At 37.8% G+C, this 72,089-nt stretch overlaps 1 long non-coding RNA gene and 1 pseudogene across 1 annotated transcript; both read right to left on the bottom strand.

Moving 5' to 3' along the window:
- Nucleotides 1–51,396: 51,396 nt before the first annotated feature.
- Nucleotides 51,397–52,303, bottom strand: LOC149818546 (uncharacterized). Its single transcript, XR_016427195.1, has 2 exons — nucleotides 52,171–52,303; nucleotides 51,397–51,779 (listed from the first exon to the last, which is right to left on the bottom strand). It is a non-coding gene; the product is annotated as an uncharacterized LOC149818546 (long non-coding RNA).
- A 1,188-nt stretch (nucleotides 52,304–53,491) lies between these two features.
- Nucleotides 53,492–53,781, bottom strand: LOC149818545 (NADH dehydrogenase [ubiquinone] 1 beta subcomplex subunit 7 pseudogene; annotated as a pseudogene).
- Nucleotides 53,782–72,089: the final 18,308 nt, after the last annotated feature.

Below are 72,089 nucleotides of genomic sequence, written 5' to 3'. Positions count from 1 at the left end.
TCTTAAGATATTGTTTTGATTATTAATATTGATTTAAGATATTATTTTGATTCTAAATATCAATTTTTAAGATATCAATATGAATTTTCAAATCGATTTAAGATATTGTTCTAAATCTTAATATCGATTTCTATGCTGATTCTTAATATGAATTTAAGATATTTTTTTGATTCTTAATATCGATTTAAGATATTATTTTGATTCTAAATATTGATTGTTAAGATATCAATAATAATTTCCATATCGATTTAAGATGTTGTTTTGATTCTTAATATCGATTTATGATATTGTTCTGATTCTAAATATTGTTTTTAAAATTATCAATACGAATTTCCAAATTGATTTAAGATATTGTTCTAAATCTTAATATTGATTTCTATGTTGATTCTTAATATCGATTTAAGATATTGTTTTGATTCTTAATATCGATTTAAGATATTGTTTTGATTCTAAATATCGATTTTTAAGATATCAATAGGAATTTCCTTATCGATTTAAGATGTTTTGATTCTTAATATCAATTTAAGATATTGTTTTGTTTCTAAATATCGATTTTAAAGATATCAATACGAATTTTCAAATCAATTTAAGATATTATTCTAAATCTTAATATTGATTTCTATGCTGATTCTTAATATCGATTTAAGATATTGTTTTGATTCTTAATATTGATTTAAGACATTATTTTGATTCTAAATATCGATTTTTAAGATATCAATAGGAATTTCTATATCAATTTAAGATGTTTTTTTATTCTAAATATCAATTTCCATCTTGATTTTATATATCGATTTATAAGTTATCAACAGTAATTTCCATATCGATTTGTATGATATTTGATCATCGAATTGCGTTATACTGTAACAATATTTTCGTAACAAAGGCAAAACTTTGTGGTTGACAAAGTCATCATTATAAAATCTTTTATTATAAAACATGAACCACCAAAAATGTAAACCGACAAAAAATCTTTTTGCAGGTCCTATAAGCATTAAACTCCTCGGCTATAAAAGGATCTCTTCGCAATATTTCCCCCTAAATGTTTCACAAAAAATCTAACACTTCATCTTCTTTCGCCAGAGTACCCTTTGTAGTCTCGGTGAGTTTTTATGTTGTGCTGGTTACCAATGGCTTACATTCCTAAGAGAAGAAACACTTCATCGCCAGCGAAGAAATCTCTTGACAAAATCATCGAACAATATGCTTTGTATGAGCAATTAGAAGCGTACTACAGAATAATGAAGATTGAGAATGATAAAGAAAGAGAGCAATTGCTGGTAAAGTATAGAGCATAGCCTAATCCATCAGATATTGAAGATGATAATCCAACAAAGAATGATGAGGAAGAAGTACATATAAAAAAGAAGAAGGATGACAGAGAGAAGCAAAATGAAAGGAAGGAGGAGGATAATGAAAAAAAGCAAAGGAAATCAAAGCAAAAAAAGGAGGTAGAGGATAGGGAAAAGAAAAAAAATAATAAGGAGAAGGAGGAAGAGAAGCGAAGGCAAAAGTAGGAGGAGGAGGAGAGGGAAAAGAAAAGGAAAAATAAGGAGAAGCAGAAAGAGAAGTGAAGGCAAAAGAAGGAAGAGGAAGAGAGGAAAAAGAAAAGGAAGAATAAGGAGGAGGAAGAGAAGCGAAGGCAAAAGGAGGAGGAGAGGGAAAAGCAAAGGAAGAATAATGAGAAAAAAAAAGAAGTGAAGGCAAAAGAAGGAGGAGGAGGAGAGGGAAAAGCAAAGGAAGAATGAGGAGAAAGAGGAAGAGAAACGAAAGCAATTGAAGAAGAAGAAGGAGGAGGAGGAAGAGAAGCAAATGCAGTTGAAAAAGGAGGAGGAGGAAGAGAAGCAAAGACAATTGAAGAAGAAGGAAGAGGAAAGGCAAAGGAAGTAGCTTAAGGATGAGGAAAAAAAGGAAAGGCAAAGGAAGGAGAAGGAGGACGAGGAAGAGAAGGAAATACAAAGGAAGGAGAAGGCAGACGACGAAGAGAAGGAAAGGCAAAGAAAAGAGAAGGTGGACAAAGAAGAGAAGGAAATACAAAAGAAGGAGAAGAAGGACGAGAAAGAGAAGGAAAGAGAAAGGAAAAAGCAGGACAAGGAAGAGAAGAAAAAAAAAAGTAAGAAGTAGGAGGAAGAGAAGGAAATGGAAAGAAAAAAGCAGACAATGGTTGTTAATACTAGAAAGAAGGAAGAAGTATAAAAGCAGAGGAAGGGAGGGGATGAAGAGGAGAAAAGTGTGACCAAGGTACATTAATCGCTATTATATGTCGCGATGTACTGTTGTAGATATTATTATGTATAGTGATTACTCTATATAGTGATTACTATGTATAGCAATTATTATGTATAGTGATTACTCTGTATAGTGATTACTGCGATAGTGATTAATGCGATAGCAATTACTCTGTATAGCGATTACTGCGAAAGTGATTATTATATATAGCGATTAATTATGATTTGATATTTTGTGTTACAAACAGGTCAGAAGAGAAGTAGAGCAGCAAGTGAAAAGCTGAAAGGGCAGTGTCAGTGACTTGTAGTTCTGTCGTGGTTCAGAAAGCTCAGTGAATATCAGAAAGACCAATTATGAAAGATGCACTTTGACGGCCTTCTGGACCAACATTATTTTAAAAATTACTGGAACACCATGACCCACCTAGTAAATAAGTGGATCCATAAGATGAACATGTTCCAGTTTGGGGGTTTTGAGATCACCATGACCCTAGAAGATGTGGCATGGATTACAGGTCTTAAGTGCCATGGAAGTGTTGTCTTAACATGAGATTCAAACTATAACCCAAGGGACAATTGCACGACCCTTCTAGGAATGGCGTGAGTGTAGTTTTGGTGGAAGCAATTCTTCATCGATAAAAGTTTATTTTTTCTATAATAAATGGGAAGGTTGATCTGCTGCATGTACATCTGAAGCAGCTGACCAAGAGTTGCGCAACTTCCTTCTTTATTTTTTTGGACTTACTTTTTTTCTGATTGTTTTGGTTCGAGAATAAGTTACTTGTGGCTGTAGTTTCTGGAAGACTTAGATGAAGTCGACAACTGGGCATGGGGTGTTGCTATACTCGCACACTTGTACAAACAACTTTATCGTGCGAGTAGGGGTACGAAAATCGTCGGGAGGTTTTGGTCATTTGTTTAAGTATTTGTTTATTACATATTTAGTACTTGTGGACTAAGCTCGTTGAAGGTTATAATCTTACTAATATATTGTTTTTATAGGCCTGGACGTGGGAGCATATTGTTGCCTTGCGTCCTCAGTGTGGCCCTGTGGTTTGTGGTTTTCTCAAGATCGAACAGTGGGCTTCAATAAATGTCAAGGAGAAAAATGCTTTGTTCATTTTAGATGGGCTGCAATTAAATAAGGTAAATGGTTTAAAATCGTTGTAATGTTTAGCATTCTTAAGTAATCATCGCTTTAGGATTTTGTTTTCCTTAGTACAAATTGTTATCTCTTTAGCATCTAACTTTCATTAGCGTAAATCGTTATAATGCTTAGCATTCTTAAGTATTCATCGCTTTATGATTTTGTCTTCCTTAGTACAAATTGTTATCTCCTTAGCATCTAACTTTCATTAGCATAAATCATTATAATGTTTAACATTCTTAAGTAATCATTGTTTTAGGATTTTGTCTTCCTTATTACAAATCGTTATAGCATTTGCATCTAACTTTCATTAACATAAATCGTTATAATGTTTATCATTCTTAAGTAATCATTGCTTTAGGATTTTGTATTCCTTAGTATAAATTGTTATCGCATGTACATCTAACTTTTATTAGAGTAAATCATTGTAATGTTTAGCATTCTTAAGTAATCATCACATTCAACATTTTGTCTTTCTTAGTATAAATTGTTATCGCATTTGCATCTAACTTTCATTAGCGTAAATCATTGTAATGTTTAACATTCTTAAGTAATCATCACTTTAAGATTTTGTATTTCTTAATAAAAAATTGTTATCACATTTGCATCTAACTTTCATTAGCGTAAATTGTTGTAATGTTTAGCATTCTTAAGTAATCATCGCATTCAGCATTTTGTCTTAGTATAAATCATTATCGTATTCAACATTTTGCATGAATAATTATGTTTATATCTAAATCACAATCTCGATTATACAGGTTGTGTGGAGACCTTATGAGGATGGAGAGGATGAGGATGATGAGGTTGTTGTCGAGGCTGCGAGACTGTCTATCTGCGATATTTGGATCTTTAGCAAATGTGAAGCCGAGTTGCAGCATGATAGTCGAGTATTCCTACAAGCTGGCTTGGGACTGTCGATACCAAAATTGCCTGTGGTATTGAAAAAAAAGATGAATAGTGGTGGGGCCAGGAATGTGAATTGGCACAAACGCTTCAGGAAACAATTGGATAGCTGGAACAAAGGAGGTGTTCGTGCCATACCATATGATTATAAAGAATGACAATATGACCCCAACTATTTCAAACAATATTGGCAACCCATGCGTGAAAATTGACAGATTGAGGAGAAGCAACCTGAAAGTGAGCTCACTCTTGTCACCGAGCATGTCATCCTCCAGCATAGACGTAACGTCTATCATGTCAATTTGGCAGATACTACGATTCCCTTTATCGCAATACATGATAAGGAGCAAACATAGCTCCCAAAGGAGAAGGTATCGTCCGACCAAAGGTTAGTGATGTTGGAGAGTGAGAATAAAGAGTTATGAAAGGACATGCATAATTTAAGTAGACAAATTAAGTCACTGGTTGAGATGATTACCAGTAGGTTTAATAAGATCAAGGGAATGAAGAGGCCACCGAATAAAGAGACTCCACCAAGTCCAAGAAAGAGACAATTTCTATATCCATCTAAGTCGTCAAGTGCCAGTGAATAAATATATTATATGATTTGTGTATCCTGATAATTCCATGTTGTAATTCTATCATTCTTTGTTGTAATTATATAATTTTTTTCTTAATAAGTGTAACATAGAAGTGCCACTGAAAAATCGATAAGACTACATAAACTTAGGTTTGTAATTATATAATTCTTTTATGATTTATACTTACGTATAACGCTTACTGACTTAGGGTTAATTATGTATCGTGATTCCTGTGATAGCGATTACTCTGTATAGCGCTTTCTATGTATAGTGATTATGAAGTTACCATGATTTGTACTTAGGTTTGCTAAATCGTATAGCGATTACTAGTTTAGGGTTTATTACCTATAGTGTTTCCTATGATAGCGAGTACTTAATATGTCGATTAATCAATATAGCGATTATGAAGATACCATTATTTATACTTACGTTTGCTAAATCGTATAACGATTACTGGTTTAGGATTTATTATTTATAGCATTTCCTGTGATAGCAATTACTTAGTTTAGCGATTAATAGGTATAGCGATTATGAAGTTACCATGATTTGTACTTATGTTTGCTAAATTGTATAGCGAATTCTAGTTTTGAGTTTATTATATATAGTGATTTCTGTAATAGAGATTACTCAATATAGTGACTATGAATTTACCATGATTTGTACTTACTTTTGCTAAATCATATAACGATTACCAATTCAGGGTTTATTTACTTATAGTGTTTTCTGTGATAGCGATTACTTAGTATAACGATTAATAGGTATAGCAATTATGAAGTTACCACGATTTGTACTTACGTTTGCTAAATCCTATATCAATTACTAGTTTTGAGTTCATATTGTATAGCGATTCCAGTACTAGCGATTACTAGGTATAGTGATTATGAAGTTATCACGATTTGTACTTAGGTTTGTTCAATCGTTAAGCGATTATTGGTTTAGATTTTATTATTTATAGCATTTTTTTTAGGTGAAAAGAACGTTGCATAACATTAGTTTAGGGTTTAGGGTCTAGAGTTTAGAGAAACGTCATCTGACATGCTATTGATGTTATGCGATGTGTCATTCATTTACATGTACTAACATCGTTTCGATGATACTATCAATAGGAATTTTCATATCGATTTAAGATGTTCTGATTCTTAATATCAATTTCTATGCTGATTTCTAATATCAATTTAAGATATTGGTTTGATTCTTAATATTGATTTATATGTTGATTCTTAACATCATTTTTTATGGTAATAATACGCATTTTCATATGCATTTTTTAAGATATTTTATAATTGATTTGCATATATTGATTCCTATATTGTGGCAATCGGAAAAGCATTGGGTCTTATACGTGTTAGATGTACGAGAACAAAAAATATGGTTATATAACTCCTTAGACTATAACATTGGTGTAGACCGTGACATTTCACATTTGGTAAGTTTTTATTTTTAAGATAATTGTATCTTGTACCGTGGCCCAGAATTTACTTGCTTTTGCATAAACCACATGTTGGATTTTTCAAAGACATGTTGGGTGTCGACATTGGCCCGTGGAGGCGTCATGTCGTAGAGGATGCTTCTTTATAAAATAATGGCGTCGATTGTGGCATCTTTGTAATAAAGTATATTAAAGCAATATACTATGGACGAGCACCAGAATTCACCGTTGTATGTTGTACACTTAAACATGTTTTTTTATCCTATATTATTGGTGACTACAATTTTATATTAGCCTGACTTTCAGTTTTTTTTTTCAAGATGATATACCTGGATTCCGCACAGAACTATGCGAAAAATTGAAGGATTTTCTAGTAGAGGAAGATACAAAAACCCAGACTGCAAGATTATCTAGAAAGCTACGAAGGACAAGAGGCCCCCAAGAGTAAGAGGAAGTCATTTTAAATGTCTACCTATTCTCAAGGATAATGTGAAGAGGGTTACGTTCTACTGCTGAGAGAGAGATAGTAATTTTTTGTTCAACTTTCAATTTTCAAATTTTTTGTTTACAAACATTTATAACAGATTTTGTAGACTGTGTATACAAATTTCGTAAGATTATATACAAAATTCACATTGATCCATAAACCAAAATTATGAACCTGGCACACATGTGTTGAATACGCAAATCACCACCTCAAGCGCCCAAAACGCAACAATGTAAATTCCGCAGGCACATGTTTCAAAATCATAATACAAATATCTTGCAAATCGACACATCTTATAATTTATATGATATTATATCGATTTTTGTGAGATATTGTTTTGTTTGTTAATATTGATTTGTAATATATTATGCTGAATTATCATATATCGATTTGCAAGATATTATGTGTTTTCTTATATCAAATTGTGAGATATTGTTTTATTTGTTATTATCGATTTGTAACATATTATGCTGAATTGCCGTATATCGATTTGCAATATATTATGTGTTTTCTAGTGTCGATTTGTGAGATATTGTTTTGGTTGTTAAAATTGATTTGTAATATATTATGTTGAATTGCTGTATATCAATTTGTAAGATATTATGTGTTTTCTAGCATCATTTTTTGAGATATTGTTTTCTTTGTTAATATCGATTTGTAATATATTATGTTGAATTGTCGTAGATCGATTTATAGGATATTATGTTGAATCAACATATACCAATTTGTAATATATTATGCTGAATTATCGTATATCAATTTATAAGATAATATGTGTTTTCCAGTATCGATTTGTGAGATATTGTTTTGGTTTTTAATATCGATTTGTAATATATTATGCAAAATTACCGTATATCGATTTATAAGATATTATGTTGAATTGCTTAATATCAAATTATAATATATTATGTTGAATTGTCGTATATCGATTTGTAAGATATTATGCTAAATTGCTTAATATTGATTTATAATATATTATGCTGAATTGTAGTATATCGATTTGTAAGATATTATGTGCTTTTTAGTGTCATTTTGTGAGATATTGTTTTGTTTGTTAATATCGATTTGTAATATATTTTGTTGAATTGTTGTATATCGATTTGTAGGATATTATGCTGAATTGACGTATACCGATTTGTAATATATTATGTTGAATTGTCGTATATCGATTTGTAAGAGAATGTATGTTTTCTAGTATCGATTTGTGAGATATTATTTTGGTTGTTAATATCGATTTGTAATATATTATGTTGAATTGTCATATATCGATTTATAAGATATTATGCTGAATTGCTTAATATTGATTTTTAATTTATTATGTTGAATTGTCGTATATCGATTTGTAAGATAATATGTATTTTCTAGTATCGATTTGTGAGATATGGTTTTGTTTGTTAATATTGATTTTTAAGCTATTATATTGAATTTCTGTATCGATTTGTAATATATTATGCTCAATTATTGTATATCGATTTGTAAGATATTATGTGTTTTCTAGTATCGATTTTTATGATATTTGTAGTATGATTTCTATTGTAGAATTACAATAAAGAATTATAACATTACAACAAAGAATTATCGATTTAAAAAAAAGAATTATAGAATTACAACAAAGAATTATCGATTTACAACAAAGAATTATAGAATTATAACAAAGAATTATCGATTTACAACAAAGAATTATAGAACTACAACAAAGAATTATAAAATGTTAAACATTGCAACGATTTATAAGATATGAAAGTTAAATGCTATAACTATTTTGTAGCTGAAGAATCCACACACGATTCCTGTGTTGCGTTGCTCACTTTAGAATTAAACTGAGTCTGTCATGAAACAGAACAATATCAGACAATATATTAAGTTCAACAAGAAATGCAAACATCCTTCCAAAATTGTTACATACCAAAAGACTTGCCAAACTCATGCCATCGTTTCACTCAAACAGATCATGTGGATTGCAGGTTCCAACATTGTAGTGCATATTTATATGGTATTACTGCATGTTAGAAATCACACAAGTTAGATATTGATAGGTTGCACATAATACAATTTATATGGGAAGCAATATACTATATTACCTACATGTTCATGTGAAGGGCTTGGTTGCTTAGGGGTTTGTTGTTTCTTAGACATTTTCTTGCCAACCAATTTCAGTGCACCCTTTGTCTTCCGATGACTGCGATCAGATGCAGGTTTCCTTTTAATACCCTTTGTTAGGTGAATATTTCCATCATAATCTATAATGTTTACTTCTGACTTGTCGAAGATGATGTTTACGCTTCGACGCAACTTCTCACAAGGGTCAGAAGAAGCATGATTTTCACCTACGTTATTCGATCTCGTTTTCTTAGATTGGTCTTCACGAGCTGCAACAAACTCATGGTGAATTAACTACACTTTTTCAAGTAATTCCTTTGACACTTTTCTCATACATACATATGTTTTTTTGCTTTTCGATGTCAAATCTATAATATGCATAAGTGACCTACATAGTTATTGATAACGGGAGGCTATGTAGCACTTCTCATCAATACTAGATGGATTGCCATTATTTGTATCCAACAGTTTAATCTTTGCTTGTTTCGTCCATCTTCGCATTATATATAACTTAGTTATTTCTGTTATCTTCTCTTGATTAAGTGCCTTTAATGTATGATGACAAAATACCTTTGAATTCAAGTATTTTGTATGTACATTCAACTATTTTGTTGTCAACATTATACGTAACATGTGCTTCTTGCCTTTTTGGATGCTCTTTGCCCTCCCATACAATATGGTATTTGTGCATATTTCCATATTGCATACATCCCTCTATGTTGTAATTCATGACCTGTATAACCTTCTTCTTAGTCCATTCAAATATAGTTAGTGTATACAGATCTGCAGGTCGCATCAATATTTTCATGCCCAAAGTTACAGGGCGGGTGTTGATGCATTTTACATCTTGTTCAAGCTCATTTTGTCTAAGACCGTCTACAAATAATTCATATTGTTCCATGAAGTGAAACATTGTTAAACATGAATACAAGGTCTTTTTCAGTATGGCATGCACATATTCAGCTCTTTGTGTGCTTATCATACATGTACAAAAGTATTGTCTTCCATATGTCAATACCCACTTCTCTTTGTCTACATATAAATGTTGTAACCACACACAGTCTTCAAGGTTATACATCTAAATTATTTACTCCCAATCGGAGATAAATGTGACCTCATCTATGCTCTCAAGTACACACTATCTAAACTTTTTAGCAAACTCTGTCTTCTGATTAAAAATGTGTCTTATGTTCTTTGTTGCATTTTGAAAGATATGCCACAAACATAGGCGATGATATGCATATGACCATACATGAGACACTACAATGACAATTTTATGATCACCATCTGTAAGTACAGCTCTAGAGTGCTTCTCATTCATTGCATGTGTAAATACTCTGAACAACCACTCAAAGGTTTCCTTGGTCTGGTCATACAAAAAAGTGTTGACTAATATGTAACTTTGTGAATGATTCACTCTGACAAATTGCGCAAATGGTCATTGTTCTGTATTAATCTTCATTATTGTATAAAAAACAAGCACATCATTGAAGCATTCATAATCTACTCTTGACTTTGAATCTGCCCAAAAATATATTCATAGCATACCCATCTTCATCCAGTTGCATTGCATTAAAGAAACCAGGGTCAATGTTTGATTTTTTCTGTAGGTAATCAACCAAAAAACATATTTCTCCATTCTTCATGTTTTCTGACCTCTTCCTTCTCAAGTGGTGTCTTAGATCCATAAGTATGAATGGTACATTCTCGCGACCACCATCTATGTCCGCGCACAAATTGTATGTCTTTCTTGGTGCAATGTTGGCGCTATCAGTTATTTTCAGCAATTATAGTATGTGCTTCAGTTACTTTACGATGTGGCCTTAACATAGGAGTCATAAATGAAACGGCTAATTCATGGTTATGATCATTGATTAAAGTACAAACTACATATTTTCCATTCAGAAGTCTTCTTAATACCATTCTCGTTGGACAACATTATCTTGAATCTGGCTTGCTTCTTGTTGGATTTCCACTTGACTTCTTCCAACCTTGCTTAGAACAAACATATGCTTTTCTCACCACGACACCCTGTGCATTTTTTGCCAAAGAATACCTTCTAACACTGAAGTTAAGTTTTAAGGCATAATCATTGTAAAATTTGTATGCAACTTCCTCATTATTAAACTGTATTCCCTCTTCAGGAATAGAGTCAAGTGTACTATCATGTAGACTTGAGGTGTCTCCACCTTTGTCAAGTGCACTGTCATGATTATCTACCTCATTATCGAATTGCATTTCGTCTGCTGGAATATTCAAGTCAAGAGTGAATCCAATGCCTGCACCCTTCTCATCATGTGCATCATTAGTGCACATATTCAATTCTTCAGGTGCGTCGATGGTACGAATGTTTGTTACTCCATGACTTCCCAATGATTGAGATACATCATCTTCACTGCAATTAGTTGATTGCTCAACACTGTCATAAGCAAAATATCAATTTGTGTTAGCCAATGCATATGTTTACTATGATTTATTCAAGATGCATGTAACAACGGATACCGATTAGTTAAGCAAGTCAAAGAAACGATTGAATGAATCACAGTATCAAAGATTCAACATAATAGCTTACAAATTGATATTAACAAACAAAATCATATCTCACAAATTGACACTAGAAAATACACAATATCTTATAAATCGATATATGATAATTCAACATAATATATTACAAATCGGTATATGGCAATTCAGCATAATATCTTACAAATCGATATACGACAATTCAGTAAAATATATTACAAATCGATAGTAACAAACAAAACAATATCTCACAAATCGACACTAGAAAACACATAATATCTTACAAATCGATATACGACAATTTAGTATAATATATTACAAATCGATATTAACAAACAAAACAATATCTCATAAATCGATAATAAAAAACACATAATATCTTATAAATCGATATACGACAATTCAACATAATATATTACAAATCGATAATAACAAACAAAACAATATCTCACAAATCGATACTAGAAAATACATAATATCTTACAAATTGATATACTGCAATTCAGCATAATATATTATAAATCGATATTAACAAACAAAACAATATCTCACAAATCGACAATATAAAATGCATAATATCTTACAAATCGATATATGATAATTCAACATAATATATTACAAATTGGTATTAACAAACAAAACAATATCTCATAAATTGACACTAGAAAACACATAATATCTTACAGATCGATATACAGCAATTCAGTATAATATATTACAAATCGATATTAACAAACAAAATAATATCTCACCAATCAACACTAGAAAACACATAATATCTTACAAATCGATATACGATAATTCAGCATAATATATTACAAATCAATATCAACAAACAAAACAATATCTCACAAATCGATACTAGAAAATGCATAATATCTTACAAATCGATATATCATAATTAAACACAATATATTACAAATCGATATTATAACAAACAAAACAATATCTCACAAATCGATATACATGTTACTACAACCGCGATTTGGTTATATTGCATATACTGAGTGAATGGACGATACTGAATGGGGTAGAGGCCCTTGCTCGCATATGTAACCAATCATTTTTGTCAGGAGATCCCACCGCCTTACAAATATCTTCAAGTTTTCAACCATCAAAATGATAAAATCTACATGCAATAACAAAACAATGCCTTAATGACACTTACAATGACATGCATTCTTCAACAATAGCATGATGACATGGAAAGGTACTCACCACGCTTTAATGGCACTTGTTGGAATGTTTGTGTGTCATTGCTTTTTTCCATACTGCCTAACAAAATTAAAGAAGAAGAGAAGATTGTAAAAAGAGATGATCGACAAATCCCCCTTTGACACCCACCAATGATCGAACCAGTCGTTCGATTTATAGTTATCTCCATGAGGTAGGAACAAACCCAAAAAAGTTTTCTATCTAACACAAGGTAGGAACAAGAAGGCAGTCATGTGTTGTAGCACAAGCTAAAAACAAAGGCAGAACAAGTAAATCTATATACGGGGAGCGGGAGGACATTTTCGTCCAATGCATATCTATCTTACAGGAGAACATTTCTGTCAAAAGCATATCTAGCTTTTTTATATGTTGTTTTATTATAAAGTCATCATGGGCAACATTGGCATATAAATTATCGTGGGTCCCAAGATATTCCCCCGTACACACCGAAACATGCAAATTTGTGTTTTGGGGAGAACACACAACACCCACTCATACTTGCTAGCTTGATAGAGTGAATAGTCTCATAAGCAATAACACAAGCATCATGAAGGTTGATGGCTCCAAAATAAGGCTCCTAATGACACCCTTGATTCTAGATGCCAAAACTTTGGGGATGATTTTGAATAGTGTGCTCACCAAAGAGATGGGCATGAATCTTCAAATGTCCTCGGCCTGTTGGTCCTTAAAATAAGAACAAGCCAGTATTTACTTGCGACCATGGGGATTTTTGCGTTATGGTGAAAGTCTTCTATCATTTAAAGCAAATCTGCCTTGACACATTCCCAAGAGTGTTTATAAATCTTGATTAGGAAGTCATCCTCACCTGGGGTCTTACAAAATTGCAATCTTGAGTTCCTCCAAGGAAAAGGCATGAGAATTGCTCAACCTATCCAACTTATTCAAATATTTAAATGGCAAAAGTGATATATCATATTCCAAATCCACCACTATAGAGAAACAAATCTTTCAATTTTCTCACTTTACTAGAAACCCCTCTCAGCATTTGAAACTTGCTCACCAACAAGTTGTCTAACTTCTGGACTAGGAAGCCAACAACTGAGTCAACTATCTCTGTCTTTCTTTCTAGTGACCGCTTTATACTAGCCCTTTTTTCTTCCCTAGATCAAGTTTATGTTAGGACACATTTGGGAGCAAGAAAAAACTCATAGGAAAAGAAAATTTTACCTATGAAAAGTTTTGATGTGATAACTTTTCAAAATGAAAGTTTTTTTTAAATTTCTATATAAAAAATATCGACTGGTAAATGTGAGAAAACCAAACATAATTGTAAGTTGCTTCTGTCAAAAAACACAAGAAGAAACCAAACTGTGTTGTATCATATATAAGAGAGAGGGAAGAGTCAACCTGACCCCTTAAGATTTGCTACAGTGGTTTGTATGTACAAACAACATAGCAAATGGGAGGAAACCCCTTGTTTTTTTTTCTCACAGCTAACACCATAGATGTGATCTGCATGTTGTGGGAACCAACTTTTGGATCGCCCGAATATGACTTGTATACAAATTTTTTCTGGCAGTCCAAAAATCAAAGGCTATAAAGGCATCAATTTTTCCTACTCACAAAAATATGGTTTTTCACAAAAAAAAAAACCTAATCCAAGAGTCTATTCATACTAAATCAAGCATTCTAAACACATTTATGAGGTTAGATTCTATCAAAACAACTCACATTGTGAGATTCAAAATAAATTATAGGTACAATCATGTGTACCATATATATATATATATATATATATATATATATATATAGAGAGAGAGAGAGAGAGAGAGAGAGAGAGAGAGAGAGAGAGAGCTGGAAATGGAGGTATAAGCGAAAAAGGTGAAGATAGAGGAACACAACCTATGAAATGAGGGTGTTTGATGGTGCACGAGAGGAAGGCAGCCAATTGAATGAGAGTCTTTTGTTAAATGGTTGCCCTAATGCAAAAAAAAATATATATATATATAAAAAAGTCTTCTACTCAGTAGAAATTTTTCTCATCAAAAATCTATTTTTTAGAAAAAGTTTTCTTTCACTTTTTTTATTTGAAATGGATGTAATTGTTATAAAATATTCTTTCCTCCCTTCACTTTTCTTATTATTTTTTCACTTCTAAATGTGACCTTTATACCACCAGACTACAATTGTCCCAGACCAATCCTTTAGAATGGGTCAGTTGTGGTGCGGAGCTCTACTGAGTGGAGAATGCATCGAGTGTAGAAATGCATAGTGTGTGTTGGCTTGATTGATGACGTGGGGTGGTAGCATGACACACGATAGGTAATGGTATTGTCATTAGTGCATCGTTGTATGACGGCATAGACCTGAAGCGTTGTTTGGTTAAGCAGTGCCAACAGATTAGAGGATGTTGTCTTTGGAGATTTTGTTAAGGACAGCTGAGCTTACAGAAGTTTCTCACGCGTAGTGGTTGGATGTATGGGGGTGCGTGTGAGTTAGGACTAATTCTCTCAGGAATCACCTTAGGTTATTTCAACTGAGTATGGTGACTCGAGGCTAGGCAAGTGAATGCCTAGGCACCGACGAATGAGTCTGGGTGGTGCTCTTCGCTATGGCATTCAATCATCAACTGGTCTTTGGACTGGGGACTGCAAGGTCTTGTTCCTCGATAACGAGGTTTTGCTATAGTGTGTGTATGAAGTTGTAATATGCTTCATGGCACACAAAGCTAAGGCAAGTTTGTGCCCTTTTCAGAAATAATATCTGGTATGAGACGACTATGCACTCAACTACATGGACTAGATGAAATTCACATTTGAAAATGTGCTTGATCTGCTTTTGCTAGGCAGCTACACATGAGGTGGTGTGTAGGGCCAATAAAAATGATTCAGCACATGAAAAAGTGTTGGTGTGCGGTCGTTAGGCTGGTAAGACTGGGCAGTCTGGTGTCATCGCGGGTTTGCAAAAGATTCTATGCCCATGACAAAGTGACAAGAAGGCTTGCGATGGTAACAAAGGACCGTCGTGTTGCACTGGCCTATTGAAAAAGTAGGTCTATGATAAATTGGTATCAAAGTAGAAAGATTCACGGAGACCATGTTGTTTATGAAATGCGACATTGAAGAGGACAATGATGGTTTATCTTGATTACATAAATTTACACAGCTGAAGTATTATTGACTGAGCAGAAAAGCAAGATGTTGGTAGGATGGTATAAGGCATCTTGACCATGGTAAGGAGAAGTATAATGTTGTTGTTCAATTGGCTAAGGAAACATAGATAAACTAAAGATTTCTATCAGTTGTATGTTAGGCTCATATGTGGAGCGTGACATTTGCCTTGTGCAAGCAGAGAATACACGTTGGATTCGGCTAAATGGATTTGCATCTTTTGGTATAAGAGACTCAACTAAACTTTTATATTCTCTCCCAAGATTGTGGGTTAGTGGAGTGCTCATATTGAGCAGAATGCTCATTGTTTTGGCCCCTTGACTTAGCAGTTCCTTTGTGGATTGCGTGTGCAAAAAAAATTATTGTTTGTGGCTCATCGGTTTGATTCCTGCGAGAATGTTTTGCTGACTCTAGGAAAGAGTTACAGCGTGCTGGATCTAGATGAGAGTTGCAGCATTGAGCCAAGGTGCCCTTGTGAGGACGAGTGCTCAGGAAGATACTTTGAAAGACCACTTTGGGGTAATACGCAAGTAGGCATTCCTCACTTGAGGACTAGTTTGGACCATTGAAAAACTGCAATTTGGTGACTTAAGAGAGTTGATATCCCTTTGGCACACGTTGGTGGTTGTCATACTCTGGGAGGACCACGAAAGGCTTAGAATTGCTCTTGTTGGGGTTGAAAGACACCCCAATCATGAGCTTGAAGATAACAAGTTTGTCGTATAGATGAAGATGATCCGCTTGTGTATGGGACTGCACAGGGGTCCCACGAGCAAAGAATGCTTGATGTTGTTGGAATGAAAGATCGTTGTCTAAGTGATCAGAGGTGCCTTAAGGAATGAGACTTAGCATGTTAAAGGTTACGACAATGGTGGATAGAAACCAGAATAAGTTGAGTATGGTGAAGAAAATAAGTAAACCAAAGATAAGTACAAAGGAAAACCACTACAACAAAGCAGTGGATTAGCGACGACCTCATTTTGTCGCTATTTCATCGCTAACCGGCTTAGTGACGGATCAACGACGAAGTAGCGACGAATAGCTTATGTCGCAAATTTTTTGACGCTAACTGGCGATGAAATAAATTTGTCGCCAGTTCCGTCGCTAATTGTGACAGAATAACCAACGATGGATTCCGTTGCAAATCCGCTGGTACTAAACCTCGGCTTAGCGACAAATTTACAGTCGTCGCTAAATTATATGTATAGCGATGGATATATCCGTCGCTAATCCATCGCAAACAAGAAAAAAAATAAAAAAAAATGATTTGAAAATTAAATATCGAGAACGCTACAATTTATATTTCTGTACAATTTATATTTCCTGTAAATAAAAAACAAAGTACACATAAAATTTCATATAAAAGGAAACTAAAATAATTAATCATTCCAGTTTAATTATTTATAATTCAACAATTACATTTTCAAAACAAAAAAAATAGAACAAATTCAATCATCGCCAAGATTTTGTGCGTCTTCTTGTTCATTGCCTTGATCTGTCCCTTCAGCTCCGCTACGCTGATTATCGCTGGCAACCTACACAAGAAAAGAACAGTCAGTATTGATAAACAAAATATATTGAAATAAATTATACACTATATGTGATTCTATCATGTGCTCATATGTGTTCTAAGGCAGTAAAAAAACTCTATATGTGATTCTATCATGCTCATATGTGCTCTAAGGCAGGCAAAAAACTCTATATGTGATTCTATCATGAATGATATGTGTTCTAAGGCAGTAAAAAAACTCTATTGTGATTATATCATGCTCATATGTGTTCTAAGGCAGCCAGAAAAAACTCTATATGTGATTCTACCATGCTCATATGTGCTCTAAGGCAGGCAAAAAATCTATATATGTGATTCGATCATGCTCATATATGTTCTAAGGCAGTCAAAAAACTGAATATGTGATTATAGCATGCTCATATGTGTTCTAAGGCAGTCAGAAAAACTCCATATGTGATTCTATCATGCTCATATATGCTCTAAGGCAAAGGAAAAAACTTTATATGTGATTCTATCATGAATGATATGTGTTCTAAGGCAGTAAAAAAACTTTATATGTGATTCTATCATGCTCATACGTGCTCTAAGGCAGGCAAAAACCTTTATATGTGATTATAGCATGCTCATATGTGCTCTAAGGCAGGCAAAAAACTCCATATGTGATTCTACTATGTTCATATGTGCTCCAAGGTAGGCAAAAAGATATATATATGTGATTCGATCATGCTCATATGTGTTCTAAGGCAGTCAAAAAACTGAATATGTGATTATAGCATGCTCATATGTGTTCTAAGGCAGTCAGAAAAACTCTATATGTGATTCTACCATGCTCATATGTGCTCTAAGCCAGGAAAAAAGTTGTATATGTGATTCTAGCATGCTCATATGTGTTCTACGACAGTCAAAAAACTAAATATGTGATTATATCATGCTCATATGTGTTCTAAGGTAATTTAAAAATCTGAATATGTTAAGGCAATCAAAGTTACATGAAATCTAACGACATGAAATATATTGCAGAAAACTTTCATACCTGAGAGAGACCTGCAATCGAAGTTCTCCTGTTCAACAAAAAACTGTTGAACTTAGCTCAGAGAACGTTGGCGACGGTTTCATGGAAGTAGTCACGCATTGTGTCCTTAACAATCTGGCGTACATCATCACCGAAAAGAATAGGATGCTGCTTGGAGCTTATGTCGACGAAAGAAGTTTGTGAGCCGTAACTGGAAGAAGCAATAACAGGTGAAGTGTTCATATTACTCTCAAACCCGAACACACAACCCTTTTTGGGTTCACCTGCTGCAATCACCCATGCTGTAGGATCAAATGATGGATGCTGAGTAGCATCATCACCATATCGCTCTACCATCTGTTGCTCATATGCCTCCTACAAAATAATGTTTAAAATATGCATTAATAATTAATGATAACATTATGATAACTTGCATATTGCAATGATTATTAATAGAATAATTACATACCGTTGTCGTTCTCGCTTTCTCTGATACGAAGTCTCCCATGGTCTTCTGTTTATGTGTTTCAACAAACACATCCTTATATGGTACAATGCCTCCTTTTTCTGCTTCCTGCGAAATTAAATGATAAAAGATTTAGTTAACAAGTTTGCAACAATACTTATAAAATTAATATTATATATTGATGAGTTACCATTTTCTTCACGTGGCTCCCAAATGTCTTAGATCCACCCATGTGTAGATGGGCTTCGGGCATTTTCGCTCAATTTTGTGCAGCCTTCGCAGAGTGATTTCGAAATGCATCCCCCGCCCACTTGTCACACATTCCATCCCAATAATCTCTCCTGATAGTAATAGGGCCATGGCCCTTCCACTGTAGTGGATCATCTATTCCGCCAGATGCTTTTTTTGCTGCAGTCTTCATATGGTGCAACATGTCTACAAATCGATTTTCAGCCACCTTCTGCCACACCTTCATTGCATCATTTTCCTCCACCGTAGATGCGAAGCGATTCGAAGCCTACAAATATTTTCAGAAAGTTAGTAGACATGACTAAAAAAATTTTAAATATGAAACACATTAACTATGAGAAACAACTGTATACCGTGAATGAGGACCACAATCTATCTATCACTACTTTTGGATACTCTTTCCATTGAGCGACTAGTCCTGATAGATGTTGAAGAAGTGAATTTCTAATCTTGCGTACTACTTTTTGTGGCTCAAACCTCTTTTAGATACTCACCACGGGTATTTACCCGATTTGTATTGTTTTTGTCACTTACTTACCACAGGTGGCTGAGCACAAGCTGGTTCCGTTGAGAAATCTGCAAAAAACACAGTTTTAAAATTAAGTCACTACCTGCCGAAAAAAAAATGAGGCAAATAAAAACATCTTGCATAGGCCTTGAGAAGCCCAGCACCCAATGACCTACCGAAACACAAGGGGTAGACCCCCTGCTGGAACAACAGGAGGTCGACCCCTTGCCGGAATAGCGTGGGGTCGACCCCCTGTCGGAACGCGTGGGGTCGACCCCCTACCGAAACAGCGGGGGGTCGACCCCCTGCCAGAACAGCAGGGGGTCGACCCCCTACCGAAACAGCAGGGGGTCGACCCCCTGTCGAAACAGCAGGGGATCGACCCCATGCCAGAACAGCAGGGGGTTGACCCCTGCCGGAACGTAGGTGGTTGATCCCCTGCAGGAACGTCGGAACGCAGGGAGTTTTAAAATTTACCTAGCGGCGGCGGCGGCAGCGGCATCGTCGGTGGAAGGCTGGCGGAGATCGAGAGCCGGTGATGGTGGGGGCCGGAGAGAGGGCGGCGGGCGGGAGCGGGAGCAACGAAAGAAGAAATGAAAAAGAGGGTTGGGATTAGAGGTTATGCGAAATTTAGCGACAGATTAATTCCGTCGCTAGGCCACCGTAAATAAAAACACGAAAATGGCGACGAAATATATTTCGTCGCCTATTCTGTCGCTAAATCACGATGGAATATTTTCGTCACAAAATACGTCACTAAATAGTGCATCCATTACGACAAAATATTTCCTTGCAAAATTCGTCGCTAATTAGTGACGGATTTTGCGAGGGGATATATTATGTCGCTGTTTTCGTAAATTCCATTGATTATCGTGATAGATGTGTTTCTCTTGTTAATCTGTCGCTAACTAGCGACAAAATACTTTTGTTGCTAAATTCTGTCGCTAATCACCTATTTTCTTGTAGTGAACTGACATATATGTTAAGACTATGTTCTTACCTACACCGATCGACATTGTCGAGGGCAACAATGATTTAGGTGGGGGAGAATATCCTAGGCCAATCCTTTGGAATGGGGCAGTTGCAATATGGAGCTCTACTGAGTGAAAATGCATCGAGTGTAGAAACACATGGTGTGTGTTGGCTGAATCAGTGATGTGTGGTGGTAGCATGGCATGCGATAGGCAACAATATCATTGTTAGTGCATCATTGTGACAGCGGATCAGAGGGTGTTGCCTTTAGAGATTTGGTTAAGGACCTCTCAGTTTGCAGGAATTTCTCACACATAGCAGTTGGATGCACGAGGGTGCGTGTGGGTTAGGGCTAACTCCCTTAAGAATCACCTTAGATGATTTCAATCGAGTATGGTGACTCGGAGCTAGGCGAGTGAATGCCTAGGCACCGGCTAATGAGTTTGGGTGGTGCTCTTCGCTATAATGCTTAATCATCAACTGGTCTTTGGACTAAGGGTCACAAGTTCTTGTTCCTTCGGTGGTGAAGTTCTATTGTAGCTTGTGTATGGAGTCACAATATGATTTATGGCACACAAGGATAAGGCAAGTTTATGCTTTTTTCGGAAGTGATAGCTAGTATGGGACGGTTATGCACTAAGCAACATAGACTAGATGGAATTCACATTTGAAAATATACTTGATCAGCTTCCGCTAGACAGTTGCGCATGAGGTGGTGTGTAGGGCCAATGAAAATGATTTTGCACATGAAAATGTGTTGGTGTGCGGCCATTAGGCTGGCGAGACTGGGCAGTCTGGCATCATCATGGGTTTGCGAAAGATCATATGCCCATGACAAAGCGATAGGAAAGCTTGAGGCAGTAAGGAAGGATTGTTGCGTCACACTGACCTATTGAAAAAGTAGGCCCATGATAGCAACACTTTAACATTTAATTGAGTTAGTGGATAGAGGGGCTTCAAGTAGGTGTTAAATGAGCCAAGTTTGGGCTATTTAGGCTCAGCACGTTAAGGGTACACCCCAGCTCCATCTCGGCTCCTCAGCTCTTCACGAGCTGAGCCAAACCCGACCGCATTACGAACCGACCATGAGCTGACTTATGTTCATTAAAAAAATATTTTAAGTTTTTTAGCTTGATAATATAAAATATACATAATAAATGTATAATACACATAATATGTATATATGTGTGTGTGTGTGTGTGTGTGTGTGTCCACCATAACTTGGATTTCTGGTCATGAGATGAGTAGAGATGAGCTTGCCATGTTCATGCTTGGCTTATTTACCTAAACAAGCCGACCCCATGTACTTGCCTGTTTAAATAATTGTTCTTCTATGCAAGTTGCATATAAATAATATAGCATTCAATATATAATTCAACCTTATCCACCCATTGTCTCAATAAACGCCTTTACTCGTTGGTCTTTGTTAGGTGACCTTGAAGAATTAAGATTGAATATAGTTTTGAAATAAGATGCAAAACACGGGTCTAGGAATTGGGGCTCTGAGACCCAAATGAGATATGATCCAATGAAAAGGGGTACCAAATTTTTTTCTAAGTTGCAGACCAATAACAAACTTTTCTATTGATTTTTTATCCCAAAAACAACAGAATTCGAAAAAGCACAAAATAAAGAAAAAATCTAAACTAAAAGATATTTTCAATGGTACTTTATTTGTTGAAAAAGGACAGACATACTCTAAGATACAACCTCGAAAACACTCTTAAAACAGGTAATGAACAAGCACGACTGTGCCTATTCCGTCAGTAAGGTCATCTTTCAATCTGCGTTCCCACCATATCCATGTAGAATTAGAGATTTCTCAATTGAAACACCTCTCCATTTTCACCTCACGTAACCACTTCACCACCACCAGTCAACATTCATCTTTGGTTCCACAACTCATGTAATCAACAATCCAAAAACAAAAAACATCTTTCTTTCTTACCAAAAGAAAACCTCAATCCTGACATATATAGATAAAACCCAAATTTAATCCACGAAAGCCAAACCTTCATTTTTACTTAAATCCAAAAGTTAATAGATTCTAATATCAATTGAAACTAGAAAAAACAAAAAATCCATAAAAGGAGATCTAGAGCTAACGGTGAGAGAGAGAAGGGGGGGGGGGATGTTAGGGTGGGCAATCAATGGATAAAGAAGAAAGGCACCCTCTATTTTTTTACTAAAATCAATGATTAATGTCAAAAAATAATCAAGTAATTTTAGTCAGCTTAACCATAGGTAAACTCACCTGAATGAAGAGAGACCATGAGGGTTTCTTCTCATCTAGCTCCTCGTGAATGAAACAATAAATAATATTAGAATTAATTGTATTATTTAATGAATGAAATTTCACAGGCAAATATTTGCTCTTTTATATCCATCTGCTATATTCGTAGGGTCGCTCCATAACCTCTTCGAAGAAATCATTTCGCTCCCTGCGTGTTCCGCCATCCCATCCAATGAATCATTAGGATTCATTTTCAATCGAATCCTCCATAGTCACAGGTTCTGTCGTTTCCATAGATTCTCCTCCATTAATGTCAAGGTTTTAATTCTGCAATGGTCATATTTCTTTTTATCGAGAAATAGAAGAAGTCGTACAGGGGTTTTGTTGGTCCTATTCCTATTCATACGGTACTTGATATGTGATATCCCTCGAAATCTAGTCCAGTCTGTCTAGTTCAACCGGTATCATAATTCATGAATTTGTAAGTGAATCAAGATCGAGGAAACAAAGTCTTAGTATCACTGACTCAGGCAGGCGTTTGAGCGATCCTGTCTCTTTTCCATTTTGTTCATTCATTTGGAAACAATGAGAGTCCATTGATGTGATGTGGAGCCCTTCCTCAATGGCACTATGAACAGATGTATGTGACATCTATCACACTGAAACTTGCACCATAAGCATCCCGTCAAAGACATCTTGTTGAAAGTGGCAGAAGCCACGCACCACTGTCCATGTTCCACCAGTTTCAAGGCATTAGAGATTTCATTAGATTAAGCACAACTTGGTCTAATTTCCTATAACCGATGGACGCCCTCTTGCGAAAGTAGACATATTGTTGTCTCGTCAAACATAGAAGTTTTGTGCTTCTCTCCAAGGAAGTGTCCCTGCTTGCATGCATCAAACTAACGATGGTACCCATCAATCTTGAAAGGGGGAGGCGTCGTCTTAATGTAGATCACCACGCAGCTCCCTTAGTGCCACCATGTTGATGTTAATGGATTGGCACCAATGCAATCCGCCAATTCTCGTCTCCATGTCAATCAAAGATTCAACATTGAAAAGCCAAAACACCATTTTCCTGCCTCTAACAATGTTCTAATTAATCAGTTTTGCCATATTCCCATCGACATGAACCTCCATTGAGACGTCCTCCCGATAAGAACCCTTCGTGCTGTAGAGAAATGAAGATAACAAAAATATTCGCGCAGAAGCAATATAGGATCTAATAAAGGTACAATCAAATCACAACATAAGGGTTTACGTGGTTCGGTCAACACGACCTACATCCATGGGGCACAGAAAGAATAATCCACTATAATAAGAGTAGAGAGTACAATGTAGAGAGTACAACGTCCAATAGATTGCCCAAAGCTAAAGAGAATAACAACAAAGGAATCACAGGAAGAGAGGGATACAAGATTTTCTCTCGGGTGCACAACCCGAGTCAAAACCCACACCACAACCAACACCTCTCTCTGAGGATCAATGCGTGGTGACAAACCTTCTTTCTTTCTCTTCTTCTCTCTACTCTCTCTTACTTCTTCTCTCTCTACACGCTGCACACAGCCACTCTACTCTTCTTACCCCAGCACACAGCCTCTGCACCCTATTTATAGATGGCATAGAGCCTTCTAGACTCATTCTAGAAACCAAAGGGGTTTTGGCCCTTCAACTTCTTCTGCATTAATGAGAAACAGTGGGTGGCTATTCCACTTCCCCATATCATTAATGAGGGATAGGGTTAGACCCAATAATCTCCCTGTTGAGAAACTATGTTTTGATGATACATGATAAATATGATATGCTTTCATGATGCATATATATGATACATGATAAATACATGATATACTTTCATGAGATATGATAAATATGATATGCTTTCATATGTGAAACTGAATATGTTATATTATGACTGGATATGATGTGCCATGTATTTAACGAGTATTTGATGCAAGGTTATTTCATTTAAGAAGAGTGAAGACAACTTGATCAAGTGCAACTATTTGATGCAATCATACTACTCTGAAGAAAAAGCTTGATAGGCCATACATTCATAAAGATTATCCAAGAAGATCGGCTTCCTCAAGATGAAGACTTTTTTCTTCTTTAGAGTCATATGTAACAGAACCTTCAGAAGCATGCATATTTCATATTAGACTATATGCTTTGAAATCATACAAGCCATTTATTTACAAAAAGTTAAGCTTTCATAAAAGGATACGTTATGTATATTGTAGCATTTCAAAAACACCTTTTTGAAACAAATCATTGTACTTCTTACAAGCATTTATGAAAAAAGATATTTTGACAAGATATAATAGCTCATGATTTCAAAAGCATTAATTGTACTTTCTTACAAGCATTTATGAAAAAGATATTTTGACAAGATATAATAGCTCATGATTTCAAAAGCATTAATTGTACTTTCTTACAAGCATTTATGAAAAAGACATTTTGACAAGATATAAAAGCTAATGATTTCAAATATGAAAGAAAAAGACAAAATGAATTAATTCATAATACATAAGCATTTATGTAAGAAAAGACAAATTATGAAAAGATGTATTGGTTCATAATACATAAGCATTTATGAAGAAAAGACAAAATGTGAAAAGATGTATTGGTTCATAATACATAAGCATTTATGTAAGAAAAGACAAAATGTGAAAAGATGTATTGGTTCATAATACATAAGCATTTATGTAAGAAAAGACAAAATGCATTAGTTCATAATACACAAATTTTTACGTAAGAAATTTTGGTTCATAATACATAAACATTTATGTAAGAAAAGACAAATTATGAAAAGATAATACATAAGCATTTATTTAAGAAATGACTATTTGTAATATAAGTATTACTCAAGCATTTAGTGTACTTCACAACCATTCATTTTAGAATTGACGATTTGAGAAAATAAATATTATTTTATTAAAATAAGAAATGACCATTTCTTTCTGTAAGCATTAAATGCCACCTCAAAAAGCATTTGAGAAATGACTATTTATTTATAAATAAAACCCACACTCAAGAATGTCGACTTACTTAAAGTCATCATTCCTTGTGTAAACATTAAATGCTATTCCAAAAAGCTTTTAAGAAATGACCATTTATAAATAAAGTACTCAACAAACATTTATCACACTTACATACATTTATTATAAGTGACGACTTGTAAGAAAAATATTAATATACTAATATTCATTAAATTGAGTAAAGACAAAATTACATAATAGAATATATTCCAACGTTCAATGTACTACAAACCATTAAATTGAGTAAAGACAAAACTACATGATAAACTACACTTCAATGTTCAAAAATACTACAGAACATTTATTATGAGAAAAGAACTAATACAAAGAATAACTCATTTAAAATACACCAACGAATAGTGTACTCCAAAAATGCTTCGTATGGAAAGAAGACTTTTTGAAAAAGTAATATAGTACACTTATCTTTTTTCACACTAAGTTGTTTTTGAAATGACCTGACTTCTCATATCCCAAAAGGACAATCATTTCAAAAAGACAACGACTAGTTTTCTAAAGACTATATATATACAAACACAACAGTGTGAAAAGACAAGCAAGTTTTCAACGAGAAAAATTTCTGCTTGACACTCTGAGAAAAGAGCTTAGAAAAAGAAAGAGAAAAAGTCAAGAAAAGCTCTCAGAAAAATACAAGAGTGTATAAGAAAAGAAAAAGATCATTCTGAGAATCTTCATACGTGCATTCATACTCTGCATATCATTCTGAAGGTTCTATAGGAAAGTGTTGTAACTTTCTGATCTCTGCTGTATCCCTTCTCTGTTGAGAGAAGTAGACCTTTGTGAAAGAGGGTGTTTTCCCTTCTCTGTTGAGAGAAGTAGACCTCTGAGGAAGAGGGTGTTTCCCTTCTCTGTTGAGAGAAGTAGACCTCTGAGGAAGAGGGTGTTTCCCTTCTCTGTTAAGAGAAGTAGACCTCTGAGGAAGAGGGTGTTGTACTATTTATCCGGTAACTCGGATGTTATAGTGGAAGGCTCAAGTGTTTTACTTGGGGACTGGATGTAGGTCAGTAACTCGGCCGAACCAGTATAAATCCTGTGTTTATTGTGTTGTGCCTTATTGCCTTGTTTTTTATTTTATCGATCTGCATCGTATTTCACTATTCACCCCCCCCCCCTCTAGTGGAATTTCATTTGGTATCAAAGCAGGTTCTGCTGGTTTCGACATAACAAGTCTTCCGGCACAAAAATGGCATCAACCGCTTATGCTCGTGACATCGAAGGTCAACACTCATCTTGCCCTCCTTTTTTTAATGGCACTAACTATGGCTACTGGAAATGTAGAATGATCATATTTCTCAAGTTTGTAGATTTTGCTGTATGGAATATCGTAGGATGTCCATATTCTTCTCCTACATCAGGCTACTCTTCATGGACTGATGAAGAAAGAAAAATGGCAAACTTAAATGCAAAAGTCATGAATGCTCTATACTGTGCTATAGACCAAAATGAATTTAACAGAATATCCATTTGTGATTTTGCTCATGATATTTGGCATTCTCTAGAAGTTATTCATGAGGGAACAAACAGAGTAAAAGAAGCTAAGATCTCATCATTGGTTCAAAAATACGAACTTTTCAAGATGATCAAAGATGAAACCATTACTGAAATGTTCACTAGATTCACCAATATCACCAATGATCTTAAATCTCTGGGAGAAACTCATTCCCAGACTGATAAAGTAAAAAAGATCTTGAGATCTCTCACAACTGACTAGGAGAAAAAGACTACAGCTATAGAAGAAGCCCAAGATCTTTCCAAGCTTACTCTGGATGACTTAATAGGCAATCTTATGGCCTATGAAGTTCATATGAAGGAAAGAAGGGAAGAAGAACAACCTACACAGAAAAATCTTGCCTTCCCAACTCTCTCAGAGGATGATGATTCAGAAAAAGATTCTGAAATTGCTCTTCTTACCCGAAGTTTCCAACGCTTCATTAGAAAAGACAGGTTTTCCAAAATGCTCAAAGAAAAGCAGGATTCTAAAGAAGACACCATGTGCCATCAATGCAATAAGCCAGGTCACGTAAAACGTGACTGCCCTCTACTAATGAGAAGATCTAAAGTCGAGGAATCAAAGAAAATGTTCTTCAAGAAAAAGGCTCTCCATGCTCAATGGGATGATTCAGAACCATCCACCAGTGAAGAGTCAAGTGATGATGAAGCCGAAACTGCAAACATGTGCTTCATGGCAAATAAAAGCTCTGTAAGTAAAATTTCTGACTTTTCCTTTGAAGAACTTCTAGATGCTTTTCAAGAACTATTTGAAGAATCTAAAAAAATGAGTCTCAAAAATAAAGTTTTAAAATCTGAAAATTTAGAGCTTTCCCAGAAAAATGAAAAACTCAGTATTGAAAATTCTGAGTTGAAAAAGAAAAATTTTATGCTTACTTCTGAAATCTCTTCTACTAGTTCCAAGACTAAAAATCTTCAAGTAGAAATTTCAGAATTAAAAAGTAAAACTGAAAACCTTATAAAAACGGTTTTCAAGTTTACCAAGGGAAAAGAGAACTTGGACAAACTCCTATCCTCTCAAAAATTCTCTTTTTACAAGAATGATATTGATTACTCTCATTATAATAAACCTTCTTGTTCGAATCAAAAGACCACTTTTGTCAAAGGTTCTGCTGAACCTAAACAAAAGTATTGTAATTGTAATTTTATGTACTCCTCTAAGATTATAGATAAACCCAAATCAAAATGGATATGGGTTCCAAAATCTAACAAAAAGGGACTCGATCGGGTACCAAAAAGAATTTCTACTTGATCTATTGCAGGCATTGAAAAAGAAGAACAAATGGATATCAGACAGTGGATGTTCAAAACATATGACAGGACATCCAGATCTTTTTGTTGTTCTTCATCATAAAGGAGGAGCTGTCACCTTTGGAGATAACAACAAAGGTTTGATAATTGGTATTGGCAATATTGGTAATATCGATAAACCTCTTATCAAAGACGTTCTCCTTGTTAAAGGTTTAAAACACAATCTCTTAAGCATCAGTCAAATGTGTGACATAGGATATAATGTATGTTTTAAACATGATGCATGCCTCATAGTGTACACAAACGAAAATATTGTTTTAAAAGGTATAAAGAAAAATAATGTATATGAATTATACTTAGATAATATTATTGAACATTGTCTCATAAGCAAATAATGGCTCTCAAAATTTATGGCATATGAGAATGGGACATGTTAACTTTAAATATATCTCTAAAATGGATAAAAATAACTTGGTTCGTGGGTTACCTAAAATACCATTTAAAAGAGACGATTTTTTGTGATGCTTGTCAATTAGGAAAATTGTCAAATCAAAGAATGTTGTGTCAAGTAAAAGACCTTTAGAGGTTCTCCACCTGGATCTTTTTGTCCTTCTAGGGTAGCTTGTCTTAATCATAATAAATATGCATTTGTCATTATTGATGATTACTCAAGATTCACTTGGGTAATATTTTTGAAAAACAAAAGTGATACGTTTTGTGAATTTGAAATTTTATGTAAAAAATTACAAAATAAAAAATCCTCTACAATTGTTAAAATTCGTAGTGACCATGGAGGAGAATTTGATAATGATCTTTTTTTTTGTAACTTGCATGGTATTTCACATAACTTTGCCTTTCCAAGAGTTGCACCTCAAAATGGTATAGTAGAAAGAAAGAATAGAATCCCTCAAGAATCTGCCAGAACTATGCTTCAACATAACAATCTTGCTAAATATTTTTGGGCTGAAGGTGTTAATACTGCATGCTATATTTTAATAAGAGTACTAATACTATTGAAGAATCTATGCATGTCAGTTTTAATGAATCTATTGGTCAATCTGTTCATAATAAGACTAATGATGATGATCTTGAAAGTACAAATTTTCTTTTAGATAACACAGCTGAATCTAATGAAGATGATCATCAAAGAACATTTGCTGAAATCAGAGATCATCCTCAAAAGCAGATTTTGGGAGACCTGACCAAGGGGGTTCAAACCAGAGCTCAGTTGGAACATATTGCAAATATGGCCTTCATTTCTTAACTTGAACCTAAAAAGATTGATGAAGCCATCATAGACGAGTTATGGATGCTAGCAATGACTGAAGAACTTAACCAGTTCCAAAAAAATGATGTGTGGGATCTTGTACCCAAACCAAAAGATCATCAAATCATTGGGACAAGATGGATCTTCAGAAATAAGCTGGATGAATTATGTAATGTTGTAAGAAACAAGGCAAGGCTAGTGGCTCAAGGATACAATCAGGAGGAAGGTATTGACTTTGATAAAACATTTGCTCTTGTTGCTAGACTTGAATCTATAAGAATGTTTTTAGCATATGCAAGCTATATGGATTTTAAACTATATCAAATGAATGTTAAAAGTACTTTTCTAAATGGTTTTATAAATGAACAAGTTTATATAAAACAACCTCCAGGTTTTAAAAATGAACAATTTCCTGATCATGTTTTTAAACTAAAATGTGCTTTATATGGATTAAAACAAGCACCTCGTACGTGGTACGAGACTTAAAACTTTTCTATTTTACACTCGAACTAAACACATTCAAATTAGACACCACCTTTTAAGAGAACAAGTCTTAAACAACATAATTAAACTCGAATTCATACCCACTAATCAACAATTAGCAGACATCTTCACTAAACCTTTGAAACATGAAGACTTTACACGAATTAGGAATATGCAAACTAAGTGACTTATAATTAATCACATTTATTAAGACTAAAACTTCCTATGAGTTCTATTAAAATCTTATTTTTCTTCTTATCAATATTTTTTTATGTTTTTTTTTTTCACTATTCAAAGTCAAACTATATTCACGTATACTCTAAACACTCATAAAAAACACATTCATCATGACACATTTTTTATGTCTTTCAACTTGTCATCTTTCAAGTACACATCAATAATAACTCCTTGTCCTATTTCCTTTTTACTCATATCCATAAGAAAAATTAATATTAAGTAAAGCTATCATGACTCTGTTCACATCACTCATCTCATAACACCTTTTATCACTTTTGTCTTCTTGTGAAAACCTCTCTTACGATAAGCTATCCGAGATTCAACATGATATTGTGTTTCTCACTTATGTTATTTTTTCAAGTGATATATCCCTTTTCATGACTTCCTTTCCTCCTATTAAGACACGTCACTAAACTTTATGTTAAATAAATAGAGTGTTTATCCTTCTTATTTTCTTCACCACCTTTTTCAAAATCAAGCTGTCATATTTCACGTAAAATCTTACTACATCATCTGTTATATTATATCCTCAGTACAATCTATTATCGTCCTTTCATCCTTCACACCTTTTATGAAAAATTATTCGAAAAACTTGTCCTTCATTTTTTTATTCTCATAAGTACTATTAGTACCACTTTTTTTTCTCTCTCTATCTCATACGAAGTGAGACTCCATATGTGATCTTTGACCTCTTACAATTTATCTTTTTCAAAAACTATGTCCTTCAAGCAAAACATCAATTCCTATCAATCATAACTTTATTTTATGTCATACATCAAGTGTTTGTTGTCCTTTATGACTACTCTTATCTCTCTACAAATTCGTATCACCCTTCTTTATGTCTACGTTTACTCCTTCCACGTATATCCATAAAAATACTTCTTATATAAGCAATTATTACTCTTCACTCATGAATATCTTTTTGTCTCATCATCTCTCTTACCACTATTCAAAGTCAAAGTGTGTCCTTCTCATATTTACGTATACTCATAAAAATTACAAATATGAAAACACATTAATCATGACACATTTTTTTTAAGTCATTCTTTTCTTTCAAAAATGTCATATCTTTCAAAGTACACATCACATGATCACCCTATGACCTATTTCCATAAAAACTATTTCTATATTAAATAAGCAATCATGACATTTCTTTATCTCTTTCATCTCATATCACTCATTAATTATTTTTGTCCTCTTCTCTATCCATGTCTTATTTGAAAATCCATGTCTGTCATCACTCTCTTCATACGCTCAACTTAAAATTTCTCATTATGTCTTTTCAACTTGACTTTATCTCTATTCATCTCTCTCACATGAATTGAGCTCACTTCCTTCTTTACTCTGTCTCAAAACAATGGATCGCCCCATGTATTATTTGAAATCCATTTCTTGACTTGTTGTCTTCAACTTGCTTCAACCTGGTCTATAATATTAACTCTTCGACTCTGATCCCTCCTTTTTGTCAATGACAAAGGGGGAGAGAAAACCTACCTCTCCTATGTAGGAGAAAAATGTTTAACTCTTTATCTCATACATATGAAGTATACACAAACTTTTTTATGTTAATTCTGGTGTTTTCTTTTTATGATTACTATTTCTATGCATTTTTTATTTCTGATATCATATTTAAATCATCATAATATATATGGCTTATTGACAGGGGAAGCATATATTGTCATCATCAAAAAGGGGGAGAATGTTGAGAAACTATGTTTTGATGATACATGATAAATATGATATGCTTTCATGATGCATATATATGATACATGATAAATACATGATATACTTTCATGAGATATGATAAATATGATATGCTTTCATATGTGAAACTGAATATGTTATATTATGACTGGATATGATGTGTCATGTATTTAACGAGTATTTGATGCAAGGTTATTTCACTTAAGAAGAGTGAAGACAACTTGATCAAGTGCAACTATTTGATGCAATCATACTACTCTGAAGAAAAAGCTTGATAGGCTATACATTCATAAAGATTATCCAATAAGATCGGCTTCCTCAAGATGAAGACTTTTTTCTTCTTTAGAGTCATATGTAACAAAACCTTCAGAAGCATGCATATTTCATATTAGACTATATGCTTTGAAATCATACAAGCCATTTATTTACAAAAAGTTAAGCTTTCATAAAAGGATACGTTATGTATATTGTAGCATTTCAAAAACACATTTTTTGAAATAAATCATTGTACTTCCTATAAGCATTTATGAAAAAAGATATTTTGACAAGATATAATAGCTCATGATTTCAAAAGCATTAATTGTACTTTCTTACAAGCATTTATGAAAAAGATATTTTGACAAGATATAATAGCTCATGATTTCAAAAGCATTAATTGTACTTTCTTACAAGCATTTATGAAAAAGACATTTTGACAAGATATAAAAGCTAATGATTTCAAATATGAAAGAAAAAGACAAAATAAATTAATTCATAATACATAAGCATTTATGTAAGAAAAGACAAATTATGAAAAGATGTATTGGTTCATAATACATAAGCATTTATGAAGAAAACACAAAATGTGAAAAGATGTATTGGTTCATAATACATAAGCATTTATGTAAGAAAAGACAAAATGTGAAAAGATATATTGGTTCATAATACATAAGCATTTATGTAAGAAAAGACAAAATGCATTAGTTCATAATACACAAATTTTTACGTAAGAAATTTTGGTTCATAATACATAAACATTTATGTAAGAAAAGACAAATTATGAAAAGATAATACACAAGCATTTATTTGAGAAATGACTATTTGTAATATAAGTATTACTCAAGCATTTAGTGTACTTCACAACCATTCATTTTAGAATTGACGATTTGAGAAAATAAATATTATTTTATTAAAATAAGAAATGACCATTTCTTTCTATAAGCATTAAATGCCACCTCAAAAAGCATTTGAGAAATGACTATTTATTTATAAATAAAACCCACACTCAAGAATGTTGACTTACTTAAAGTCATCATTCCTTGTGTAAACATTAAATGCTATTCCAAAAAGCTTTTAAGAAATGACCATTTATAAATAAAGTACTCAACAAACATTTATCACACTTACATACATTTATTATAAGTGACGACTTGTAAAAAAAATATTAATATACTAATATTCATTAAATTGAGTAAAGACAAAATTACATAATAGAATATATTCCAACGTTCAATGTACTACAAACCATTAAATTGAGTAAAGACAAAACTACATGATAAACTACACTTCAACGTTCAAAAATACTACAGAACATTTATTATGAGAAAAGACCTAATACAAAGAATAACTCATTTAAAATACACCAACGAATAGTGTACTCCAAAAATGCTTCGTATGGAAAGAAGACTTTTTGAAAAAGCAATATAATACACTTATCTTTTTTCACACTAAGTTGTTTTTGAAATGACCTGACTTCTCATATCTCAAAAGGACAATCATTTCAAAAAGACAACGACTAGTTTTCTAAAGACTATATATATACAAACACAACAGTGTGAAAAGACAAGCAAGTTTTCAACGAGAAAAATTTCTGCTTGACACTCTGAGAAAAGAGCTTAGAAAAAGAAAGAGAAAAAGTCAAGAAAAGCTCTCAGAAAAATACAAGAGTGTGTAAGAAAAGAAAAAGATCATTCTGAGAATCTTCATACGTGCATTCATACTCTGCATATCATTCTGAAGGTTCTATAGGAAAGTGTTGTAACTTTCTGATCTCTGCTGTATCCCTTCTCTGTTGAGAGAAGTAGACCTCTGTGAAAGAGGGTGTTTTCCCTTCTCTGTTGAGAGAAGTAGACCTCTGAGGAAGAGGGTGTTTCCCTTCTCTGTTGAGAGAAGTAGACCTCTGAGGAAGAGGGTGTTTCCCTTCTCTGTTAAGAGAAGTAGACCTCTGAGGAAGAGGGTGTTTCCCTTCTCTGTTGAGAGAAGTAGACCTCTGAGGAAGAGGGTGTTGTACTATTTATCCGGTAACTCGGATGTTATAGTGGAAGGCTCAAGTGTTTTACTTGGGGACTGGATGTAGGTCAGTAACTCGGCCGAACCAGTATAAATCTTGTGTTTATTGTGTTGTGCCTTATTGCCTTATTTTTTATTTTATCGATCTGCATCGTATTTCACTATTCACCCCCCCCCCCCTTTAGTGGAATTTCACTCCCCCTCCAGCCTAAGGGGTACTCCAATATATCTAATCAACTAGAGTCCATGTCAGCCAGCTGCCGACATGTATTTTGTTTCTCCATCGATAAGGCCTTTGTCAGCATATTTGCACCATTATCATTTGTGAAGATCTTTGCAAGATAAAGTAAATTTTTCTTAAACACATCTCAGATTCAATGGTACCTGATATCTATATGCTTTGACTTTGAGTAAAAACTCAGATTCTTGGCGAGACGAATGACACTCTGACTATCGCAGTACATCAAGTACTTGTCTTGCTCTAAACCCAAATCCTTGAAGAATCTTTTCATCTATAGCATCTCTTTGCAAGCTTTTGTAAGAGCAATGTACTCTGCCTCAGTAGTAGACAACGCAATACACCTTTGTAATTTTGACTGCCATGATACAGCTCCCCCTGCAAAAGTGAGTACAAAACCTGATGTGGACTTCCTTGTATCAATATCTCCATTCATATCTACATCTGTGTAACCTGTCAAGACAGGTGCCCAAAGCTTAAATAAACTTTGGAGCTCCCTCTAAGATATCTAAAGATCTACTTTACTGTTGCCCAATGCTCTTTTCTTGGATTTGCAAGAAATCTGCTAGCAACACCTACTGCATATGCGATGTCTGGTCTCGTATATACCATCGCGTACATCAAGCTTCCAACTGCTGAAGCATAAGGAACTTTCTTTATTTTCTCCTTCTCCTCATCACTTAATGAACTCTGCTCTGAGTTCAGCTTAAAGTGACCTGCAAAAGGAGAACCAACTGGATTTGCATTGTTCATACTGAACCTGTCCAACACCTTTTCGATGTACTTCTCCTGTGATAACCGTATCTTCTTGGTTTTTCTATCATGAGAGATCTGCATACCCAATATTTCCTTTGTTGGCCCCATGTCCTTCATTGCAAATGTTTTACTCAGTTTCTTTTTTAGCCTGTTAATTATAGACATATATTTTCCAAGGATCAACATATCATCAACATATAACAAGAGAATAACAAAATTCTCATCGAACCATTTTATATAGACACAATGATCTAAAGTCGATCTATTGTATCCATTTTCAGCCATAAATGAATCAAATTTCTTGTATCACTGTCTTGGAGCTTGCTTCAGCCCATACAAGCTCTTTTTCAACCTGCAAACAAGATTTTCTTTACCTTTGACTTTGAAGCCTTTTGGTTGCTCCATGTATATCTCCTCCTCCTAATCACCATGGAGGAAAGCAGTCTTCACATCTAGCTGCTTAATCTCCAAGTCTAGGCTAGCAACAATACCTAAAGCAACACGAATAGAAGATATTTTAACAATAGGAAAGAAAATCTCTTCAAAGTCAATACCTTGCTTTTGACCAAAGCCTTTCACAACCAATCTGGCTTTGTACTTTGGTTGAGAACTTTGTTCTTGAGTCTTCAACCTGAAAATCCACTTGTTCTTCAAGTCCTTTCTGCCTTCTGGTAGTTTCACCAAGTCATAAGTGTGGTTCTTCTGCAATGCATCCATCTCATCATGCATAGCTATTAGCCACTGCTCTTTCTGCTCACACTCTTGTGTTTCTTGGTAACTCTCTGGTTCACCTGCATCAGTAAGCATCACATACTCATATGGAGAATACCTTCTAGAAAGTTGTGACTCTCTGGAAGATCTTCTCAGCTGAGGTTCTGGAGGAGGTTGTTCTCCAACTTCTTTCTGCTCATCATGGCCTGTAGGTAAAACAATATCAGCCTCTGCATCATCTTCCTGCACTGCTCTTCCTTCAACTTGTGCCACTGAAGAAGTAACTGGATCCAAGTGGATAGATCCACCTGCAAAAGTCTGAATTGACACATCTTTCTTGATATCTTCAAGTGTCTGGTCTTTAAAGAATACCACGTCTTTGGATCTAATACCTTTTGCTTCTCTAGATCTCATAGCCTGTAACTGAATTCAGTATCACCATATCCCAGAAAAATAAATTGCCTTGTCTTATCATCAAGCTTGGACTTATCCTCCTTAGAGAAATGTGCAAATGCCCTGCATCCAAATACCCTCAGGTGCTTATAGGACACATCCTTTCCTGACCACACCCTATCTGCAATATCATTTGCTAAGGCATGAGCAGGAGACAAGTTGATCACATCAATTATTGTCCTTAAAGCCTCACCCTAGAATTTCTTTAGTAGCTTGGACTGTGCAAGTGTACACCTGATTCTCTCTACAATTATACAATTCATCATTTCTGCAACTGCATTATATTGTGGGGTACCTGGAACTGTCAACTCATGGCAAATTCTATGAATTTTACAATATTCATGAAATGAACGTATGTACTCGCCACTATTATCTGACCTGATGCATTTTAATTGTTTTCCTGTTTTTCTCTCAACCATAGCATGAAATTGCTTGAATACATCAAGAACCTGATCCTTGGTTTTTAGAGGGTATGCCCAAACCTTCCTAGAGGTCATCTATAAAAGTAACAAAATAAAGTGCACCACCGAATGTTTTCACATCAGTAAAACTATTAACAATTTTTATTCTCAAAGGACCATAAACATCAGTATAAACTCACTCTAGAATGTGAGATTTTCTATGGAAGGCATTTCTAACAAAAAATACTCTATGTTGCTTACCAGCTAAGCAATGAACATACGAGTTTAGATGTGTACCTTTTAACTCTGGAAGTTGCTCCCCCTTAGCAAGAAATTACAAGCCCTTACATGTGGCCTAATCAACTGTGTCACAAATCAATAGAAAAGTCCTCAGCTATATTCAATTGTTCCTTACATACCTTACCTTGCATCTTATAAAGAGTACAACATCTCTTTCCTCTGGCCTGAACCAATGACCTGCTGCTGAGTTTCCACTGTCCTTGACTAAAAACACTGCTTCTGCCCTCTTCATCAAGCTTTCCTATTGAAAGCAAATTCAACCTCAAGTCTGAAACATGTCTGACATCCTTGAGCACCAACATGTACCTAAGACTGGTTTGGAGATGAATATCTTCAATCCCTATAATTTTTAACATTCATGTATTTTTCATTCGAACAACACCAAAATTACCGGTCTTGTATATACTGAAATAATCTCTCTGTGGTGTGGCATGGTACGAGGCTCCTGTGTCTATGACCCAATCTGTATCCTGGCACACACAGATACATGGATCATTAGTAGTAGACAAAATCAAAAGGTCACCTTCAACTGTGGTTGTGGTATCTTCTTTGGTTTCTGATAATTCTGTCTCTTTCCCATTTTTCTAATTTTTCTTTGGCTCTTTGCACTGATTTTGGAAGTGTCCTTTCTTTTCACAATTGTAGCAAGTAATGTTTTTTCTTGACATGGACTTGCTCCTATATCTGCAGTCATTTTTTTTGTCATTTGACTAACTCCTGCTTTTGGATGAACTCACTATCAATCTTTCACCAGAATCCTCATTTGGTGATGGTCTTCTCCTAATTTTATTTGAAATGAGCGTACCTGTGACCTCTTCCATATCCAATATATTTTTTTATTAATTATGGTTGTCACAAGATGCTCATAGGACGAAGACAATGAGGTTAGTAACAACAAATTTTTATCCTTATCTTCAAGTTTAACATCCAAACTAAACAGACCAATAATAATCTTATTAAACACACTGAGATGGTTAAGAATGAGAGTACCTTTCTTCATACGAAGACTATAAAGTTGTTTCTTGAGGTGTAACTTGTTGGACAAGTTCTTGGTCATATAGAGGCTCTTTAGCCGCAACCACAATCTCGCTATTGTCCTCTCTTCCATCACATTACACATGACTTCATCTGATAGACACAACTCAATCACACCAGCGACCCTCAAGTCAAGATCATCACATTCATCATCGGTCATGGTCTTTGGCTTATTCGCCTTCCCGACAAGAGCCTTGTGCAACCCTTGTTGTGCAAGTAGAGCCTTTATCCTTCTTTGCCATAAAGAGAAGTTTCTTTTGCCATCAAACCTCTCTACCTCAAACTTTGAGCTAACTGACTTAGAAAACATGACTTTCTACAAACTAGCTCTGATACTACTTGTAGAGAAATGAAGATAACAAAAATATTCGCGCAAAAGCAATATAGGATCTAATAAAGGCACAATCAAATCACAACACAAGGGTTTACGTGGTTCGGTCAACACGACCTACACCCACAGGGCACAGAGAGAATAATCTACTATAATAAGAGTAGGGAATACAATATAGAGAGTACAACGTTCAATAGCTTGCCCAAAGCTAAAGAGAATAACAACAAAGGAATCAAAGAAAGAAAGTGATACAAGATTACCTCTCGAGTGCGTAACCCGAGTCAAAACCTACACAACAATCAACACCTCTCTCTGAGGATCAATGCGTGGTGATGAACCTTCTTAATTTCTTCCTCTTCTTCTCTTTACTCTCTCTCTCTCTTGCTTCTTCTCTCTCTGCACACTGCACACAGCCACTCTGCTCTTTTCACCCTAGCACACAGCCTTTGCACCCCTATTTATAGATGGCATAGAGCCTTCTAGATGTGAACATTCTGCATGTGAGCCTTCTATAATCATTCTAGAAATCGAAGGGGTTTTGGCCCTTCAACTTCTCTTGCATTAATGAGAAGCAGTGGGTAGCTATTCTACTTCCCCATATCATTAATGAGGAATAGTGCTAGACCCAATCTGTGCCTTGATGAACCACATCAAAGTAAGTCTGACCAGTATCCGCATTCCTTGCTATTTGCAGATGCACTACAATCTGTCCATTTTTCATGGAAACCATCTGACGGAAACTCCCATTCTTTGATGATGGTGTAGATGGCCCTATGACATCCTCCCTCGTCTTCATCTTGCTCGCTTCTCCTTCCAAATTTACTCTTGTTCCCCGGACTTTCACAATGAACTCACAATTCACATATTTGTCATTGGATATTGGCCATTAAGTCAGTGGTTTTTCGGCAAGCATGACCACCAGAGTTGAATTCCACCTGCAATTTGTCAGGAAGCAGCCAACTGCTTCACTTTCCAGTACCTCTATCTGTGGAGCCCAGTCCACCACCTTCTCCCTGCATCCGACTCTCTCTACGAACCCATTTAGCAGAATTGCTTGCCATATTGCTCGTAACATCCTCATAAACGGCTTACTCAATGCTTCCAATGCCATTTCTAACTCAAGTACATTGTGTTGTGCTGAGAGGCTAACCCAACTTCCAAATGAGAGAGAAGTCACTGAAACAGTACTCTGCTTGGTCAACCAACTAATGCAACTGTCATCTTTAATTTGCATATGTCAGGATTGTCCTTGCTGTGCCTTGTTGCTGGCCCTACATGGCATAGATGTGGAGCTGGTGAAAGCATAGTGTCCACAAGAGTGATTGAAGGTTGTTGGTAACCTTAGTTTTCTTTCGAAAACGAGTCACTAGGATCCACTGTAGGGATGATGTCCTTTGAATGGTACAAACAACAACAACAACAACAACTACGCCTTCATTCCAAAATAATTGGGGTTGGCGATATGAACCAAAAAAGAAAATCATTATGGGTCTTCCACATGAATCCTTCTCCTCCAATCATTTCTATCCAATGCCATGTCCTTGGTGAGGTTCAAAGCATTCATATCCTTTCCTATCATCTCCATCCATGTCTTCCTAGGCCTACCCCGACCTCTTTTAACTAATATATTTTCCCATTTCTCCATCCTTCTAACTGGAGCGTCATTAGGCCTTTGCCGAATATGTCCAAACCACCGTAAACGATTCTCTCTCATCTTATTTTCAATGGGTGCAACTCCTACCTTCTTACGTATCTCCTCTTTTCGATTCTCTCTCATCTTATTTTCAATGGGTGCAATGCCCTTTGAATGGTACCTAACCAAAAACTTAAATCTGAAGAGTCAGGAAGTTGCATTCCCAACTAACCACGGTAGGTAGGCTGAGTTCAACATTGGTAGATAATAAGGTATCTGACCATCCCTTCTATTATAATATAGGTGCACCTTAATGGAATAGACAAACACACAAGTGGGCTTTCATTTTCTTAAATTCATACAAGAAACTTATTTCATACAAATCAATCGCATCTACTGTGTTTTTTTTTTTAAAGAAAATCACATCTATGCGTTTCAACTCATTGACACAATACATATGTTCACATAAGAGACTTATCTGAGCAGTAATAATTTTTTTCTTTGGTTCAAAAAAAAAAAAAGGTGCCGATGATGCAAAGTACAGTTATGATTTCATTTAGGCATCCAATCCACCTCTACACATGATTGGATTCAACAAATGAACTACGACAAAATATTATAGACAAGAAGCTACACTCTAAACTTATTCTAAGAGTTAAACTTATAGCACGTGAGTGGGCTGGTTTTGGGTCCAACTCGACCCAAAATCCCATCAGAACTTCTAAAAAATGCTTGGAAAAGTTTTTGAAAATTAAAATTATTGAGAAAATGACTCTGAAAATCATTCAAAATCCCGAAAAACTCGAAATTCTAAAAAAAAAAACTCTAAATGACTTGAAAAATCTTTTGGCATAATAGGATGAGTTCAACATTGGCAGTTTTACAATTTTATTTTTTTTTTGACAAATCCCAAAAGTAGGTTAAGAAAACTTACCTTGGCTTTTCCCTTTTGCCTTACAGCAATATTTTAAAGAAGAATTCACAAGAGAGGAGGATGTATACTCGGGCTTTTGACGAGACCTAACCCCTCCTTGTGGCAGAAATTAGATAGAGTTTCCTTGCATGAGTGTTGAGGATGTCAAAATGATTTGATTTTTATCTTTACTCAAAAGCTAAAACCTTTTAGTTTTTTATGAAAAAACTTGAGGATGTCATTTCATGGGTCGAAATCTAATTAAAACCAAATCTTAGCTTAAAAGGAATGCACTAGGATGAGCACCTTCCTTCCAAAAATATGTCGAATACAAGTGCTTGAAATATTTCAAATTCACACTTGAATCGTCTAGAATGTGAGCAAGCATCTCAAATTTCGATCTGTCATCTATGTGACTTCGTGTTGAGGCCAACAAGCTGTCGGGTGAAAACCAAAAAAAAAAAAAAATCGGCTGTCTAAAATACTAAACTTTTCCTTTATGCTATGATGTCAGTATTTCTCATTCTTTTTAAACCATATTCGATCATGATTTGACGCTGTTGTCATCAAGCCCTTATCTTGCCAAAACAATTTGGCTAGTCTTATCAAACAACTCATCAATTCTTGTAAAAAGGATCATTTTCAAATCTAGAGATTTATCATCCTGTCTAAATATCACATCCATTTTAAAATCTTGCTTCCAATAAAGCTCAAGAGATTTTAACATATAGGTTCTCTAGCTTTTTCACAAGTCTTTCACATACTCTACCTCAAACACGTTATACACCACTTAATTCGTAAGGCATAACCGGCTCGAGCTCGAACTCACGTAACGTTTTTGACTTGAATGGAAGAAATGTAAAATATATAGACGTGGGATGAGACAACATTGCTCCATGGTGATACGTACGGACTCGACCTGCTCCTACCCCGACCCCGGGGAACCATAGGGTGTAGCGTTGGACATTATGGGTAATGGGTCCAACCCACAATCTGACCCGGTTTGACACCCTCTTAGTGGATCACGTAAGTGGCTGAGTAATGGAGATAGTGGGTGGGAGTTACGTGAATGTGGAGAGACCACATTCACGTAACTGCCCAATTCCTCCATTATATAAGAGGTTAGGGGTTACGAAGATGATGAGATTTCGTAACACTTCTCTGCTCAAATTCAGTTCTGCATTCAGATTTAGCATAATAGGGTCCTGCTCACCGTCGACCTAAGGTCTGGGCTCATTGTGGGCGTCGACCAGCTGAGGAGAACGCCAAAACTTCCTACACGAACTATGGCGAATTCAGGTACGCTCCCTGTCTATGTTGTTTTTGCAGGGTATTCGCCCGACATTGGGTTATGGGCCCACAGCCGCGCATTTCCGCTGCACGTGGCCGTGTAGGCCGTTTCGACGATTTGGCGTCGGTGGAGTCGCCGTGGGGCGACAACCACCGATTAGCTGCAGATTGTCGTCGTGGGGCGACAGTCTTCACCGGCTACTGTTGTCGTAAAGGGCGACATTATATTCCCGGTTCAGGCAAACCTCATAAAAAAAATGATCGTTTTATACCTGTGGCCGTTGGGCTGCAGGGAGGTTTTTTCGTCGTCGGGATCATCGCCGGAGCCGTCACCTGTAATCCCCTGCACCGTCTGGTTGCAGGGTGGTCGGCATATGGCGGAAGTGTTGCCGGGGTTGAACGTCGAATGGCCGGCGTCTGGGGTTTGACAAAACCCCCTTTTCTCTGCCCGAAGTTCCATCAGGCCGCCATGGAGTTGCCATCGCCGGGGCGTCTGCAGGCGATTTCAGCCGATAGTCGGTGTCGGCAATAGCTCATCGTCGTAGGGCGCCGTCAGTCGCTGATGGCCTTGCTGGCGCCGTTGGGTTGTCGCCGACAGATTTTAGGGCATCCGGAAATGGCAGCCGCCATCTGGAACTATTGGAGTCGGGGCGTGGGGCTATCGCCGGACCGGCATCACCGTGGGGTGATGCAGGTCGCCGGCAACCAGCACCGGTTGCCGTGACGACGACGTGGGTCGCCGTGGAACCGAAAAGGGCGGAAACCGAAAACCCCCTTTTCGGTTTCCCTAAAAATTAAACAGAAACCCATCGGGTTTCTGTTTCAATTTTTTATCTGAGTGACCGGATCGGGTCCGGCGAGGAGACCCGATCCAAACCCTTTTGGGTGGATCGGGATCGGGTCTGCTTTTTTCACTTTTTGGATCTGACTCGGACCCATAAAGGTACCGGGTCTGGGTCTGATCCGGAAATTATTGGGTCTTTCTCTCGGATCGGGTTTGACCCGGGTCCATTTAGGATCGGGTCTTACCCCAGTCTGCTTTTGGATCGAGTTCGATCCGGACCCATTAAGAGTCGGGTCGAACCCGGGTCCATGAAGGACCGGGTCGTACCCGGGTCCGGTTTGGACCAGGTCGAACCCGGTATCCGGTTTGGACCGGGTCATACCCGGGTCCATGAAGAACCGGGTCGTACCCGGGTCCGGTTTTAACCGGGTCGAACCCGGTATCCGTTTTGGATCGGGTCCGACCTGGGTCTGTTTTGGACCGGGTCCGACCCGGGCCTATTTCGGACCGGGTCTAACCCGGGTTCTATTCGGGCCGGGTCTGATTCGTATTAAGTAAGGGTCGGGTCAGACCCAGATCCCATTTAAACCAGATCGGATCCATGTAATGCAGGATCCAAACACTATTGAGACTGAATCGGATCGGGAACCTGATCTAACCCCTTCCGGAACCGGTTCGGAGTCGTTTTTGACCGGTTCTTTCCAGTTTTTCACCGGTTCCGAGATGCTGAGACTCTGTTTTCATAAATATAAAGAAATATAGGGATTTTGGCATACGTTCATAGGGTTTTATGAACTTTTGTTCATATTAAGTATTGGTTTATAAGGTTTAAACTGGTTTGGACCCTTAGATGACCGGTTCGGGGCGGTTTCAGATCGGTTCAGAGTGTTTTTAGACCGGTTCCTATATGAGGACCCTGGGTTTTACCCATATGAGCATGCTTTTGTTATTTTTCATGCTTTATAAAGTATTTATTTTGAATAATGCATGACTTATGCATGTTAATTCATGTATTTAACGTTGGTTAAGTTGTGCATGATAATTTTAAGCATGAATTGTAACTAAATTTATGACAATTAGTTTATGCATTTTTGTTGAAGTATGAACTGATATTATGTCATGAATATACATGCATTAAAATGTGTGCATGAGCGTGCTCCATAATACGAATAGGATTTTCGGTAAAAGATTTTGATTGACCGATTCATGTAATCACCAAAGTGATCTGAGTCGTGTTAATTAAGGATTCTTTGGACTATATTAAGATTCGTAATTATGATTGTGTGTGAATTTATGAAACATTGATTCTACCCAAAGGTAGGTCGTTGTGTTCCAAATTTACACAGGGTGTGATAGTAGATGTGCATTCCAGCCCATGAAGCATGTTCGTACCCAAAAGTACAGTGCTGAATTGCCTCTGGATTCATGATCTACTAGTTTCACCAACTGAAGTCAATTCCTTGAGAATTGAAGAGACGGAGCAATTATGAGTATTGTCGTTTTCACCAAAGTGAAACGATAATGACTCAACTATGCTTGTCTCAGAAAAGGTGAAAATAAAGGGTCTCACTTTTACCTTTTCAACACGAGTCTCATCTGAGCAATAATAATAATGTCTTTCCATTTTTCGTTCCTTGATTTATCAGGTTCCTTCCATATCGACGGTTCAAGTAGTATCCCTATCTTAGACGGATCAAATTTTTCTGATTAGAAAGAAATCATGTTATTCACTTTGGGCTATATGGATTTAGATCTGGCCCTTAGAATTGACGAACCTTCCGCTCTTACAAAGCAGAGTACAGTCGATCAGAAGGTTGCCTCTGAGAAGTGGAAGCGCTCGAACAGACTTAGCCCGTTGCTTTTGCAATCTCGGGTGGCTAAGAACATTCGAGGCGCAATTCCTCATTGTAGGACTGTTAAGGAATTTCTGGGAGCCATTGAGGCTCAATTCGTCACTTCTAATAAGGCAAGGGCCAGTATCCTCATGTCCAAATTAGTGTCTATGAAATATGCTGGTGACAATCACATCCGACAACACATTTTGGAAATAAGGAATATTGCGACTCAACTGAATGACATGAAGTTCGCCATTTCTGACTCTTTTTTAGTCTATCTAATCTTAACCTTGTTACCTATTGAGTATGGACCCTTTAAAATCTCCTACAACACACATAATGATGAATGGTCTTTTAATGACCTCTTGAGTAAGTGTGTTGAGGAAGATGAGCGATTGAAGGGTGAGAGGGTGCCAAGTGCACATATGGCCTCTCATAAAGATAAACAGAGGTCGAGGTCAAAGAAAAGCTCCTTCAAAAGGAAGAATCAGAAGAAAGCCACTGGGAGAGTTCATACTCTCAGGCGAAAGCTAAATCCCAGTCAGGAGGCCCTTGTATAAAGTGTTTTTTCTGCAAAAAGAAAGGGCATAAGAAGGTGGACTGTTTGAAGTTCAAGAAATGGCTCGAAAATAAAGGTAATAAGTCATTCATTTCTCATGAGTGCAATCTAATTTATGTTCCATTGCATAGTTGGTGGATTGATTTTGGTGCCACGGTGCACATTGTCAACTCTTTGCAGGCATTTCTGAACAAAAGGGAACCAACAGAGCATGAAAGATGCATCTTCTCAGGAAATAAGATGTGTTCGCATGTCAAGAATGTTGGGACCTGCAGAATTGTGTTGGAGTCGGGATTCATGTTGGATTTGGTCGATACATTTTATGTTCCATCTTATAGTTGGAGCCTAATTTCAATTTCAAGACTTGACAAGTTTGGTTTTGCTTTTAAATTTGAAAAATCTGAACTTATTATTATGAAAAATTCAATGAATATAGGTTCTGCATATATGTGTGATGGTTTGTATCGATTAAGAACCAAACTCCAAATTCAGGAATCTCACTCCATTGAGAACATAATGATTGGCAATAAACGTGGTTTAAAGGATGATCAATCCTATTTGCTTTGGCATCGAAGATTAGGACATATCTCGAAAGAGAGAGTCCAAAGACTCGTAAAAGAGGGAATCCTTGGATCCCTTGATTTTACGAATATAGAACCATGTGTTGACTGCATAAAGGCTAAGCATTCTAACACATATAAGAAAGATGCCAAACGCAGCAATAGAAAGTTAGAAATAGTGCATACGGATGTCTGCGGCCCTTTTTCACCATGTTATACGGGTGAAAATTATTTTGTCACCTTTATAGACGATTACTCACAGTATATGTATCTCTACTTATTATCTGAAAAATCTAAAGTCTTTGAGGTTTTTAAGGACTTCAAGAAAGAAGTAGAGAAACAAACCGGTGAAGTTATTATGGTTGTCAGGTCAGATAGAGGTGGTGAATATTATGGTCGTTTCACTGAGATGGGACAAAAGGAAGGTCCATTAGCGCGGTTTCTAAAAGAGGAAGGCATTGTACCTCAGTATACCATGCCTGGTAGTGCTCACCAGAATGGTGTAGCTGAAAGAAGAAATCGTACGCTTAAAGAAATGGTTCGAGCGATGTTGAATCACTCAAACCTTCCTTTGACCTTGTGGGGTGAAGCTCTTAGGACTGCAGTGTATATTCTGAATAAGGTTTCTACGAAGGCTGTTCAAAAGACTCCTTACGAGTTATGGATAAGTAGAAAACCTTCTTTATCATATATGCACATATGGGGATGTCCAGCAGAAGCTAAATTGTATAACCCACATATAAAAGCTTTTGATCCTAGGACAACTAGTGGTTTCTTCATTGGTTATCCAGAAAGATCGAAAGGCTTTAGGTTTTATTGTCCATCTCATACACCACAGATAGTGGAAACAGATAAAGCAAGATTTCTTAAAAATGGTTCTGTTGGGATAGATGCATCTCAAAATATTAATTTTGAGGAAATGCAGGATTCAGGTTTCTCACCTGCTAAGGATAATGTCTCGATTTTCTCTATCATTATTCCTTCGAGTAATGTAAGAGAAAGTCCAGTCAATGAACATCAATCCCAACTAGATCCGGTTGTTGATGAGGATATACAACAACAATAGGATACAGAGGCTCATTTTGAACCACCTGTAGCACCTGTATGGAGGTCCACCAGAATTAGGAAATCTGCTATCCATCCGAACTATGTGGTGTATTTACAAGAGTTAAATGATTTCATAGACATTGATGAAGATCCCTTCACATTTGCAGAAGCCATTGAAAGTGAAAGATCAACACATTGGATCAATGCCATGAAAGAAGAATTTGACTCTATGGCAAAAAACCAAGTGTGGGATCTTGTACCTCGACCTGATGGAGTTAGACCTGTTGGTTGTAAATGGGTTTATAAAACCAAAACAGACTCTAAAGGTCATGTGAAGAGGTACAAGACTAGGCTTATTGCAAAAGGTTTCACACAGATAGAGGGCATTGATTATAATGAGACTTTTTCTCCTGTCTCAACTAAGGAATCATTAAGGATAATCATGGCCCTCGTAGCTCATTTTGATTTAGAGCTACATCAGATGGATGTGAAAACGGCCTTCCTGAATGGGGATCTGGATGAGGAGGTATACATGCAACAACAACCTCCTGGTTTCAGTATAGATGACTCGAATAACTTAGTTTGCAAATTGAATAAGTCAATTTATGGACTTAAACAAGCCTCCCGCCAGTGGTATAAGAAGTTCAATCAGGTAATTATGAACTTTGGATTCACTGAAAACATTGTTGATCAGTGTATTTACATTAAGACTAGTGGGAGTAAGTTCATAATTTTGGTTTTATATGTTGACGATATTCTTCTTGCAACTAATGATTTGAGTTTTTTACATGAAACAAAAGAATTTCTTTTCTCTCATTTCGATATGAAAGACATGGGTGAGGCCACTTATGTCCTTGGAATCGAGATCCGTCGTAACAGAACTAAGGGTGTCCTTGGCCTATCTCAGAAATCCTATATCCTTAAGGTTCTTAAAAGATATGGGATGGAGAATTGTTCTCCTAGTTCGGCACCTATAGTGAAAGGGGATAAATTGAGCTTGAAGGACTGTCCTCATGATGATATTGCGAAGGCTCAGATGGATGTTGTCCCATATGCCTCGGCAGTTGGGAGTTTACAGTACGCGCAGACCTGCACTCAACCTGATATAGCATTTGCTGTGGGAATGCTTGGTAGATATCAATCAAATCCAGACATTGTGCACTGGAAGGCAGCAAAGAAGGTCATGCGCTATTTACAAGGAACGAAAGACTATATGTTGATCTATAGGAAAGTTGACCACCTAGAGGTCGTTGGATACTCAGATGCGGACTTAGGAGGGTGTATTGACAGTAGAAAATCCACTACTGGATACATTTTCCTTCTAGCGGGTGGTGTTGTCTCATGGAGAAGCGGAAAGCAGTCTACCACTGCTGCTCATACCATGGAGGCAGAATTTATTGCTCTATACGAGACTTCATCACATGCCATTTGGATAAGGAACTTCATTATGGGTCTTGGTATAGTGGACTCTATTGAGAGACCACTAAAGATCTTTTGTGACAATGAAGCAGCCGTGTCCTTTTCAAATAACAACAAGAGCTCAACATCGTGTCGGCACATGGAGTTAAAATACTTTGTTGTTAAAGAAAGGACTGAGAATCATCTGGTATGTATTGATATAATTGGGACGAAGGAAATGATTGCGGATCCCCTTACTAAAGGGCTAGCACCGGGATTGTATTCTCAACATGTAAAGGGGATGGGTCTTTTTTATTCCTTCTGATGTATGACAATACATTATGTAATCACATTTGTGTTTATGTTTTGATTCTCTAAGGTTTTGAGTTATTGTTGATTTTGCATAAAGAATCTCTCATATGAGTTAGAGAGAATAGCAGAATAACAATATTAAAGGACCAATAGAATAGGTGAGAGACCAACCTATTCATAAAGGTAATTTCTTTACATGCCTATGCACTGAAGGTAAATTGTAGAGTAGTACAAGGAAATATGACATTTCATAAAGGAGTGTTCATATCCTTGACTCATACGATTCATCCTTGTGATAAAGGGTGGCATGTGAACCCACATAAAGAATTAAATCGAGATAACGGTATATACCTCGATTTAGTACACTTTTGGTGTCAATGGGTCAAGTGGGAGAATGTTGGACATTATGGGTAACGAGTCCAACTCACAGTCTGACCCGGTTTGACACCCTCTTAGTGGGTCACGTAAGTGGCTGAGTAATGGAGATAGTGGGTGGAAGTTACGTGAATGTGGAGAGACCACATTCACGTAACTGCCCAATTCCTCCATTATATAAGGGGTTAGGGGTTACAAAGATGATGAGATTTCGTAACACTTCCCTGCCCAAATTCAGTTCTGCATTCAGATTTAGCAGAATAGGGTCCTGCTCACCGTCGACCTAAGGCCTGGGCTCATTGTGGGCGTCGGCCGGCTGAGGAGAACGCCGAAACTTCCTACACGAACTATGGAGAATTTAGGTACACTCCCTGTCTATGTTGTTTTTGCAGGGTATTCACCCGACATGTAGGAGATATACTGGACGTAACAACCCCCTTGGCAGCTGTGCCTCTAGGGGTGGCAATGGGGTCGGGTTGGCGGGTCAGCATACCTCAACACCAACCCGACCCGTTTATTAAATGAGTCGGTTGTGGCAAACACTAACCCGACCCATTTATTAAACGGGTAACCCGACACGACACGGTCAACCCGTTTAATAAACGGGTCGGGCCGGGTAAACGGGTTGGCGGGTCAGGTTCGTGTTAGCGGGCGGGTCAGGGTCGGGTTGACCCGCTCGCCTAACCCGTTTATTAATTAAACAGGTCAGGCGGGTTGGCATACCCCTAACGAACCCGGCCCGTTTAATAAACGGGTTAGGCGGGTCGACCTGTTTACGACACGAACTCGTTTAAGCCAAACCCGAACCTGCCTAAGAAGCGGGTTGGCAGGTCGGGTTGGCGGGTCGTGTCAGAACTTGCCACCCCTACGTGCCTCCCTGTGGAGTCTCTGTTCCCAAGGCTCCACTTGACAGCCTTTACATTTTCATTGTTTTATAATCCCCTCGATTCTTTAGCATAGTCCGTGGGCCATCCACAGCAGAGCATGGCAGCGACCTCGTCTGGCGCCATTCCCGGACCTAGCAGCAGATGGTCAAAGCCAGGCCTGAGAATTCAGACAGACCGGACCAACCGTCCCTATCACAAATCATGCTTCGGGAAACTTGTAAGGTGGGAGGAGAGCTGATGGGAGAGAAAATAAAAAATAGTGAGCAGATTTGTATAGAACCCTAGACATTTGCACAAATATCTAGCGATTGACCGACATATTGGAATTAAAGAAATGTATTAAAATAAAAATATTGGCAATCAAATCAAAATGCCATGAAGATTAGGACAAAGAAAATTCAATGGTTGCTTTAAGAGAACGGAGACTAGCTTGTTTTTTATAAATTATCAGCAAAACCCTATGAAAGCATGAATGTCCGATGAGAAACATGTGAGAGGAGGGGCCACACAAAACACCTGTGAAGAGTAAAATGGTTAATATCAACATTTTTGGATAGGTGGAGAATTTTAGCAAATTAAAAGGTATTTATGCGAGCAGGCCAACAATACCATCATTTTCTATTGCCTTTTTATATATATATAAGAATGAAAACATATGTCTCTTTCTTTTTTTATTCCTTAATATTCTCAATTGCAACCTTGAATGACCTACCAAAGGTCACACCCGTCTTACTTTTTTGCCATTAAATTAATGATAAGTTACCTTCTTCAATTACAAGTGGTAAAAAAAAGTTTTTTTTGGCTTTAATATTTTTTCATAATACATTTTTAACAAAATTTATTTTGTTTTAGATGATTACCTATTTATTAATTATATATTTTTCCATAATAAAAAAATAAATCTAAACTTATTTATTTAGAGCCGGAACACATGTACTGGCTGCTGTAATACTAGTAATAATTACAGGAAAAGGATGTTTTACTGGCGCAACAGTCATACTGCGTCAGTAAAACATAAGATTTCACTGTCCTTATCTCCGAATATGATAATAGGCCAACGTTATAAATTACGTGAAACTGTGAATCCAATAGGAATCAATGAACAAAAGTAAATAGGGAAACCCATATGCGTATAGGATCGATGAAGCCATACATACATCAGAACGGCACTGCCGTTCTTTTATTTGTCCAAGTCTCAGAGAAACAGCACAAGCATAGAAGCAAAAGAAAAGAGTTGGATGCCAAGATTGCAGTACAAAAGAACGATTCTGGTTGCTTTATTCCTTGCAGGCCAAGATGGTTACGTAAGAACGATCTACCAAGCTTAAAACTTAACAGGGCTTTGTGCAGATGCACTTTCTTAGGAAGGCACTGCAAGCTCCACCCTGGAAGTTTTCGTAGCGGCAGATGCTTGCACAGTTGTTGCTACTGATACACAGCCCAGTGAATCTTTCGCTTCTTGCTGAGCAGTAGTGATCTTCATTGATTGCTGCCCGGCCTGTTCAAAAGTTTGGGAAAAGAAAAGTTCATATGTTTATATGTAAATTAAGCAAAACAAACAGGTGCAATATAGCCTTGCACATTCCAATTGTGAATCAGAATGGGATGGGGCCTAGGCCGTTTGACGGGGCGCAGTCTAGGCTCAAATCCCATGAGCGTCACCTTCCTGGGTAACCTGAAGCTTGGCGACTATCTGGAGCTAGTCGAAGGGGGGTAAGCTTTCGGAGTTTTACACTGACAGAATAATAAGTACGACTGGCTGAGCCAGCGCGGCTAGGTCTCTGCCGCCTGGGACAGTTTCTCAGAGTAAATTTTTTTTTTTTTAAAAATGGCCAGCTTATTACTCTTTTAACAAATTAAGTAGAGAGAGAGAGAGAGAGAGAGAGTACCAAAGGCCGGTAGCAGCAAGAAGAGCAAGAGGAGAGCAGGGAGGAAGCTTTGGTTCTTGAAAACCGCCATTGATTTTGATGAATGTGATGGATCAAATCCCACCTTCTTACCCTTGTTTTATAGGTAGAGGAGAGCCATGTGCAGATCAACACAAGTGGTAAATTACGAAACTATCTTATCTCATTTACCAAATTTATCACCAACTTATAAACAACCTGTATATTTGTCAACATCTTACGTGGTTTCCAAATTCTTCCCTATCTTATTAATGGTTCTCAATCCATCCTACCTTATTCTTTTTCTTATTCATTCTTGAAGGCAAAATGGTCATTTTATGAATTCCGATGGTTTCAGCTCGCGACAGTAACCTCAAGGATGATTCTGTAATGACTGATGAAGAACCAGACATGAATATGGAAATTACTATAAGGAAGGGATGGATTTATCAGTATCTCAAAAGTTTTGAGTGAAAAAACGGTTTGCATTATTTCAATTTTCACAAAAATTAAAAAGTAAATGTTGGGGATCAAAGAGTAAATGTCCCATGCTGACTTCAGCATGACATCACATCACATCACAAGAGAGAATTCCATCTCTCTACGTCGATGGGGGTGGCCAGCTCTTTTACAGGCCCTAGCTTCCACCGACAACAGAATTGTCCATTGTCAATGAAAGCCATGGAAAAATTATAGAAAAGTTTACAAAAAGATCTTCAACTTTGGACTTATTTTACAAAAACATGCTTAATACTTGAAATTTTACAAATGCCTGCCTGAATTAGCAAATTAATTTTCAAAGACACACTTCCCTAACTCAAGTCTCAAGTAGGTTCGGTCATAGTTAAGCTTAGTAAAAGTACTTGACAACCCCTGCACTCTCTTTTACCATCTACTTACAAATGATATTGTCAAACATAGGGTTTACTCTCTCTCTCTCCATTCAGACGCATCGTCAGTGGATCAGTGGGCAGTCAATTGGTGTTGTCTGAGTCATCGGCTACAATCCGGGATCGCTCCCTCCTACTTCTCCTCCTCGCCCCCCTCCTTTGGGTCTTCTCTCTCTGGTGTGCTCTGCTGCCCCACCCACCGCTCGTTGGCACCACCTCGTCGGCGTTCATCTGGCCTGCCGCTTCTTGCTGGTGTGCCCTGCTGCCCCACCCTTGCTCGTTGGTGTCCCCTGCTGCCCCACCCATAGCTTGGCAACACCACCTCGTCAGCATTCAACTAGCTCGCCCCACCCACCGATCGTTGATGCCATCTCATTGGCATTCAATCGGACCACCTTTTGCTTGGTGTTAGAAGGACAACAGGACCCTGATCATCACGTGTTGGCGGTTTTGGGGATCAACGGAATGGGTTGCTTCTGCTGCTCCCTGAGCTTCTTCTCCTTGTCGTCTGGATGACCCTCTCCATCACCAGCTTGTACTTGCACTTCTCGTAGCGATGCCTCTTGCTCTCGCACTTTCAAGGGAGGTAGATCTCTTTGACCCTGCTTTTGTTGAGGGGGCTGAGGAGGTAGGCACTCTGGTCTTTGTAGGGGATAGGGACCCTGGCCTCCACCATCTCTTCCTGAGTTGTGATCATCTTCTTTGATGATCTCTCCACCTCCATTCTACAACACCTCTCTCTCTCTCTCTCTCTCTCTCTCTCTCTCTCTCTCTCTCTCTCTCTCTCTCTCTCTCTCGGCGGCCCGTTTATGAGGCCTCACTCCAAATCGCTCGTTGGGCTCGAACCAATGAGCCATTCATTTCATCCAGGTTGCTATCAATGACTGGGGGGTTGCCTTTGCTCTCCGCCGGTGGAGTATCAACGTTGTACTCCCTTTCAGGCTCAAATGTAGATTTTTCTCTTTGCTTTCGACGTCGTTCGGCTCCTGCCTTGCCGTGAGCTCGCTTCTCATCTCAGTCGTTCAACATTTCCTACGTGGGGTAAGGCTGGAGCCTCTCATCACATGCTCTGCTCAGGCAACACTGGTTTCGCCATTCTTCTTCTGTGTGCCATCGGTTCGGGCGACGAATAAGTCGTGGCAGCAGGTTCCCTCTTCCTAGCAGTGTTCCTTCCATGCCCTTCGCTCTAGATCTCAGTTAAGCCTTGCTAGGCCGGGGGATTTGTGGTGTGTTGCTTGTTTCTCCCTGAATTTTCATAAGTGTCTTCACTGCCACAAGTGTGATTCCGCTTTTTTATCTCGACGTCAACCAGTTTAGATGTGCAGGCATTCTACCTTCTTGCCTCCGCTCTCGGTGGGGTCATCTCTTCCTTCCCAAGCCCCCGTTGGGTTGGGGCATTTTCATGCTCGTCGGAGTAATCTTCGGCCAATCAGACACCTATCTTTCTCATCGTGGGTGCAAATCAGTGATCTTCAGCAACCGATGGATTCCTTCCTCGCGATCAAGATTGGGTCTATCTGGGTCCCAGTCCGGCTGCCGCCCATTGCTAAGGATTCTCAGTCCTCATTTCTGGCTTCCCCTGCCTGTTCGCCGATGAAGGATACCCTCATTCTGACCTAGCTTCTCGATACATGTGTCTCCTAATTGTCGGTTGTTTCACGCAAGTCTGGTTTTTCTGGCACTCTTTACCGAGTCTCTTTGGCTGCTCTTCTAGGTATGCTTGAATGCAGTGGGGAATCAGACCTTCATCATTCAACGCCATTGCTTGTGCTGCCTAGTATGGGCTCACATGCCTATGACCCGACCTACATTGATTTCTCTGATGCAGCTCATACAGTCAATTTGTCTCCTTCTTGGGACCTGACACCTATTTCATCCCTCTCCAGGACGTCGGTCGTTCCGCATGGGGAAGGCCCCATGCTGTCTGACCCTTTCAATGATTTCTCTTCTCGAGACCTGCCACTTTTTTCTTCTTTTAGACGCACTACAAGAAAATCGTGGATTAGCGACAGCCTCTATCCATCGCTTATCCGTCGCTAAGCCGTTGTTAAACTGTTTAGCGACAGATTAGCGATGGATAGTGGCCATCATGAATTTTTGCTCGGTAATTAGCGAAAAAACTTATCTGTTGTTAATTCTATCGCTAATTTGTGACAGCTTAGCGACGAACATTATCTGTCGCTAATTTGTCACTAAATTAAAAAAAAAAAATAAAAATAAATTTATCCCTGTCGGGTGGTATTCTGGCAGCAATAAGTCGGACTTATACCGCGCTTGACAGACATTGCACAGAACGAACGCTCTGCCTCGTCGCCGGACTTGTATTGTCCTCCGTGAACTGGTGCTCTCCGACGTCGCCGTCCTCCGTGAACTGGCGTCGTCGTCCTCCGTGAATCGGCATCGCCGTCCTCCGTGAACTGGTGCTCTCCGGCGTCACCATTCTCCATGAATCGGCGTCATCATCCTTTGTGAACCGGCATCGCCGTCCTCCGTGAACCGACGTCGTCATTTTCCATGAACCGGCGTCATCGTCCTCCGTGAATCGGCATCGCTGTCCTCCGTGAACCGGCATCGCCGTCCTCCGTGAACCGACATGCTCTCTGGTGTCGCCATCCTCCGTGAACTGGCATGCTCTCCGGCGTCGACGCCCTTCGTGAATCGGCGTCGTCATCCTCCGTGAATCGGCATCAATGTCCTCCGTGAACCGGCATCAACGTCCTCCGTGAACCGGCGTCATCGTCCTTCGTGAACCGGCATTGCCGTCCTCCAGCGATCACTCTGCATCATTGTCGTCCACCATGAACTGACTTGCACAATGATCACTCTGCATCATCGAAGTCGGTTTAAATCGAGCGCGGTCGATTTAAATTTCGAACAAAGAGAGAGGGAAAATTTTGCGCTCGGTTTAAATCAAAAATTAGCGAGGGATTTAGCAACAGAATTTTTTTGTCGCTAATTAGCAACGGATTAGCGACGGAAAAATTCCCTTGCTAAAATGTTTTCTTGTATTGAGAATTAGCGACGAAAAAATCGTTGTCATTAATCTGTCGCTAATTAGCGAAGGATTAGCGATGAAACAACTTTTATCGCTAATCCGTCGCTACTTAGCGAAGGATTCATTAAGAAAGTTTTCTCTAGCTAATGTGTCGCAAATTTGCGACAGAAAAAATCCGTCACTAATTAACAGTTTTCTTGTAGTGGTGGGGCCCTCAGCCTGCTTATTCTTTCATGCCTTCCCAAGTCTCGTTGGTGACGCCTTCAAGTTTGCTTGCTCGAGGTGGGATTGTGGTGCTTCTGCCTTCTCCTTTGCCCCTTGTGCCATCAAGTTCGGGCTCGCAGTCCCATGCCAAGTCCTGCTCTCATTTCTATTCTCAAGGTCAGTCGGTCATTTCTTCGCATCCTTGGGACCTGGCATTTTCTTCGACCTTCTCTCTTTCTAGTTATTGCTCGGTGGCGCGGGTGGACAATCTTGCTCATGGTGGCCTTAGTTTAATCTCTTCCTTTATTCTCTTTACATTTCGGAATTCTGCTTACCCTGTTATCCATATTATGGTGATCCATGCTATCTCCAACCAGGCCAGCAACTGCATGGTGATTGACTTCTCGATTCCTCATCCTTGCCCTTTTCCTATCGTGCCCCAAAGATTATCTCATATTTCCTGCATCCAATTTTTTCTCCTATCATTGGCCACGACGGCGGTCTGTCGGGGTGTGTGTCGACTCACTTGCCTTCCTCTCAGCTCCATCTGCATTCCAGTTTGCACCTCCTGGGTATTGAGATCGATGACGTTGCTCGATTGCTGGATATCTCTCTTTTTGCATCTCAGTTGCTGGCTCTATCAGTTGTCATGGATTCAGTTGTTTCTGGTCTCCACTCTATTTTTGGGGATATCCTTTGCCTGCCCCCTTTTATTTCGTTTGGTTCTTCGTAGGATGACTCTCCCATTGAAAATGTGTAGTGTTCCTCCATTGGTAACCGTAGACGGAGGAAGGCTATCTTTTTAGATTTGGTTTCTTCTGGTTGGTCTCCTTGTAGATCGTCCAGGTTGCGGCAACCACAGGTCTTTTCAGATTTTGTGCCATGAAGCTTGTTTGTTGGAATATTAGGGGCCTCAATTATGCCTCCAAGCGCTTCTTTTTGGCGAGTTAGATTAGACAGGCTAATTCTGACCTATTTGTCATTTGTGAAACTAAAATGGATGACATCCTTCTTGCGGTCGCTTCTTCTATTTGGCAGGATGCAGATTTTTTCTTTAAGCCAGCGGTCAACCATGTTTGTGGTATTCTCCTCCTCGGTAAGAAGACTTTAAATTTATCGCAGCTGGACATGGGTATCTACTCTTGGTCTATTGCCTTCAACATACAGTTGGTTGGTCGGAGAGCAATGGTGTTCGTGGTTTATGGCCCCAACCTTGCTAACATGAGGCTCGTGTTTTGGGATGACCTTGATAGGGTGGTTACTTCTAATGATTTGTGCCACCTTATTATAGGCGATTTCAATTATATGCTTTCTTCTCATGATTTCAATTCTATCATCCTTCATAATCCCTCTATTCGAGGCTTTCAAGACTTTGTTCATCGGCATCTCCTTTATCCTCTTTCTCTTACCGAGGAGCGCTTCTCTTGGTTGAATAGGCAATCACGCCCGTGCTGTCAGGTTCTAGACAGAGAATTTGTCACCCCTTTTTTGTTAGACCTCATCCTTAACATTAAATGTGTCTTGCTTACGCCCTCTATCTTTGACCATGGTCAGCTCATCACTCTTTGGAGGATGACTTCTCCTTCTCCAGACGCTTTATTTTTTAGCAATGGTGGCTTCAGGAGCTAGATTTCAATTCAGTTATTTCGGCCTCTTGATTTAAACCTTTTGTTGAGCACTAGGCTGATCTTCGGCTTATTAGCAAGCTTTTGCGTCTTGCTAAGGATATCAGGGCTTGGATCCATAATTACGACGTTGCGAAATTTTAGCATATGGGCCTAGGAGCATGATCTTTTTGAATTGTACCAGTTTATGTCTTCCCCTGACGCTTTTTCTGAACCTCAACTTTTGACTCTCCAGGTCAGGTCCATTGAGCTATCTATGTTGTTGAATAACTGGAGAGTCAGGGATGAAATCCGTTGGAAGCAGCGATCCAGGGTGAATTGGCTCAAAGCCGGTGATGGTAACACTAAATTTTTTCACTCCTATACGTCCCACCATCATCGGAGGAAGGCCATCTCTTCTATCTCCATTGAGGGCATCTCTTTCTCTAATCAGCTTGTCAACCAGATAGTCACACGTTATTTCAAGTCTATTTATGCCTCTTCAGTGGTTGCAGAGGAGAATATTGGGTCTGTCATGCTATGGGCGATCTCTCATGACCAAGCCTGTGCTTTACAAAGAAGATTCTCGAATGTTGAGATCCTTCGTGCTATCAAGGATCTGTCTGGTTAGAAAGCAGTTGACTTTGATGGGTTCTATGTTGACTTTCTCAGGATTTTTTGGGATTCTGTCAAACCGAACGTGGTTAGCCTCTTCAATGAGTTTTATCGTAATTTCAGGCTGCCCTACCCTTTTTATTTAGCGATTATTTTGCTTATTCCTAAAGATGTTGATGCTTCGGATATCTCTCGATTCTACCCGATCTCGGTGATGAGTGATCTTTACCGTATGATTGTCAAGGTTTTAGCAAATAGGCTGAAATCAGTAGCTCAACAGATCTTTTCGGGCTCTCAGTTCGCCTTCATCCATAATAAGAGGTTTCATCATTCTTTTATCATGGCAACCGAGGTTGTGCACTCTTTGCATCTTTGCGATCAGCCTTCTTTTGTTCTTAAATTAGATTTTCATAAGGCCTTTGATTCTTTTCAATGACCATTTTTATTTCAAATGTTATCGAACTTCGGGTTTGGTCGTTGGTTCTCTGGTTGAGTTAGGGAACTAGTCTTGAATGCTCAGGCTATGCTGAATATCAACGACACTTTCGGGGAATGGTTCAAGCTGGAACGAGGTCTGTGTCAAGGTTGCCCTCTTTCGCCTTTATTGTTCAATGTTATCGTTGAGGGTCTTATTGTGCTGCTTAAGCGGGCCACTGCCTGCAATTTTATTGATCTGTTATCGGTCCAGGACTTTCATGCTCATGCTCTTATTTATGCTGATGATATGATCATTTTCGGTTGCGCTAGTGTTCAGCATATGCTTCGGTTCAAGCTCATTCTTCACTTTTTTCTCTCTCTCTTTCCAGCATTTTCTCAATGAGCAAAAGTGTTCTCTTTCTATGTTCCACGTCCAGCCCTCTATAGTAGTTGCTGGGGTGAAAAAATTTAATTGTGTTATATCTGAGCTGCCTATGTTATACTTGGGTTTGCCGTTACAAGTTAAGTGCCTTTCCTCTGTGGCTTGGGCTCCGATGTTTATTAAAGTTAAGCGCAAATTACTCTCATGGCAAGCTTCTTATCTCTCGTATGATGGCCGCCTAACTTTAGTGAAGCACGTTCTCTCGATCATTCTGGAATTCTTCATGTTCATGTTTATGATGCTTGTAGGTGTGGAGAAGCAGCTGATGCGTCTGCTGGCAGGATTCCTTTGGTCTAGGTGTCATCTCAAGGGTAAGCGTCACCTGGTTGGTTGGCGTTCGGTGGTCTTGCCGTGTTTTATGGCCGGTTTAGGTGTTTCTGCACCTAGACTCAGGAGTATTGCTTTGATCTCTAAGCAATGATGGCTTGCTCATCAATTAGATAATCCTTGCGCTACTTTTTTTCTCTCTAAGTATGAGGCTCCTTCTCTCCTTCCGGTTTTCCTATGCTTGTGGAATGAAGCGTTTTTTCATCTGCGTAAGTCTTGGTTGTCGACTTTAGCTTTCTTCAGCCATAATTTTGAGGATCCTGCCAATATTGGTAACTGGGTGTATTGGGCTATTGCTCCTACCGGGAAGTTTCTGACCAGCAAAGTCTATAGATCGTTGCTTCTCCCGGGGGCGGCCTGGTTGTCCGAATCTGCGCTCTGAGCAAAGGGCCCTTCACTCCGTTTTTGGGTTTTGGCTTGGTTAATCTTGCATGATAAGGTCCAAACTCACTCTAGCTTAAAGAGGTGGGGCTTTCAGCTTCCGAGCTGGTGCGTGCTTTGTCATGCTGCTGAAGAATCCTCGTTCCACCTCTTCTGGTCTTGCCCTATCTTTGTGGAGATCTTTCTTAGGACTTGGAGGCACCCAGAGGTCTTGGTTATGGAGGAGTTTTTTGCGCTAGACCTCATATTGGGTCCGGTCTGCTTTTGGCGCAGTAAGCGGTGGTGGTTAATCTGGAGGTCGTGGTTTACCACTTGGTGGTTCGTTTGGATGACACGCAACGATGCTCTTTTTCGAGAATATTCGGTCGACATTAATCATCTTGCTTAGAAAATTCTAGTGGACATTTATGCGATTCTGCGTATTCATCTTTCAGATCTAACGTTTCCTACTATTGTCGCTCTGCTCCCTCCTAATTTTATTGGTTTTGTGGTTCCTGCATGAGCCACTTTTTTTTTGCTTGTTTAGGTCCTGCTTGTTTATGTTTTGTTTTTGTTTTTGTTTTTTGTTTTTTCTCTTTAGGTTCAACTCTCGCTCTCTCGCTCTCTTGCTGATCATCAAAGCTTGAGCTGTTTCATCGATTGCGATCGGAGCTGTTCATCATTCTTGTGAGGTGCGTTCTCATTGTAAACTCTGTTAGGTTTCTGATTGAAAATACCTCTCCATCGTCACTTCAAACCACACCACCACCATGTTGCGAGATAAGGTCATCTTTCAAGGTCCATTCTCACAATATCCAATTAGAATTAGGGATTGCTCAATTGAAACGCCTCTCCATTTTCGCCGCACGTAACCACATCACCACCAGCTGTCAGCAATCATCTTTTGCCACACAATTTATGTAGTCAACAACTAAAAAAAAAACAGGAAACCTTTCTTTCACACCAAAAAGAAAACCTTAATCCTGACATAGAACCCAAATTTCATCTACTAAAGAAAAACATCATTTTCTCTTAAATCTAAAAGTGAAAAGATCAATTGAAACTAGAAAAAACAAAAAATCCACAAAAGGAGATCCAAAGCTTTAATGTAAAAAATATTCAAGTAATTTTAGTCATCTTAACCATGGGTAAGCATTATTTTGCTAACCCAGGAGGGTGTTTGTAAAACATCAAAAGTTATATGAGTTTTTGTAAATAGGTTAAAAGTTAGGTGGATTTTATAAAATTTTCAAAACTATATTCAATCCTAATTCTTCAAGGTCACTTAACGTGGACCAACGAGTAAAGGCATTTAAAGATGGCAGAAAAGGTTGAATTATGTATACATTATTTTATATGCAACTTGCAAAGAAGAACAGTTATTTAAAGGAGCAAGTGGGATCGGCTCTTTTAGGTAAACGAGCCGTGCACCAAAATATATATATATATATATATATATATATATATATATATATATATATATATATATATATATATATATAGGAGAATTAGAAATATCTATATTTTCAACACTTTATTTGTAAATCCAACCATGTGGGTGCTTAGCGTAATGAATTTGCTAGGAATGAAACATAGGATTATGTATTTTTGATAAAAAAATGTGATTTTTGAATGCTTGAATATTTATGAAGATTAAGAACCATTGATTTTAAAACCTTAAAAATATCATGTTTATGCATCAAAATCGGATGATGCAAGAGGGGGTTCTTATAAATCCAAGCATGTAGATCACATCCCTATGGTTAGATTCAAGAAAAAAGGACAAAAAAATAATGTATGAAAATAGTTGTTCCCAATTAGCTAGCCTATATATATATATATATATATATATATATATATATATATATATATGTATATATATATAATGCGCTCCTTCTGCCCACCTTATCATTTTGCTTTATTTTACCCTTTTAAAAATTATCGTTTTTGGTATTTTTTCTCATGTCTAACACCATAGACGAGATTTATAGGTTTTGTTTGGTGGGAACCAACATTTGGATCACTATAATGAAATTTGATCAGTATACTGGTGTTTCTGGTGATCCAAATTCAATGGCTATGAAGGTGCCAGTTTTTCCTGGCTCATAAGCATATATTTTTTTGTCCAAAAAACATAATCCATGGGCCGATTCTCACTAAATCGAGCATGCTAAACATAACTAACGGTTCAGATCTATCATAAAAACACTTAAAACTTATGAGGCAAAATGAGGCAGAACGAGAAATGGGGCCTAATATGTTCAGTTATATAAACATATTTGACCCTCTCTTTTTTTTGTTAGGTCTCATTAGGCCCCATAATTTGAAGTGTTTTTATGATTGATCTGAACTGTTAGATGTGTTTATCATGATCGATTTAGTAAGAATCAACTCTTGGATTATATTTTTTCGATGAAAGAAATATTTTTGAGGTAAAATATGTGGTGCCTTTATAGCCATTAATTTTTGAAACACCGAAACATCAGATTTAGGCGATCCAAAAGCCATTTCCCACTAAACAAAACCTATAGATCACATCTATGATGCTAAATGTGAGAACAAAATACTAAAAACTATAATTTTTAAAGGGGCCTAACAAGAAAAAAGGGCCTAAGGAGAGCATTACTATGTATCTACTTGAACCCTTTGTCCACCAACTCAATCAAATGTTAAACTGCTGCAGCCTGGTGAGAGAGCGGATCTTGTTAATCTCACCCATCATGCTGGGTGGGATTACTAATCTCACCCAACGTTTTACATGATCAGCTCTCGCCCCGTGGCATTAAGGGCATTCGGAAGTTAAAAAATAATAAAAAAAGTGTGTAGGATAAAATATTTAATAACAATTCCATCCATTTCAAATAAAAACAAATTGAATGGATGCTTTTTTTTTTAAAACATAGATTTTTGATGATTAAAATTCCTACCCACTGTGAAGAGGACTTTTTCTTGCATTAGGGCAACCATTTAACAAAACACTCTCGCTACCTTTTCTCTCATTCTCCGTCAAACACCCTCATTTCATCTGCTGCCTTTCTCCTTACTCACCTTCTTCGCTTGTACTGTCATTTTCAGGTCTAGGTCACTCTTTCTTATATATATATATATATATATATATATATATATATATATATATATATATATATATATATATATATATATATATATATATATATATATATATTACAAATGATTGTACCTACAATCTAATTTGAATATCACGATTTGAGTTGTTTTGAAAGAATCCAGCCTCATAAATGCATTCAGGATGCTCAATTAGTAGGAATTGACTCCAATAAGGTTTTTTCTGTGATAAACCATATTTTATGAGTTGGAAAAAATTGATGCCTTTACCGCTGGTGATTTTTGGATCATCGAAAAAACCATTGGAATTTATAAATAACTATTTTACCCTCAAGGATGAATAAGAAAAAAGGATAAGGTAGGATGGAATGAGAACCATTAATAAGATAAGGGAAGAATTTGGAAACCGCCTAAGATGTTAACAAATATAAAGGTTGTTTATAAGTTGGTGATAAATTTGATGAATGAGATAAGATAGTTTCGTAATTTACCACTTGTGTTGATCTGCACATGGCTCTCCTCTACCTATTATAAACAAGGGTAAGAAGGTGCAAAGCAGGTTATATGTTCCCCCTCCCCCCCCGAACAGGGCCGGTACTGAGAACTCATGTTCGGGGGTTTCAAATAGCGCCACGTATAAGATGCAGACCGACATGTATCCCCATGTGTGTCCGCATCATATTGTATCATAATTTAGTGCCGCAGCAAAGACTTAAGTACCCTTTACCGTCATTCGCTTCCTCTTCCTCGAACGGACATAAATGCCCTCCTAGAAAACTGAATCGTCGGTTCATGAAAAGGACAAAACTGCCCTCCATCATTATCGCGCCAAAACGTTCCACAAAGTTTGCGTATGTAGCAAGCCTTATGTTGTAGGATTTAAATAGTTCAAAACAATTCATTCTCGCTCTAAGCAGAAAACTCTACTGAAGCATACTCTGCTTTCATCTGTTGTCATCGGAGCATCCTTTCCTTTGTTCCAGAGCATCGGTTTTCGTCTTACGCGCAGTCGCAACATCGTTGCCACCTTCTGTTGCGTATTAGTTGTTACTGTTGCTTACTCTACAGTTAGAATATCCAAAATCCCATCGTTTCAGTGAGTTTCCTGTAAGGTTTCTTTCTTCAATCTGAAGATTGCTTCTTATACAATGATTTGTAAGTTTGATAAATCTTACAACGATGTGTACTTATGAACCCAAATATTCCGACGATTTCTAATCATGATGATTGTGTAATGTGTTGTGCAGGTTAGCAATGTCTGCGTCTCATCAAATTAGAGATACCCCGTCGTTCTATGGGTTGTCTATTAGAGAAGTGATTCGTCAGTCCCATCTATCTAAGGTTTTTGAAAGATACCAAAATATACTTAAGATTGAGAACGATAAAGACAGAGAAAAAGCCTTGGAATCGTATTATGCAGAGGATTATCTATCAGATATCGAGGTTGCGGACCAAAGGAAGAACTCTGAAGAACGAAAGATGCATAACAAGGATGACGAAGAGAAGGCAAAGCAAAGAAATATTCAGAAGAATATAAAGAGAAGGCGGAGGAATAAGGCAGAGCAGAGGGAAAGGCAAAAAAAGAATGTAGAGGAGTGAGAAAGGTATTTTAGCAATATAGTGGAGGAGACTAAGGCAAAATCTCATAGGAGAGACTTGGAGTGTAGAGCAATGTGAAACAAGGCAAGGCTACTGAAGGAGATGGAGGAGAGGCAAAGGCAAATGAATAAGGAGAAGGAACAGAATATTCCTCAGTATGAGGAAGAAAAGGAAAGGTGAAGGAGGGAGAAGGAGTTTGAGGAATCTAAGGAAATGCAAAGGCAGGAGAAGGAGAATGAGGAAAAGAAGGAAAGGCAACGAAAGGAGAAGGAGGAAGAAGAAAAGGAAAGGGAAAGGAAGAAGCAGGAGGAAGTGCAAAAAACAGAAAGGAAGAAGAAGATGGAGGAAGTGCAGGAAAGAAGGAAACAAGAATTGGAGAAGATGGAAAGGCGGCGGAAGGAGGAGGAGGGAGAAGAAAAGGAAAGAGAAAGGAAGAAGCAGGAGGAGGAAGTGCAGGACAGAAGGAAACAAGAATTGAAAGAGATAGAAAGGCGGCGGAAGGAGGAGGATGAGAAGAAGGAGAGAGAAAGGATGGAGAAGGAGGAAGAGAAAAGGAAAGAGGAGGAAGAGAAAAGGGAGAGAGAAAGGAAGGAGAAGGAAGACGAGAATAAGGAGAGAGAAAGGAAGGAGAAGGAAGACGAGAATAAGGAGAGAGAAAGGAAGCAGGAGGAGGAAAAAAAGGAGAAAGAAAGGAAGCAGAAGAAGGAGGAAAAAAAGGGGAGAGAAACGAAGGAGAAGGAGGAGGAGGCGAAAAAGGAGAGAGAAAGGAAGCAGAAAGGAGGAAAAGAAACGGGAGAGAGAAAGGAAGCAGAAGGAGGAGGAGGCGAAAATGGAGAGAGAAAGGAAGCAGAAGGAGGAGGAGAAACAGGAGAGAGAGGAAGCAAAAGGAGAAGGAGGCAAAAAGGGAGAGAGAAATGAGGTAGAAGGAGGAGGAGAAAAATGAGAGAGAAAGGAAGGAGAAGGAGGCAAAAAAGGAGAGAGAAAGGATGCAAGAGGAGGAGAAAAGGGAGAGAGAAAGGAAGCAGAAGGAGGAGGAGAAAAGGGAGAGAGAAAGGAATGAGAAGGAGGAGGAGAAAAATGAGAGAGAAAGGAAGAAGAAGGAGGAGAAATGGGAGAGAGAAAGGAAGCAGAAGGAGCATGCGAAAAAGGAGAGAGAAAGGAAGCAGAAGAAGTTGGAGAAATGGGAGAGAGAAAGGAAGGAGAAGGAGGATGAGAAAAGGAAGGATAGAGAAAGGATGGAGAAGGTGGGCTAGAAAAGGAAGGCCAGAGAAAGGCAGGCGATGGTGGAGCCGGTAGAGATGGAGATTGAAAGGCAGTTGGAGACTTTGGACCCACCAGAAAGTCCCAGGTTGGAGGGAAAACAGGAGAAAATAGCGACCAAGGTAAATATATTTGTCCTGTCTGTGACGATTTAATAATATGTTTAGCGATTTTGGTATAGCGATTATTGTGTTACGTATTAATATGTATAGCGATTACTGTGATAGTTTGTGTGCAACCAATATTATTTATAGCGATTAGTAGAATACTATTTATAAGTACAAATGAAACTAATTTACAATTGGTAGGAATAATATGTTATTTTGTGTTACAAGGAGGTCACAGGAGAAGTAGAGCACCAGGTAAAAAGCTCGGAGGTCGGTGTCAATGGCCTGTAGTTCTGTCGTGGTATGGTCAGCTGAGTGCATATCAGAAAGACCGATTACGAAATATGCACTTCGGTGGCCTTTTGGACCAGCAATATTTTGAAACTTGCTGGAATACCATGACCCATCTGGTAAATAAGTGGAATGATAAGACGAACACATTCCAGTTTGATTCTTTTGAGATTACCATGACTCTAGAAGATGTAGCGAGGATCACTGGCATTAAGTGCGATGGCAGTGCTGTCCTATTACGGCATTCAAACTATAACGCAAGGGGAAAATGCACTGCCTTTTTAAGAATGTCGATGGACGAATGGAGTCAATGTATTTCTGGTGGAATCAATTCCACATCAATGAAAGTGTCATTTTTTCGTAATAAATGGGGAGGCCACTCCGCTACTTGTGCATCTGAAATAGTTGACCAAGAGTTGCGCGGCTTCTTTCTATATTTTTTTGGTCTTACATTATTTTTTGATTGTTCTGGTTCGAGAATAAGTTTCATGTGGCTGCAGTACCTGGCAGACTTAGACGAAGTCGACAACTATGCCTGGGGTGTCGTTATGCTCGCACACTTGTACAGTCAACTCCACCGTGCGAGTAATGGTACGAAAACAGTTGAGGGATTTTGGTCATTTGTTCAGGTATTTGTTAATTACATACTTAGTAATTGTAGACAAATCTCATTGCAGGTTTTGGTGTTACTAATAATATTGTTTTTGTTAGGCCTGGGCATTGGAACATATTATCCCATTGCGTCCATGTTGTGGCCCTCCGATTTGTGGTTTTCCAAAGATCGGTCGTTGGGCTAGAATAAACGTCACAGTTCATAATGCTAAGTCCATTTTAGATGGGCTGCAACTAAATGAGGTAAGCGCTCTAAAATTGTTTACAATCGCGTCAGCATTTACCATTGAGTATTATAAATCGTTGTAATGTTTAGCATTCTTAAGTATCCATTGCTGCAGGATTGTCTTCCGTAGTACATATCGTTGTTGCCATATCATGCATAAATAAATTGTAATATATTTGTCATTCGTTATTAAAAAGAATTACCAATGTACAGGTTTTGTGGAGACTTTATGGAGATGGGGAGGACGATGATCAAGACATTGTTGCGGAGGTTGCTAGATTGTTTGACCACGATTTGTGGCTGTTCTGCAATTTTGAAGCCGAGTTGCAGCAAGGTAGTCGAGTTCTCCTACAATCTGGCTTGGGGCAGTCTATCCCAAATAAGCCTTTGGAAGTGAGAAGGAAGATGAATAGTGGTGGGGGCAGAAACGTGAATTGGTGCGATCGCTACAGGGACAAATTATTAAATTGGAACTCATGTGGTTTCCCTGCCGTATCGTATGATCATGAAGGACGACAATTTGATCCCTTCTATTTCGAAAGGTATTGAGAACCAATGCGGCGAAATCGGAAGATTGAGAAAATTGTGAACCCATGCCTCCCAACTGCCTCTTCTCATGTTGCAGCCCAGCCTCTACAACCAAAACGTCGTCTCTCTCTGGTTACTACGACTAGTCTCTCAGTAATAATGCGCGAGGAAGAGCGAACACTTGCTCCAAAAGAGAACATTGTCTCTGCCGCAAGGTTCGAACTTATGGAGAGGGAGAATAAGAAATTAAGGACAGAAGTAAGTACTATGGGGATTCAATTGAACTCAGTGGTAGAGATGATGACCGGTTTTCTTAATAAGATGGTTGCAACCAAGAGGCCACGCAGGATAAACAGTCCACCAATAAAAAGTGAGAGACAAGACTATGATATTTCATCTGATTCGTCAAGTGCCTCAGAATAAATCCTAGATTTTCATTTTTATTACGCTAGGTTTTTGTTGTAATTGAATAATGAATTGTCGTAATGTGACATTCTTTTATTGTTTAATTCTTTATTATTACATCCTTTCGTCTGTGGATCTCGGTAATAAATAAACTTTAATCGAAAATAGATGTTTGTTCAGAAATCATGGCATTGCCTAACCTCTTTGGCATCACTAAGATAGAGCATTTATGTTTAGCAATCGTTGTATTTGTCTCCGCCTCGAAAGAATATCGCAAAAAAGATTGATGATGTAAGCCGTGAACAATAATTTAACGAGTTCTGACAGCGTAAATGATAACAGTCAATAGCGATAAGAAAAGGTTGATGCTCCAAAATTTGTACGATACGGTTCCCGGTCAGCAATTGTTTATTTGGCAGGGACACCTTCAATGCAAACCGCGATAATGAACGTTTGTTGTTAAAAAACCGATAAGGAAAGTATGTTGCATGAATATATCGATGTATCCATATACGATAATCAATAGAATAATCGTGAAAGAGTATTCATACCTGGAAAACGGGTTTGTTCGGGTCGTGTCAATCTCCCACTGAACGATTGTTATAATGCGACCGACAAACCACGGTTTTGTAATTATTTAAAACTCAATCATTTAATTTGCGGGGTGTTTCCGAAAAAGGCCGGCATGTGAAAGGACATATTTTTAAATATTTAAAACGCAAAGAGCGGCGTGTGGAAAGACGTATTTTTAAATACTTCAAACGCAATCATTTAATTTGCCAGCGGTTATCGAAAAAGGGCGGCATGCGAAAAGACGTATTTTTATTTATTTAAAACGTAATCATTTAATTAGCGGGTTGTTTTCGAAAAAGGGCGGCACGTTAAAGGACTTTACCTTTGTATTTGACTGAGGATGATGTTTTCGTATCTGTGTTGCAAAGGTACCATCAATATCTCTGTCCAGGCATGGCGCCGAAGAAGGGGACAATCTGAGCAGTACGACCAGCCGTGGCGGCCAAGAAGAGGACGATGAGAGCAATACGACCCGGCACGGCGCCAAAGATGATGGGAGCACTACGACCGGACACGGCGGCAACGGAGAGGACGATGGGAGCAAAACGACCAGGCACGTCGCCAAAGGAGTGGACGATGGGAGAAAAACGACCAGGCACGGAGCAAACGGAGAGGACGATGGGAGCAAAACGACCAGGCATGGCGCCAAAGGAGTGGATGATGGGAGAAAAACGACCAGGCACAGAGCAAACGGAGAGGACGATGGGAGCAAAACGACCAGGCACGGCGCCAATGGAGAGGACGATGAGAGCAAAATGGCCAGGCACGGCACCGAAAAAGAAGACAACCACATCCACAGTACCAGCACTAGTGCTTAAGACGTATATTTTTTGAAACGCCTGAGCGGTTTAGTCAATATTTGCCTTTTCATGTCGTATTTGGACTTGTGTTGTTTACTGTAGGCAATAATTTCAATGTCGAATTCTGAATACCACGCTCATGGTGCACTCAGTGCAACATCCACAGGCAAGGGTGGGCGGCAATGCCCTGACGAGTTCGTAGATGACATCAAGCAGATGCAAGATGAATTTGTAGACAGGAACACTATCAGTAATTTTGTAAGTATTTAACCAATATCAATTTCTAGGACATCGGTTTGTATGTATTGAAGTTCATAAATTTATGCAACCAGACAATGTGTGATTTTGTCAATTATGTTCAGAGCAACCCAACGAGCAATACAGTACGCATCATCAGCCCTTATTTCATGGTATGTCTGATCCATTGTTGTTTTGTTTGCTTTTATAACGTACTCACGTTTCTTGGTGGTTAAACCTTACTATTTCGTGCAACAGATGTACGTCCGGCGAAAGCCATACGGCATTGGATTCACAGATGCACTACCTTGTTGGAATAACGATGATGAGTGCCTAGACATTTCAAAATTTGGAAAGGTAAGTGAACAAACCTCTTCTCCAAGGTTTAGTCGTAACATCCCCATCACGATATGTCTTTTGAATGAAAAATTATTTTATCGATTCGCAGATTTTACTTCCTACACTCTGGCAAAATTTTGACCATTGGGTCTTATACGAGATGAATTTTCTAGAAAAACAACTATGGTGCTATAACTCATTAGACTGCCACAGTGGCGTAGAACGCGACGCTATGCATTTGGTAAGCTTCTGCCCATAGGTGAATCGTAGCTATTCGAGGTGGACCAGATTGTAATATATTATCCCTATATCACAGGAAGGATTCCTTAACGGGCTTATGGGTGTCGACATTGCCGAGTGGATGTTGCTCTGTGCTGACGATGCTCCTTTACAAAGTAATGGAGTCGATTGTGGCATATTCGTAATGAAGCATATTGAAGCAATATATAATGGAGAAGAACCTTGTTTTCACGCTGTATGAGCTTTGTATCTGATGTTATTGGGTATTCCTGTTATATATTGGTTTCACATTACATGTTTTGTTACTGGAACATATGCCGGAAATACGCTACAAAATATGCAGAAAATTGATTGAGTTTAAAAAGAACGGTAGACAAAATATGTAAAGTGAAACCTATTGATTGCTTTGTCTGTACAACCTAACGAGCTCCGCCATCACCGTTCTCGCCCTCCTCCTCGACAGCAACCCAGTCGGTGCAGTCGCGCTGAGGGTGGCCAGCAAGAGCTCCACCATGTCCTCTTCCTCTCCCTAGCGAGGAGGTCTCAGAGGAGCTGTCTTTCCGGTGACGGGGGTTCATCTTGCCGCAGTATGATTCATCTGGTTTTCTGGTATCAACACAATCGGAGAGACAGAGACGGAGGGAAAGAGACACACAGAATGGAGATATGTAGGAGGAAGTCCGATAGGCCAATTTTTTAAGACTACAAATTTTGTAAATCTTTCTCCGTTGAAATATAATTCGAAGATTACAAAACACGCTTGCAAATCGTTGTACTGCTTCCTCTACGAAAATTAAATTGTATTCAGAAATAGTTTTTTTTTTGTATATGCATAACCAATGCTAGTAAAGTTGTTCTTCAGTAATGAAAAATATTGTACGGCGAAAGATATTTTGGTGTGGTTCCGAAATCTTTCTAAAAATTGCATTATGTGAACTTATCAATAAGAAAGGTTTATTCTCAGAAATCGCTATATTGTTGAACCTACGATAATGTACACCTAAGGCGATTTCTTGGGATGCATGTGGACGTACTTGTGGATTTATTTAAGAGCCAAAAATCTGGTCCAATCACATTGATTACTATTGAGAATAGCCCTCTGGCATGACATTGTTCGATTTCATTAATGCGGAGTGTATTTTTATTTAAGATTTGCTTTTGGTTTAATGAAATTGACGTATATACTTGAAAACTGACGGAGGGTGATAGAACATTTCATTAATATTTGAATGACACAACACACAGTTCCACTTTGCTTCGCGAATAAGGAACCGACAAATTGACAATTCCTGCATAAACGACTTGTTCTTGAATCGGGTATATAGGCGGCTTCGACGCAATCGTCGTATCCATCTATACTTTTTCCATATGTCTGTAAGATCATAATTAAAAGAAACGTTGTTTAAAATTCAAGAAATTTTCAAATTCTTACACAAGTTTTCATGGTGATAGCAGTGTAGTTGACGTTAGACCACTAATTCTGAACATCAAGCATGTCGTATCGCTTTGTCCTATTCGTAATTACGAAAGCGAGATTATTGGCTCTTATTCACCACTTTTTTCATATGCCAGCAATAAAGCGATGTTTAAGCATCAAACATTTCATAGCGATGTTGAATATTATCATTTCGAACATTAGAAGTCTTTGTTCATTGCATACATCGCAGTCTCATTCTGTGACTGTCAATCACGCGGGTTGAGCACGCATCTTTTATCAATTACAAGCCTTTTAGATCCTCGTGATGCCTTTGTCACTTTCTCCTCCGC

Source organism: Nuphar pumila, chromosome 13 (assembly GCF_984573655.1).
Source record: "Nuphar pumila chromosome 13, dmNupPumi1.hap1.1, whole genome shotgun sequence".
Classification (NCBI taxonomy): Eukaryota; Viridiplantae; Streptophyta; class Magnoliopsida; order Nymphaeales; family Nymphaeaceae; genus Nuphar; species Nuphar pumila.
Note: the sequence above shows the minus strand (reverse complement) of the source record. Positions and strands in the feature narration are given on the sequence as shown.